Source organism: Pelophylax lessonae, assembly GCF_965119305.1.
Source record: "Pelophylax lessonae genome assembly, chromosome: 1".
Taxonomy (NCBI): Eukaryota; Metazoa; Chordata; class Amphibia; order Anura; family Ranidae; genus Pelophylax; species Pelophylax lessonae.
In genome coordinates this window covers 104,432,081-104,504,169 of record NC_138768.1, presented here as the reverse complement: position 1 = coordinate 104,504,169, position 72,089 = coordinate 104,432,081, and positions in this window count along the sequence as shown.

The following is a 72,089-nucleotide window of genomic DNA, read 5'->3' as shown; positions in this document are numbered from 1 at the left end:
GGGGCTCATCGGAATCTGGAAGCCCCCTTTAACAAGGGGGGGCCCCCCAGATCCCGAACCCCCTCCCTATGTGAATGGGTATGGGGTACATTGTACCCCATACCCATTCACCCCATAAAAGACAGTGTATGTAAATAATGACAGGAGACGTTTTGAAAAGTTTATTAAAAACCTTCATCCGGTCTTCTCCGCTCTGGTCTTCTCCTCTCCGCTCTTCTCCCCTCCGCTCTTCTCCCCTCCGCTCTTCTGCCCTCCGCTCTTCTGCCCTCCGCTCTTCTGCTATTTTTCTCTTCTGCTCTTTTGCCTCCTCTGGTCTTCTTCTTCCTCCGGTCCTCCTCCGACGCTGTCCCCGGTGATTATGCTGGTCTCCGGTCTCAGCTTATTATATAGCCATTAGGGGCGTGGCCTCCCTGTGACGCCCCATTATGTCGCCGACGTTTTTTCGTCGTCGGGCTACCCTCAAATTCCATACCAGACCCGAAGGGCCTGGTTTGGAACCTGGGAGGGAACCCCACGCCATTTTTTCCCCATTTTGGCGTGTTCTCCCTCAATATTCTCACAGCGCAAGTCGCACCGCAAGTCGGATCATCCTGATCCGACTTGCGGTGTGCCTTCCATTCAAATCAATAGGCTCCCATAGGGAACCATTGATTTTGAATGGAGGCAGAAAAACGCTGCTAAAAGCTACGTGGCTAAACGTGCAATAACGCAAACGGAAAAAGCTACTGAAAGCACGTTTTTACAGCTGCTTTTTCCTGGCGTTAGAAGTGGCTCTGCAGCTCGTTTTCTTCTGACGTCCAGTGTGCATGAGGGCTTAAACTGTTTGTTTACATTTGTTTATAAGAGTGTGTGTGTCATATATACATATATCTACACACACACAAATTAGTGTTTGAGCTTTGGAGTGCACACCCTAATGCAATAGACTGTGCACACCCAGGGCAACTGATAAAGCAGTACAACCAGTCCTGTTGTATTGTGCCACTGTAATGGATTTATACCCTAGAATCATATACACCTCATGGTCTCAATATAGATTGGGACATTAATTCCTTTATTAATGCTTCATAGACCTATATGTGGCTTAGCGGCTAATTTTGGGGGAATTGCCTACCTTTTCATTTGGTCTGTGTTTATCCATCCAACCACCCCATAATCCATCTAAGTTTTTTTGAGTACTTTTTTTGCTCCATTGATTTTATCTTTTTTATATTTAAATATGTATATTTTATAGGCACATTTAATTATTGCGGTCACATATTCCATCAATATTTGACCACCCATGATTATTATTTTTGTTTATATACATAATTTTTATGGTCATTATATTCACAATTCTGGTTACCACATTTAGATGTCAGTGGTTTTTGTAGTGTAGTTGTAGTGGCCAATATTTTTATTGACCCTCTCATAACATATTGACATCCATTAGAGGCGCCACTGAGCTTATTTCCTGTGGTTTTGTATTATTTCCTTGTGGGTTCAGCACACAATGATATATACTGGCATCGTGTGTGATGTTATATTTTATATCACATATTTATGCCACCTGGTAACAGACTATAGTTATGATCTATGTTGAGGCTTGGATATCGTATATTGGATATATTGAATAGGCCGTCCTTCTATTCTATTGACGGCTTTTTCCAGGCCCCTGTAGAGATGGTATTCGCAAAGAGGATTGGCCTTATTCGGATCGAGGCTTAAGCCGCGCGCACCACTCTCCCCATATCTATTCTAAGGATATCCACATCGAGGCTCGGTTTGTTTAAGATCAAGGTCTGAGCCGCACGCCAACACAATTTTGGATAACTATGGCGATGTGCAGCTCTATGAACATTTTGGACAGGTGTTACAGCCTAAGGTAATTTTATTAAGTATATATATCATTAGAGTGATCATGTCTGTTGGGAAAACCTTATGAATAAGTCATGTGTGATGAAACGCATCAGAGCCACTGTATTTGTCATTGGTAATCACTCCATTGTCTACATGCTGGTTACCTATGGATGTCTGTAAGTGTTTTTTGACCCTTTTTTAAAATAAACTTAATCTCAAGCAGTTTTACACTATGTGTTTGCCATTTGGTTTATTTCCACATATGGATGTACCACTTGGCGACTAAGCCACCCCAGTCCAGGAATACATTGATATCCTCAGATTTATCATCCCTTACAAGTGGACCTTCACATCCCATTAGGAATATCTGGCTTGGTTGACTCATATGCAGTACAGCACTTGGGTCCATACTTTCTGGTGAGCACATTTATTTTTTCCACGTTGGTGTTGGGTCTTTTTCTTACTGATCACTTTGGAAGATTGACATCACAGCTCCATTTTGGTTTCCAGGAGTTTTTGGGATTCACTATCATGTATAGACTTTCATCTTTCACATGCACTATCTTTTGATTGCATTTTTATATTTAAGCGCTGCACTTTTATGTTTTGTTTCTAATTGAATACATTAATCTTTTCTAGACCACACCCCTTCTCCTACTTGCTTACAGAGGATTCAATTATATTTCCCTGGGCCCCATCAGGACAACAGAGGGGCCCAGCAGGTGGGAGCAAAGAAGGGACTTTTTCAGTTTTGGTGTGTAGATGGATAAAGTCAGGGCGGCTGTTCCACTACCACGGTGGGGGGTGTAGGTGGGGTTTGGGGGCCCCATCAGGAAGGCTATATGGGGCCCCATGATTTCTGACAGTGGCCCTGTGCACACCTATGGCTATGGATCTAATGATTATTTTGCCATGTGGTTTTTACAGTAGGTGACCTCTATTTATGCACTTTTCTTCATATGCTTGGGTTAAATGGCTCAGGTTTATGATGGATTTACTTCAGTGCCTGAATTTATGGTGAGACAGAAAGAAAAGCATAGCTTTCACCCAGCTTGACATGGGCAGTCTCTTCCTGGCACACACCCATCTTCATACAGACAGTCACAAGGATTATCATGACCTGATCTTGTGATATATGCTCTTCTCTCAATAGATGCATTCTCATTGTCAACATTTATACACTGCTGGCTCCTATAGGTTACACATTAACCTTGCAATTGACTGTCAACATGTTTTAATTCCAACATAAAACCTATAAAGAAGGATTTAATTGCACGCAGGTGGCTATGCAGCAAATGCCCCAATGACTCCAGACAGTAATCTGAACTGTCAGCAACAGCCGTGGTGTTAATTATTGAAAAATTGCTGGGATATTCATTTTGTCCATTATGTTTTCCTGTTCTTCAGAACTGAGCCCTTAGGTAACCTTATTCCAAGCAGTCTTTTGATCATCATGTGAGTTAAATGTACCAGCCAGCCTCACCTCAAGAGAGACTCAAGTAGATGATGTTAAAGGAGAACACTAGCCAAATGAAGAAATCTCAAAAATTACATTACATTTATTTAAAAAAAGGGTTAAACAAATCCCAAATTAATTAAAGGAATACTATAACCAGAAAAAAAAATCACCAATAAAGTTATATATCAGGTTGGTCTTTCTTGCTCTGATTGCAAGCTCAGTGCCTGCTACATATCCCAGAAATCCTTTAACAGGAGATAACAATTATAGCTGGCTATACGCCAGTAGAATTTCGTTTTAATATTACTTTTCGGAATGTTCATTGACTTGTGCTTTAACTATGTAAGGCAAAGTTACAAGTTCACGTTAATACCCCCCCAGGGGCAGCACATAATCACCTTTCTTTTACCTCCTCACTGCTAGAGAAGAGTGGGAAGAAGGATGACCATGAGTAAGCTTTGAGTCACTGCAGACAGAGCTTACACACAGTTGAGGAGTGCTTCCTTGTAACCTACTCCTCCATACTTGGAAGACCTGGGTATTTCTTTGATCATGGGGGTTAAATTGATTGATTTTACGCTAAATAAGTGCAGCTGAGAAGGGAGAGAGAAATGGCATTTGGTCTACTTTAAGAAATGAAAGTGGACATTTACTTCTATAATACACTTTATCCTTGTGGAACCCCCCCCCCCATAAAATAGAGATTTATAAAATGTACCTTTTTATGCTCTGGCCCACCCCCCAAGCCCTTATGTCTTTTCCTTTGCTTGTGAAGCCTCCTGAGATATGCACGCCACATGTCCCAGAAGGCATTTGATTCAATAGAGCAGCTGGAGGCAGGCAGACCTACTGCTAATGAGGGACATTCCTGCAGCTGGAGGGGGTAGATTTGGAGGTGCTTCATCAAGGGGCCATCTGCCTGAACCAGGAAGAGATGACTCCCAATGACAGCAAAGAGGAAGATGGCTGCATGGGATCTGGCCTGCCCCTGCAGATTGGCAGGTCACAACTGGACAACAATAGATTTACTGGGTGGGTAAGTGAGGACAATACAACTTACAGCACAGGGGGAGTGACATTTTGTTTTTTTTTGTCACATTTTTTTCTCAGCTAAAGCTACACTCTACTCTATTAAGAAAAAGTTTCTCCACAAAACCAAGTTCATCATGCCCTCATTTTAGGTGTGATCAAAGCACACCCCAGAAATGACCACTATTCTCAGTCCTTGTAGTTAAAGATTAGCCAATCACTGGCAGGCTGATGATTGTTTGTTCTCAAAACAGGCTTATTTCATTTGACTGATGACCATCCATAACCCTCCTCTACATCCTGTAAACTACCAAAGTGATGGGAAAGCCATACCTGCAATTATTGTTTTTTATTTGATAATTGGGACACTCATTTCTGCAACCAAAATGTCCAAACAATCAGAACACTTTGCAAGACTGCAGTATTCACATCATGACCCTGTTGTTGAACGTTTTGTTAATAAGGAAAATCTCATGTTTTTCTCACTTTCTATTTTTTTCATTTTGTTGCAATTCTATTTTATATACTGTATGTATATATATATATATATATATATATATATGTATATATATATAAATTTTTAGCTACAGTAAGTGAGCGCATATTTGTACTCATTCTTTGCAGGGTATTCCATCATTCCTTGCACTAGATTGAGGACTGTCAAATAGGGATGATCGAACGGTTCGGGTCGACCATCGGTTCGGCCCGAACATTGGGTGTTCGAAGGTTCGGCTGAATTTAGAACTTTTTGCCCAAAAAGTTCGGAATTCGGCAACCAGAACCGACCAAAATGCAATGCTTCAGGAAATGGGCTTTAAAAGCCCGTGATTGGACCAGAACCATTAGCAAAAGCCAATTGAGGGGGCAGGAGAATGCTAGGAATGTGATTTGAGTGACTAGGGGGTCCCTAGACCAATCATTAGTGAATACGCCCCCCAGTATATAAGATCACCCCCGCCATATTCCTAGCATTGTTATACTGGACATGGAAGAGAGTGGAAGCAGTTCTGTTAATTTTACTTTAAAAGTGTCATTTAGCTATTTTTAGTGTGAGGAAAGGGATATCTAGTGTAGTTAGAGTGCTCCTTTACACCTAAGTTAGCTTCAAAAATTTAGTTTCTGTAGGGAAAGTATGAAGTGTCAGGGGACCGTAGTGTAGTGTGTAGGGTTAACTGACAGTGACTGCTATGGCAGGGTGACAAAACCCTTCCATAGCAGGGTGACCGCTATAGAGAAATGATCATTTCTCTGAATAGCTTCGGGACACCCTTATGGCTTCTCACCAGCCAAGCATTTTTTATGCTGCAGGGGCTGCCACTGTCAGTGCTTTTTTGAGGACATGTTTGATGTCAGACATGACATCTGAACATGTGTATAGGGGATATATATACACATAAGAACCCAAAAAAAAGCCAAAAAAATGCTAGCGTCAAAAAAAAAAAATGCCCAGGTGTGTTTTTGCTGGCATTTTTTGGGGGGTTTTGGAGGCAGGCAAAACATCTGAACTTGTGCACAGTACCACTATACACAAGTTCAGATGTTTTTCCTGACTGCAAAGAACCCAAAAAAATGCCAAAAAAAACGCTAGCGTCCAAAAAAAAATGCCCAGGTGTTTTTTTGCTGGCATTTTTTGGGGGGTTTTGGAGGCAGGCAAAACATCTGAACTTGTGCACAGTACCACTATACACAAGTTCAGATGTTTTTCCTGACTGCAAAGAACCCAAAAAAATGCCAAAAAAAACGCTAGCGTCCAAAAAAATTGCCCAGGTGTGTTTTTGCTGCCATTTTTTGGGGTTTTTTGGAGGCAGGCAAAACATCTGAACTCGTGCACAGTTCCACTATACACAAGTTCAGATGTTTTTCCTGATTGCAAAGAACCCCAAAAAATGCCTGCTATTAAACCGGGAGAGAAGCTAACTACCTGTCCTGAAAGAAAGTGTTCTAATACAAACGATCTTTTTTTCTGGTTCTGGACATGCTACAGAGCTGAAACTTCACAGGTACACCTTTTAGACCCCCCAGACACAAAATCACACAAAAAAAAGTTCTTAAAAATTGTCATTTTTGATAAAAAAGCCAATTATTGAAAAAAAAAAAAAAGGGATTTTTTGATTTTTACTTTGGATTTCGTATCTGGGGGGTCTAAAAGGTGTGCACGTGAAGTTTCAGCTCTGTAGCATGTCCAGAACCAGAAAAAAAAGATCATTTGTATTTGAACACTTTCTTTCAGGACAGGTAGTTAGCTTCTCTCCCGGTTTAATAGCAGGCATTTTTTGGGGTTCTTTGCAGTCAGGAAAAACATCTGAACTTGTGTATAGTGGTACTGTGCACAAGTTCTGATGTTTTGCCTGCCTCCAAAAACTCCCAAAAAATGCCAGCAAAAACACACCTGGGCTTTTTTTTTTTGACGCTAGCGTTTTTTTTGGCATTTTTTGGGGTTCTTTTGAGGCAGGCAAAACATCAGAACTTGTGTATAGTGGTGTATATACACACATACATATATTTATATACACCCCTAGACATATATAGGTGTGATAGTAGCAGAAATATATGCTTGCGCTAATTAAATCATTTTCACAGATATATTTCTGCTATATATGTCTAGGTGTGTATAAACATATAAGAACCCAAAAAAATGCCAAAAAAAACGCTAGCGTCCAAAAAAAAAATGCCCAGGTGTGTTTTTGCTGCCATTTTTTGGGGGTTTTTGGAGGCAGGCAAAACATCAGAACTTGTGCACAGTACCACTATACACAAGTTCAGATGTTTTTCCTGACTGCAAAGAACCCCAAAAAATGCCTGCTATTAAACCGGGAGAGAAGCTAACTACCTGTCCTGAAAGAAAGTGTTCTAATACAAACAATCTTTTTTTTCTGGTTCTGGACATGCTACAGAGCTGAAACTTCACATGCACACATTTTAGACCCCCCAGATACTAAATCCAAAGTCAAAATCAAAAAATCTCTTTTTTTTTTTTTAATTTTTTCAATAATTGGCTTTTTTTATCAAAAATGCCAATTTTTAAGAACTTTTTTTTTGTGTGATTAATAGTTAATGGGGCATGACCCAGAACCCTGGGCACTTTTTAGGGGCGTTTATTGGGTTTTAGGGCTTAAACATGGTGTTTTTTGATTACCGAAGTTCGGGTCCCATTGATTTTAATGGGGTTCTGAAATCCAGGCCGAACTTTCGGGAAGTTCGGATGTTCTGGCCGAACCAAACTTTTCAAAAGTTCGATCATCCTTACTGACAAATTGAAAAAGTGTGCTTTATGTTTCACTGCATGTATTGCTGCAATTGTATTCAATTTGCCTTATGTTAACTTTTTAACAATGCAGCAAAACAAGAGCTACATTACATTAAAATGTAGCAGTAAAATGTACATTAAAGGTGCTAAGCTACAGAAGTTTTACAGTGTAACAGTGTAATTTCAGAAGATTGCTGACATATTTTATTAGCTCAAAATGTCAACCAAGGTCACCATATTCATGGAAACAGAGTTAGAGAAAAAAAAATTTGACTCAGAAAAGTCAGTCTTACAAATCATAGTAGGGAGGCCATTGTGCAATGGGGACCCTAACTTAACCAAGGGTTGATTTATATAAATGTAAAATAGCCACTATAACTGTTTTTTTTTTTTTTTAGTCCCCCTGTAATGTAAAGAGAGAAGCCTGCATCTGTAGAGAGGCATCCTGTTAGCACATGCTCACTATGGTTCACTGGAGCTCAGGAAACCACTTAGTAGACTGTGTGGTGACCCTGATCTGGAATGGGTTCAAGGTCGTTCTAGCAGACATCAAGTATCTGATTACAATGTTATACATACTGCCTTGCTTCACAGGCACACCACCTCTTTTCAACCCAAATCTCCTATGCAGAATTTCCTATTCTCCCTCCCTGTTCTGTTATACAGATTTGTGCTGAACTGGCTTCTGGGAGTCTTTGTTCTGCCTCTCTGAATAATATCAAGCTTGTATTACGGTTAATGCTGATGGTTTTATTTAGTTCACATGTAGATAATCAGTTCCTGTAACCGATCTTTGTTTTTGAACTTCTACTAAATTGTGGCTCAGAAAACACTTCCTTCCGCACTTCATTTCTGCAACATTTCTCTGGTAATTCTGTGAATTTTTTTTTCAATTTTTGCATTTACTTGTTTTGCAATAAGGCCATGGTAGTCGGTTTTGCAATCTCAAAAGCCACAAAATGTAGCTCACCAAAAACGAATGTTCCAAAACATGCTGGTGAGTTTGGCGGCAAGATCACTGTTTCTGGGTTACACATCCACCCACCTACCATAAGGAGTCTCACATTTTTATTGACATTTTCTTCCATTTTTTGAGCAGAATGCCAGAGGATGAGAGAGGTCTTAGGGCTCATGTAATCACATTGTAAAGCGCTGCGCAAACTGTTGGCGCTATATAAATCCTGTATAATAATAATGTACACAGGGCGGTTGAAAACCTTTTGTGAAGGCTGGAAACTTGACAGCTGGAAATTGAATGTGAAAAACGTCCATTTTACAGTTTTCACATATCACATTTTTGGGAGTTTAGCAGCAGTTATGAGCACTTGAGGTTAGAAGCGGATTTTAAAGATATTCTCAGGAGACCCTCACAAATGCCCACAATGCATGAAAAACAAGTACCGTATTTTTCACCGTATAAGACGCACTTTTTCTTCCCCAAAACTTATACGGCAAATACACATTTTGCCTGCTGCCTGTGCTGAGTCCTGACGTCCAATGGGGGCAGTGCCGTTGCGTGCGTCAGTCACGCACCGTCACCGCACGATCTCCTTCCCGCCGGACCGAGAGAGCCGCCGTCAAAGAAGACAGAAGAGGACGCAGCGCCGGGGACGGTTCCCGGAATCCCGCCGCCGTCAGAGGAAGAGGATGAGAGGAGCAGCGCCGTGGACATCTCTCAGGCAGCCCAGGAGAGCAGGTAAGTGAGCCGACCTGTGCCATGCCTAAAGCACCACCTGTGCCATAATTAAAGCACCACCTGTGCCATGCCTAAAGCACCACCTGTGCCATGATTAAAGCACCACCTGTGCCATGCCTAAAGCACCACCTGTGCCATGCCTAAAGCACCACCTGTGCCATGCCTATACCCTCACCTGTGCCATGCCTGTACCCTCACCTGTGCCATGCCTGTACCCTCACCTGTGCCATGCCTATACCCTCACCTGTTGATATAAAATATTTTACTGCAGTATTTGGTTCAGAATCTTTTTTTTCTAGATTTTCCTCCTTTAAAATTGGGTGTGTCTTATATGCCGGTGCGTCTTATACGGCGAAAAATACGGTAGATTATTAACTATTTCAACCATTCTGTGGGAGAAGAGAGAGCAGCACTAGAGAGAGCAGTGTACTTGTAGATAGCGGTCTTATTGTTGTGTTTTCACTATAGATCTCATCATGAGCATATGTGAGGAAATCCTCCTGATGTTGCTGTTTGCTGAGGCTCCAGGAGATAGAAAATTGCGTGAGAGGACCAAAGTTAGTCGTTACTGGACTTGTCCATTAATGCAGGCAACAGCATGTGGTGAAATGTGTTTTTTTTTTCAAAATTTGTACAGTATACGTTAAAAAATTTTCTGAAACTTTTTCCTCTGATTAAACGCTTATAAACACAGATGCATATACAGGGCTCAAAATTTCAAGCCATGAGCTACTAGCCAGGCCTTAAGAGTTACTCGCCACTTGTTGCCCCACCCAAACCCCACCCTGCTCCGCCCCTAAACATGCCCTCTACATTGCAGAGTGCCCACAGCATGTCCCCTTAAATTGCAGAGCGCCCAAAGCATGTCCCCTTACATTGCAGAGCGCCCACAGCATGTCCCCTTACATTGAAGAGCGCCCACAGCATGTCCCCTTTCATTGCAGAGCGCCCACAGCATGTCCCCTTAAATTGCAGAGCGCCCACAGCATGTCCCCTTAAATTGCAGAGCGCTCACAGCATGTCCCCTTAAATTGCAGAGCGCCCACAGCATGTCCCCTTTCATTGCAGAGCACCCACAGCATGTCCCCTTTCATTGCACAGTGCACACAGCATGTCCCCTTTCATTGCACAGTGCCCACAGCATGTCCCCTTTCATTGCACAGTGCACACAGCATGTCCCCTTTCATTGCACAGTGCACACAGCATGTCCCCTTTCATTGCACAGTGCCCACAGCATGTCCCCCTAATTGCAGAGCGATCACACAGCATGTCCCCCTAATTGCAGAGCGATCACACAGCATGTCCCCTTAATTGCAGAGCGATCACACAGCATGTCCCCCTAATTGCAGAGCGATCACACAGCATGTCCCCCTAATTGCAGAGCGATCACACAGCATGTCCCCCTAATTGCAGAGCGATCACACAGCATGTCCCCCTAATTGCAGAGCGATCACACAGCATGTCCCCCTAATTGCAGAGCGATCACACAGCATGTCCCCCTAATTGCAGAGCGATCACACAGCATGTCCCCTTAATTGCAGAGCGATCACACAGCATGTCCCCTTAATTGCAGAGCGATCACACAGCATGTCCCCTTAATTGCAGAGCGATCACACAGCATGTCCCCCTAATTGCAGAGCGATCACACAGCATGTCCCCTTAATTGCAGAGCGATCACACAGCATGTCCCCTTAATTGCAGAGCGATCACACAGCATGTCCCCCTAATTGCAGAGCGATCACACAGCATGTCCCCTTAATTGCAGAGCGATCACACAGCATGTCCCCTTAATTGCAGAGCGATCACACAGCATGTCCCCTTAATTGCAGAGCGATCACACAGCATGTCCCCTTAATTGCAGAGCGATCACACAGCATGTCCCCTTAATTGCAGAGCGATCACACAGCATGTCCCCCTAATTGCAGAACGATCACACAGCATGTCCCCTTAATTGCAGAGCGATCACACAGCATGTCCCCTTAATTGCAGAGCGATCACACAGCATGTCCCCTTAATTGCAGAGCGATCACACAGCATGTCCCCTTAATTGCAGAGCGATCACACAGCATGTCCCCCTAATTGCAGAGCGATCACACAGCATGTCCCCCTAATTGCAGAGCGATCACACAGCATGTCCCCCTAATTGCAGAGCGATCACACAGCATGTCCCCCTAATTGCAGAGCGATCACACAGCGTGCACTTACCTGCAGCAGGCGGCTTCTCATCAATCCTGTGCGTCCTCCGTGTCCTCCGTGTCTCCCGAGTCCTCCTCCTCCTCCTCCTCGGCCAGTTACAATCGTTCGCCTTTTGGCCAATCAGGAAACACCTGCCTCCTGATTGGCCAGTAGGAGGATCAGGAGGAGGATCCCTGTGACAATAGCGAATACTCATTCGCTATTGTCACACAATGGGTGGGCTCAGGACGCAGTGCTCTGCTCCTAGAGCCCATCCTTTTCTAAAAAAGAAAAAGTGAAAGTAATCGCCGGCTGCTGTTAATGGCGGCAGCGGCGGCATGTGCAGCTCGCCATCCTCAAAATTCCACTCGCAAAATGCTAGTAGGCGAGTGGAATTTTTGAGGGCTGCATATAAACGTGGTTTACCGCAGTTACAAACATTTGGCGGTAAACTACAGTCCTGAACACAAGTTTTCTACTTTCAAAAAAATGCCTGTAACCTCAACTGCCTCCAAACTACTATAAAAGACTGTGTACGTGATGTACACATAAGATAACATAGAGGAGAGTTCGGGTGCTGCTGAAAAAAATGCCCAACTGCTCCTAAACTTCAGTTTAGAACCTGTAGTGTACACGAGGTCTTTATTATTTATTTAATTTATTTCAGGTACTTATATAGCGCTGTCAATTTACGCAGCGCTTTACATATACATTGTACATTCACATCAGTCCCTGCCCTCAAAGAGCTTACAATCTAAGGTCCCTAACTCACAAACATACACAGTAGGGCCAATTTTTTTTATACAGGATCCAATTAACCTACCAGCATGTCTTTGGAGTGTGGGAGGAAACCCACGCAGGCACAGGGAGAACATGCAAACTCCAGGCAGGTAGTGTCGTGGTTGGGATTCGAACCAGCAACCCTCTTTCTGCTAGGTGAAAGTGCTAACCACTACACCACTGTGCTGCCCACTACACCATTTTACAGTGGTTGGATGCAGAACCAGCCAAAACATCCACCTCGAAGTTCACACCACTAATGTTCATGAGAGTTATAGCAGCCTCTCTGTACCAGAAGAATAAAGTATGTCTAAACCCAGAACAAAAATTATTATATTGAAGCTTACGAGCTCTAGATGTGGTGGCTGCATGAATTTTCAGGCTTGGTTCACCTTGTTATCTTGCCAGTAACTTCCTGTTCTAGGGTGACAACACTAATTCCCAGGACTGTATCTATGGAGGAGTAGAGTTGTCACCCTAGAACAATAAATTTATAAGGACCATAGAACCAGGGCTGGCCCAAGACATTGTGCTGCCTGGGTCCGAGAATGAAATGCTGCCCCCCCCCAAAAAAAAATTCACGCCCTCCAAGAGGCCCCCACATTCTATAGGACTATGAAAGCAGTCAGAGGTGTGTGAGTGTGTACGGAGTGACAGCAGGAGCAGGACAGAGCAGTTGACACTAGGCAGATGAGCGCACCAGGCTTTCTACTGTCTATAATGCCCCAGTGCCCTGCAGGGCTGCGGGAATGGTACAGGACAATGCAGGGCCTAGGACATGGTACAGGAGAATGCGGGGCTGCGGGCATGGTACAGGAGAATGCGGGACTGCGGGCATGGTACAGGAGAATGCGGGGCTGCCGGCATGGTGCAGGAGAATGCGGGGCTGCGGGCATGGTACAAGAGAATGCAGGGCTGCGGGCATGGTGCAGGAGAATGCAGGGCTGCGGGCATGGTGCAGGAGAATGCAGGGCTGCGGGCATGGTACAGGAGAATGCGGGGCTGCGGGCATGGTACAGGAGAATGCGGGACTGCGGGCATGGTACAGGAGAATGCGGGACTGCGGGCATGGTACAGGAGAATGCGGGGCTGCGGGCATGGTGCAGGAGAATGCGGGGCTGCGGGCATGGTGCAGAAGAATGCGGGGCTGCGGGCATGGTGCAGGAGAATGCAGGGCTGCGGGCATGGTACAGGAGAATGCGGGGCTGCGGGCATGGTACAGGAGAATGCGGGACTGCGGGCATGGTACAGGAGAATGCGGGACTGCGGGCATGGTACAGGAGAATGCGGGGCTGCGGGCATGGTGCAGGAGAATGCGGGGCTGCGGGCATGGTGCAGAAGAATGCGGGGCTGCGGGCATGGTGCAGGAGAATGCGGGGTGCGGGCATGGTGCAGGAGAATGCGGGGCTGCGGGCATGGTGCAGGATAATGCAGGGTTCGGGCATGGTGCAGGAGAATGCGGGTCTGCGGGCATACTACAGGAGATGCAGTGCTGTGGGCATGTACCATGAACGCAGCACTGCATTTTCTGTAGCATGCATGCAGCCCCACATAATGGCAGGTAGTGTGGCTGTGTATGGAGCAGTCTCACGTACCTGTTCCTAAAGGGCGCCTTAGGATTTTAAAATTGGCTGGGGAGGCGGAGCTGGAGTTCAGAAGGCTGGAGGAAGCTGGAGGGGCGGAATCCATGTGTGCTAGGGAGGCGGAGCTGGAGTTCAGTAGGCTGGTGGAAGCTGAAGGGGCGGAATCAATGTGTGCTGGGGAGGCGGAGTTCTGATCAGAGCCGAGTGCCTGGGGAAACGAACGTCGGCACAAGGTCCGCGGCTGGCTTGACATGTACACTGCGCATGTGCCACCCGCCGCCGCTGCTCGGTAAAGTCCGTACATGTTCGGCTATTCCCGGAAATAGCCGAACTTTTATGGGCTTTTCCGAGCGGCGGCGGCCGGCGGCACATGCGCAGTGTGTATGTCAGGCCAGCCGCGGACCTTTTTTTTTTTTTTTAGCAATACAGTAGCCGAAGAGAAGAGGCGGCCGGGGCCGCCCCTCTCTAAGTGCCGCCTGGGTCCCATGGTCCCACCGGGACCCATGGTAGGGCCGGCCCTGCATAGAACACTGTAGACCACAGAACTGAACTGGGCAAAGATGATAAAATGGATTGGGATTTCAGTGCAGCACAGGGAATCAGAAAGTCATTGCATAACTAGCAAGATCAATAGGTAATTATTTATTTATTTTTGTTGCACTTATCAAACAGATACTGTATATCATAACACTTTAAATGACATACAGCATCTCACAAAGGAGTACACCCCTCACATTTTTGCAATTTTTTTTATTATACCTTTTTATTATACCTTTTCATGTGACAACACTGAAGAAATGATACTTTGCTACAATGTAAAGTAGTGAGTGTACAGCTTGTATAACAGTGTAAATTTGCTGTCTCCTCAAAATAACGCAACACACAGCCATTAATGTCTAAACCGCTGGCAACAAAAGTGAGTACACCCCTAAGTAAAATGTCCAATTAGACATTTTCCCTACCCAGTGAAATGTGACTCGCTAGTGTTACAAGGTCTCAGGTGTGAATGGGGAGCAGGTGTGTTAAATTTGGTGTTATCGCTCTCACTCTCTCATACTGGTCACTGGAAGTTCAACATGGCACCTCATGGCAAAGAACTCACTGAGGATCTTAAAAAAAAGAATTGTTGCTATACATAAAGATGGCCTAGGCTATAAGAAGTTTGCCAAGTCCCTGAAACTGAGCTGCAGCACGGTGGCCAAGACCAAAAGGACAGGTTTCACTCAGAACAGGCCTCGCCATGGACCAAAGAAGTTGAGTGCACGTGCTCAGCATCATATCCAGAGGTTGTCTTTGGGAAATAGATGTATGAGTGCTGCCAGCATTGCTGCAGAGGTTGAAGGGGTGGGGGGGGTCAGTCTGTCAGTGCTCAGACCATACGCCGCACAGTACATCAAATTGGTCTGCATGGCTGTCGTCTCAGAAGGAAGCCTCTTCCAAAGATGATGCACAAGAAAGCCCCCAGTTTGCTGAAGACAAGCAGACCAAGGACATGGATTACTGGAACCATGTCCTGTGGTCTGAAGAGACCAAGATCAACTTATTTGGTTCAGATGGTGTCAAGCCTGTGGCAACCAGGTGAGGAGTACAAAGACAAGTTTCTTGACTTCTGCCCACTTTCAATTTGTGCTACTATAAAAAGAGTGGTTAAACGTTACGTGGCCACCCCCCTGATGATGTCAGATATGACAAAACGCGTCGCAGGGAGCTTAGCCACGTGACACAGACACGCAACTGGAGGTCAGCCATGTTAGTGGTTGGAAGCTAGTCATAACTACTACTCTCGTGAGACCTTGCTTGTTGATGTGGAGATATTGTGAGCCTTGTGCATAGCATCTTTGTGATATTAATAAAATTGGTTTTAGCGATGCTTGCGCAATGATTGTTTTTATTTTTATATCTATACACTGTTGGAGTCTTTTCCCATGAATCCAAGAAATTTGGACTCATTGATCAGTTGATCATACAAGTGTGTTTGACTACTGCTAAACCCAGCAGTCACTTGAATCTGGTAAGAGACAGTGTGTTTCTTCTCCTTGGTGGTGGATCCATTTCCTCTTTCATCACGTGTTTGTCTCACTTCACTGGAGGACTTTGGACTATTATCTGAGTGCTGCTGTTGATTTGATTACAAAGACAAGTGTCTTGCCTACAGTCAAGTAGGCAGTGTCAAGTAGGGAGTGTCATGGTCTGGGGCTGCATGAGTGCTGCCGGCACTGGGGAGCTACAGTTCATTGAGGGAACCATGAATGCCAACATGTACTGTGACATACTGAAGCAGAGCATGATCCCCTCCCTTCAGAGACTGGGCCGCAGGGCAGTATTCCAACATGCTAACGACCCCAAACACACGAACACTGCCTTGCTAAAAAAGCTGAGGGTAAAGGTGATGGACTGGCCAAGCATGACTCCAGACCTAAACCCTATTGAGCATCTGTGGGGCATCCTCAAATGGAAGGTGGAGCAGCGCAGTCTCTAACATCCACCAGCTCTGTGATGTCGTCATGGAGGAGTGGAATCCAATGGCAACCTGTGAAGCTCTGGTTAACTCCATGCCCAAGAGGGTTAAGGCAGTGCTGGAAAATAATACTGGCCACACAAAATATTGACACTTTTGGCTGAATATGGACATTTTACGTAGGGGTGTACTCACTTTTGTTGGTAGCAGTTTAGGCATTAATGACTGTGTGTTGAAATGAATGAATGAACTAATGAATTAACTTGTGTGTTGAGTTATTTTGAGGGGACAGCAAATTTACACTGTTATACAAGCTGTACACTCACTACTTTACATTGTAGCAAAGTGTCATTTCTTCAGTGTTGTCTCCTGAAAAGATATAATAAAATATCTACAAACATGTGAGGGGTGTACTCACTTTTGTGAGATACTGTAGATAAGGATCCAGGAGGGAGCAAATAAGAGAAATCCATTGTTAGGATTTGCATACACAACAAGTTAATTGACATCTGAAGGAAATGTAGTCTTTAACCACTTAAGGACTGGAAGGTTTTACCCCCTAATGATACGGCACTGTGTGTGTTACTTACAACAAGTGCAATGTTGTACCCAAATAAAACTGATGTCCTTTTTTTCCCACAAATAGAGCTTTCTTTTGGTGGTTTTTGATCACCTCTGCAATTTTTATTTTTTGTGTTAAAAACAAAAAAAGAGCATCAATTCTGAAAAAAAAAAAAAACTTTTTTACTTTCTGCTATAAAACATTCCCAATAAAAAAAAAATAAAAAAATCAAATTTTTTCATAATTTTAGGCCAGCATGTATTCTGCTACATATTTTTGGTAAAAAAAAATCCCAATAAGTGTATATTGATTGGTTTGCGAAAAAGTTATCGCGTCCACAAACTAGGGGAAAGATTTATGTCATTTTTATTTATTTATTTATTTTACTAGTAATGGCGGCGATCAGCGATTTTTAGAGGGGCTGCGACATTGTGGCGGACAGATCGGACACCTAACTGACACTTCTGACACTTTTGGGGGACCAGTGACACTAATACAGTAATCAGTGCTTAAAATATGCACTGGTACTGTACTAATGGCACTGGCAGGGAAGGGGTTAACACCAGGGACAATCAAAGGGTTAAATGTGTGCCTGGGGGATGCTTTCTAACTGTCTGGGGGTTGAATTCAGTGGATGAACACAGAGACCTGTGTTCCTAAATAGGAAAAACAGGAACCCTTTGTTTGTCACTGACATAACAGCAGTCTGCCATGTTTACATCTGTAGACCGCCGTTCTGTCTCCATGGGGATCGTGGGTGCCCGGCGGACATCGTGTCCCTTGGATCCGCTGATTGGCTCCTCCTTTAGCCAATCACAACGTGCGTGCGCCCCCACTAACTGCTACACGAAACGACGTACATGTATGTCGTTTCGCGTAACAGAGCTGACCTGCCACCGTATAACTACGGCGGCTGCCCGGGAAGTAGTTCAATATGTACAGTGGTTTACGGAAAGTATTCAGACCCCCTTAAATTTTTCACTCTTTGTTATATTGCAGCCATTTGCTAAAATCATTTAGGTTCATTCTTCTTCCTCATGAATGTACACATAGCACCCCATACTGACAGAAAAACACAGAATTGTTGACATTGTTGCAGATTTATTAAAAAAGAAAAACTGAAATATCACATGGTCCTAAGTATTCAGACCCTTTGCTCGGTATTTAGTAGAAGCCCCCTTTTGATCTAATGCAGCCAGGAGTCTTTTTGGGAAAGATGCAACAAGTCTTTCACACCTGGATTTGGGGATCCTCTGCCATTCCTCCTTGCAGATCCTCTCCAGTTCTGTCAGGTTGGATGGTAAACGTTGGTGGACAGCCATTTTTAGGTCTCTCCAGAGATGCTCAATTGGGTTTAAGTCAGGGCTCTGGCTGGGCCATTCAAGAACAGTCACGGAGTTGTTGTGAAGCCACTCCTTCGTTATTTTAGCTGTGTGCTTAGGGTCATTGTCTTGTTGGAAGGTAAACCTTCGGCCCAGTCTGAGGTCCAGAGCACTCTGGAGAAGGTTTTTGTCCAGGATATCCCTGTACTTGGCCGCATTCATCTTTCCCTCGATTGCAACCAGTCGTCCTGTCCCTGCAGCTGAAAAACACCCCCACAGCATGATGCTGCCACCACCATGCTTCACTGTTGGGACTGTGTTGGGACAGGTGATGAGCAGTGCCTGGTTTTCTCCACACATACCGCTTAGAATTAAGGCCAAAAAGTCCTATTTTGGTCTCATCAGACCAGAGAATCTTATTTCTCACCATCTTGGAGTCCTTCAGGTGTTTTTTTAGCAAACTCCATGCGGGCTTTCATGTGTCTTACACTGAGGAGAGGCTTCCGTCGGGCCACTCTGCCATAAAGCCCCGACTGGTGGAGGGCTGCAGTGATGGTTGACTTTCTACAACTTTCTCCCATCTCCTGACTGCATCTCTGGAGCTCAGCCACAGTGATCTTTGGGTTCTTCTTTACCTCTCTCACCAAGGCTCTTCTCCCCCGATAGCTCAGTTTGGCCAGACGGCCAGCTCTAGGAAGGGTTCTGGTCGTCCCAAACGTCTTCCATTTGAGGATTATGGAGGCCACTGTGCTCTTAGGAACCTTAAGTGCAGCAGAAATCTTTTTGTAACCTTGGCCAGATCTGTGCCTTGCCACAATTCTGTCTCTGAGCTCTTCAGGCAGTTCCTTTGACCTCATGATTCCCATTTGCTCTGACATGCATTGTGATCTGGAAGGTCTTATATAGACAGGTGTGTGGCTTTCCTAATCAAGTCCAATCAGTATAATCAAACACAGCTGGACTCAAATGAAGGTGTAGAACCATCTCATGGATGATCAGAAGAAATGGAAAGCACCTGAGTTAAATATATGAGTGTCACAGCAAAGGGTCTGAATACTTAGGACCATGTGATATTTCAGTTTTTCTTTTTTAATAAATCTGCAACAATGTCAACAATTCTGTGTTTTTCTGTCAGTATGGGGTGCTATGTGTACATTCATGAGGAAGAAGAATGAACTTAAATGATTTTAGCAAATGGCTGCAATATAACAAAGAGTGAAAAATTTAAGAGGGTCTGAATACTTTCCGTACCCACTTGCATGAGTGTGGTATGCCCTACATAGAAACTGCTTCCCAAAAGGCTGTGTACCTCAAATCTAGGAAGTCTATCTATCTAATCTGTTGGAGAGAAAAAAACTAAAATCCAATGTTAAAGTGGAAGTAAACCCTCCTATCATTTTCAGCAAAGAAAGCTGCCATCTTGGCCTCTGTTTAATCTTTAACTGCCATGATGCTGCACATGGGATCAGTTATTACACCAGCCATTGGGTGGTTTGACAGTTTGGTTGAGAGCACATCCGATGTGACAGTAATATTCTTGGCATATGCTGGAAATATAATAGCTTTTTGAAACTGTTAAATCTATGGGTTTACTTACACTTTAAGCCTCCTACCATGTTGAAAATTTCCTAGCGCATAAACACAATTTCACATGCCAAACTAATGTCATTTATCAGTAGCACCCTCCACCCCACTCTCTTGACCAGGGGTGTCAAACTCAAATTCATCGGGGCCACATCAGCGGTATGGTTGCCCTCAAAGAGCCGGTTTTATCTGTAGGACTATGTTTCTACTCTTTATTATCATAAATAATATTCTCTGCATTTAATTCAGGAGTGCGCTACGTATAGAGTGCAGGGATCAGTAGTGTGCTACGTACAGAGTGCAGGGATCAGGAGTGCGCTACATACAGAGTGCAGGGATCAGGAGTGCGCTACATACAGAGTGCAGGGATCAGGAGTGCGCTACCTACAGAGTGAAGGGATCAGGAGTGCGCTATGTACAGAGTGTAGGGATCAGGAGTGCGCTACATACAGAGTGCAGGGATCAAAAGTGTGCTACATACAGGGTTCAGGAGTGCGCTACGTACAGAGTGCAGGGATCAGAAATGCGCTACGTACCGAACACAGGGATCAGGAGTGCTCTATGTACAGAGTGCGCTACGTACAGAGTGCAGGGATCAGGAGTGTGCTATGTACAGAGTGCAGGAATCAGGAATACTTTACGTACAGTTTGAAGAGTTCAGCAGCACATTACGTGCAGAGTTCAGGAGTGCGCTACATAGACAGTGCAGGTTTCAGGAGTGTGTTACATACACAGTGCATGGTTCAGGAGTGCGCTACGTACAGAGTGCAGAGATTAGGAATGCATTACATACACAGTGTAGGGTTCAGGACTGTGCTACGTACAGAGTGCAGGGATCAGGAGTTCGTTATTGACACAGTGCAGGGTTCAGGAGTGCGCTATGTATAAAGTGCAGGGTTCAGGAGTGCGTTACGTACAGAGTGCAGGGTTCAGGAGTGCATTACCTACAGAGTGCAGGGTTCAGGAGTGCGTTATGTACAGAGTCGCCTAGCTCTGGTACCTCCTCGTATAGGTGGCTCCCTCCCTGTGTATTGGGCTATAGTTAGTACCTCCCTATGTAGACGGATTTCTATGTTCAGCACCAGTACCGGTGTTCAGTTCTGCCCTATTTGTCCTTTTTCACCATCACTTCAAAATCATCAGCACAACACTGCCTCTCCATCGCCACTAAGGTATAAAGCAAGTCCTCAAAAAGCCTGTCCTGTGAATGCAGCCCGTTGGATGGAACAAAAAAAACATAGCCGCCAGAGCTGTTAGGAACTTCCGCCACTGAAAGCTATGCCGGGCTCAATGCACATGCGTTCAGCTCACAAATAGCAGGCGCTGCTAGATAGACTGAGGAGGAGAGAGAACGTGAGATGTTTGTTCTTGTTTCTTTGGAGACCAACTGGCCGCGCATGCGCTGACACAAACCCGGTGCCGCTTGTGGGACTGAGGGGGAGGATGTTTACTCTTATTGCCTGGGAGACCTGGCATTGAGAAAAACAAACAGTGGTGAGCAAAAGAGGTGGTGGTCGGAGGCCGCCGCAAGAGCCACATGACAAGACCTGGCGGGCCAGATTCGGCTTGTGGGCCTTGTATCTGCCACCTGTGCTCTAGACTTTGATTTTTGCTCCTTTGTAAAAAATTACACATACTTGATTCAATTCAGACATTCATCTCTAAGCAGCATTGAAAATGGTTGTAGCTATTTACTGAGTACAGCACTTACTACAGTCAGTGTATTTGGCAGCTTGACTTGTATAGTTCATAAGTCTTGGGCAGTTGCATTATTCAGTAAGCGTGAGCAAAAGGTCTAGATGGTCCCCCTATGCCAATTTAGAGTTAGAGAAAGCCTAGGAACATGTGAATGATGGCGCCCTTTTGTGTCATATGATTATTATAGTCGGAAACATTGCAATAATGGGCCTATTATACTGCATATAATATGGAATATGCAAAGCTACTGTTCTATGTTACAGACCACAGGATACAAACAGGGCCGGTGCTAGACTGTTTTACGCCCTAGGCAAGATCAGCTACTTGCGCCCCCCCCCCCCCCAAAAAAAAAGGGAAGGGGTTAAAAATTGTTCTATGTCATATCCAGTGACCCTGATCTGATGGTTCCTCCATGTAATGCTGTCATACCAAGTGATCCCAATGTTCCTCTGTCACATCAAGGGTCTCTGATGTTCCTCCATGTCATACCCAGAGGCCCTGATGTTTTTCCATGTCACACCTGGGGACCCTGATGTTCCTCCATGTCACACCTTGGGAACCTGATGTTCCTCCATGTCACACCTGGGGACCCTGATGTTCCTCCATGTCACACCTGGGGACCTCAATCCCCCATGGCTCACCCAGGGATCCCAATTCCTCATGGCATGACCTGGTGACCCCGAACCCCTGTTACACTTATGACCCCTCTCCCCCATGTCACACCTGGTGACTCCGATTCCCCATGGCATATCTGGTGACCGCAATTCTCTTTCACACCAGGGATACTCCATGTCACACCCAGGGACCCTGATTCCCTGTTCTGGGGACACTTACTGGGCCGTATGAAGAGAGTGGCCTGCACTCTGCCCTCCTTCACCATGATCCTGCTTATTCCTTCTCCCAGGACGATCCTCTCCTGGACCACAGTGTTCACCACAGCTCGAACCAGCTCCTGGTGGAGGGAGAAGCAGCAGTCAGAGAGCTCCACACCTCCTTCATCACCAACATCCTCAGACCATTCCGTTGCCTCATCGCTTCTGCTCCAGTAAAGTTGCCGCCCTCCAGTGCCCAGCTCAGGTTCAGCTCTCCTCCACTCCCTGCTTAATGCCGACCCAGGGAAATGAACGGCTGCCCACCAGCTCAGATTAGAGAGTCACTTCCCGCCCAGGGATTAGGCCACTCAGCTCCAGACGAAGAGGAACATTATGCAGGTAGCACTCCGGTGGGCTCCTTTACTGCCCCTTGGGGCTCCCCCAACAATGGTGAAAAGCCAGGGCCTTGTAGTTCTGCCACTGCCCCAGACACCTGGCATCTTCCTCTGTCCCTTCTTCCTCCCCCACTGCCGCCCCTCCCCTCAGCTCACAAGGATCATTCATAACGGAGAGTGAGTGCTGACTCGTAGCTGCGCCCCTAGGTGGCAATGCGCCCTAGGCGGCTGCCTAGTTTGCCTAGTGGAAGCACCGGCCCTGGCTACAAATAATAAAAAGCAGAATGATTTAATCCTCTTTACATCTCTATTCCCCTAAAATTCTTCTGCTGAACTGAGCTATAAATGTCTACAAGTATATTAGTAATTAATGTTTGAAATTAACTCTCCATCTTGTCTCTTTGTCTAGATAATAAGGCCAGGCTATTCTGCAGTATTCTAGCAGTGTATGGATCTAATGTTTTTTCCAAAATAATAGTAACAATTTAAGATATGTGTTTTTCTTAACCAGGAGTTTACAGTGTATAAACACATTCTTTTTACTGATCTTTAAGCTGATGTGATATATTTCTGTGTAATTGCATTCACGGACTTCTTTCTCTAAGGTTCATTCATGCAGGGTGCTTGACTGCATACCCTGTGCAGGTTCATGTTTTCCTGGCATCGGGATGCACAGATGTGTGGAGAGATTGTGGCTGCGCCTGTGCATGTGGGGTAACACCTCGCCCAAAGCCGTTCTCCTCAATGCCCAGGACCAGGCAGAGACTGCGGTCATGTGAAGAATAGAACATTAAAGCAGTCCCTCAACTCAGAGATGAGCCACTCCACCTCTGTTACCTTACTCCCAGTAAAAGAATGGAGTCCTGCCGAGCACATGGCATGCTCAATGTGTGCTCATTACCTCTTTTCTTCCTGTACCTAGTGATCGGTCTTATATCTAGGGATAATCGAATGGTTCGGGTCGACCATTAGTTCGACCCGAACATTGACTGTTCGAAATTCAAACGAATTCCAAACTTTTTGCTGAAAAAGTTCGGAATTCGGCAACCAGAACCGACCAAAATGCAATGGGACAGGAACTGGGCTTTAAAAGCCCGTGATTGGACCAGAACCATCAGTAAAAGCCAATTGAGGGGGCAGGAGGATGCTAGGAATGTGATTGGAGTGACTAGGGGGTCCAGAGGCCAATCAGTAGTGAATACGCCCCCCAGTATATAAGATAGCCCTGACAAATCGCTAGCACTGTAATACAGGGGCTGTGGAAGAGAGTGGAAGCAGTTCTGTTACTCCTGCTTCAAAAGTGTCATTTAGCAATTATTAGTGTGAGGAAAGGGATATCTAGTGTAGTTAGGGTACTATTTTCCACTATAGTTAGATTCAAAAATCTAGTTTCTGTATGGAAAGTGTTAAGTGTCAGGGTGACCGTAGTGTAGTGTAGGGTGAACTGACTCTGACTGCTATGGCAGGGTGACCAAACCCTTCCATGTCAGGGTGATGCCATAGAAAAAAGATTGTTTGTATTAGAATTGCAGTAGAGCAGGGTAGTGGCTCCGCTACTTTCACACCTGGACGTTTTTGTTGCAGCCGTTTATTGGGCTTTTTTGTGGACGTCTTTGGAGGCAGGCATGACATCTGAACTTCTGCGTAGGGGTATATATACACACACACACATATATGTATATATACACATACACATATATAGGTGTATAAGTAGCAGAACCCTATGCCTGCGCTAATGAAATTATTTACAGGCATAGGGCTCCGCTCCTATCACACCTATATGTGTGTATGTGAATATATACATATAAGTGTGTGTGTACATATACCCCTATACAGAAGTTCAGATGTTATGCCTGCCTCCAAAGATGCCCAAAAATGTCCAAAAAAATGCCTGCAACAACACACCTGGGCGTTTTTTGTTGCAGGCGTTTTTTTGGGCATTTTTTGGGCGTCTTTGGAGGCAGGCATAACATCTGAACTTCTGTATAGGGGTATATATACATACACATATATGTATATATACACATACACACATATAGGTGTGAAAGTAGCAGAACCCTATGCCTGCCCTAATGAAATTATTTGCAGGCATAGGGCTCCGCTCCTATCACACCTATATGTGTGTATGTGTATATATACATATAAGTGTGTGTGTGTGTATATATACCCCTATACAGAAGTTCAGATGTTATGCCTGCCTCCAAAGACGCCCAAAAAATGCCTGCAACAAAAAGGCCCAGGTGTGTTGTTGCAGGCGTTTTTTTGGGGCATTTTTTAGGTGTCTTTGGAGGCAGGCATAACATCTGAACTTCTGTATAGGGGTATATATACACACACACATATATGTATTTATACACATACACACATATAGGTGTGATAGGAGCGGAGCCCTATGCCTGCAAATAATTTCATTAGCGCAGGCATAGGGTTCCTCTACTTTCACACCTATATGTGTGTATGTGTATATATACATATATGTGTGTGTGTATATATACCCCTACACAGATGTTCAGATGTCATGCCTGCCTCCAAAGACGTCCACAAAAAAAGCCCAATAAACGCCTGCAACAAAAACGGCCAGGTGGGAAATTAGCAGAGCCCTATGCCTACTCTACTGCAATTCTAATACAAATGATCTTTTTTTTCTGGTTCTGGACATGCTACAGAGCTGAAACTTCACAGGTACACTTTTTAGACCCCCCAGACACTAAATCCAAAGAAATCTCATTTTTTTAGGGGCATTTATTGGGTTTTAGGGCTTCAAAATGGTGTTTTTTGATTACCGAAGTTCGGGTCGCATTGATTTCAATGGAGTTCTGGAATCCGTACCTGAACTTTCGGGAAGTTCGGGTGTTCTGGTCGAACCAAACTTTTCAAAAGTTCGATCATCCCTACTTATATCTCCGTAACACTAGTCTGCTTCCAGTGACCGGGAGAGATGGTCAGCTAGGGAGGAAGTCAGAGAACGCCCCCCTCTCTACTGGAGGACCTGTCACCCAACCAGGTACCAAACCAAACAATTGATTGCTGTAGCTGATCTTCCTTGCGGTTACCCATGGCAACTACCTTATCTTCCTTGCCTTGTGAATTAACCTTCTGCAGTGGTGTTACACATACCCCACAGTGAATAAAAGTAACAGTGCTAATAAAGTGCCTACAATTTATGTATATGCATAAATGCCAACGATATCAAATTAAAGTGGCATGTGCCAATAAAGTGGCGGTCATTAAACAACAATACCCGCAATAATAAATAAATATAGCAAAAATCAATATCAATCTAAAATTAATTTAATATAAACCACTCAGTGCAAGTGGATAGACATAACAAAAATAAAATCAATCACATAACGGAAAGTCCATTCATATATTCCAGTGTGCAAAATCTGCTATGTAAAAGTGCTTGTCAGCTGCTTCCACCTTCAGTGCTCAAGTGACCACCACCAACACTTATGGATAGCCTCTCACCTTACCACTGGTTCCTTAAGCCGTATGTAATCCACATGGTGATCCTCATAGGGATGTAAGTGATATACTCTTAATAATGGGACACCCGCATGTAGCCGCCGTATTTCCCAATACACATGTAAAGGAAGTGACAGGAGATCTAATGCTCTCTGTTTCAATAGCTTTTAATATATACGAATAAGACAATATACACTCACAGATATAGCACAATCCACAGCTTGTGCTGGTGGGACATGAACAATATGCCTCTGGAGGAGCCGTGCTGCCGTGTCGCCGCTCGAGGTCCCTGCCCCCTAAACACGTTGCGTCATGCTCTCCCGCATCATGACTTCCTCAGTAAGGCCCCCTTACTTTAATTTGATATTGTTGGCATTTATGCATATACATAAATTGTAGGCACTTTATTAGCACTGCACCTTTTATTAACTTAACCTTTTGGTGCACTTTTTCACTTTAGCGCTGTACCCTTATTGTTTGTTTTATTATCTATTTTTTAGTGAAAATTTTATGGTATAGCTGCTTTTAAATTTTCAATTGTCGTATGCGCTCATTTATTCACTTTACACCAAGACTCAACATGCATCTCTTTGAATAATGTCAGACCAGGCTTAATGCAGTGGAAACAACTTTACTGAAAGTTCAGTAAAACATGTATGACATGCAATGACATTCTCAGCCTAACTACACCTAACTGAGGCTGTAGCAGGTTATCTAAACAGGTAGAGTAATAATGGGACTAGCCCATTCTTGAAAAGGCTAGAATGAAGAAGTCCATGTCCTAGGAGTGTCCCGGTGAATCGGCATCCTATGCTGGACCACACGTCCGAGGAAGACCTTGAAAGTGTCTCGTCGTCTCGTCCTGAGCCACAGTGATCCAGGCCTCTTCCCTTTTATAACACACAGGAGGGAAGCTGGAGCTCAGGAAAACACACCCAGGGAAGGTGAAAAACGTAAATCATTTCCCTATACCTGTGTTGTGTGCATCCCCGTGCCAGCAGTCCATAGAAGTTGGGACACGCGTCCAGGAAAACATGGACCTGCATGGGCCTCAGAGTCAAGTGCACTGTGCAAATGGACCCTGAGAACAACAGGACTTTACAATTTCTACAACACATGTGACCAGAAGAGGGAAACTAAATAAAGAAAATGTATTTTACCATTATGGTAAATACAGTTATATGCACACCAACCACAAGCAGACTTTGTTTATATTCTTATAAACTTCTCAACACATCTTGAAATCTATGCACATTTCAGCACTGATCCAATGAACCATTAGATGCCTATTTCTCAGTCATATAGTTTCATTTATCATCTAGTATTGTTTTATAGCATTATGGAGATTGTGTTTTATTTATTGAAAGACAACACTTACAAACAGTGTTTTCTCAGTTGGATAAATGCACTATATTTGGATGTTGGAAGTGATGTTGTGGTCAGCTTTCCACTGAATCCACTGGAACACCTGTTCACCCACTCTCAGTTCATATGTACCCAAAGGTATGGTAGTCAAGCGTCTGATTTCTAGCTATGCCTGTGGCATCAATGCTTTCTACAGTGGATATCAATGGACTGCAGCATTAATACCAAGATTGCAGCTAATGCAAAGAGTTTGTATCTCATTTTCTGTTCTGGCTCTTTCTGGGTGAAAGATAAACCAACCCTACTTGTTTTTATTGTGCTTCCTTCTTCTGGATCTCGGTTTTAAAATACTAGATTAGACTTAACTTTATAGACCTGTAAACCTTACTTCCATGATAGTGTTTTGCTAAATGATTCTAGTTACTTCTACCTGAAATTTCACCAGAAATGCATGCCAGGGGCTCCTTGTTCTTTGTATTCTATGAAAATCAACAGAAAAGATCAGGAATACACAAATATATAAGACAAATCAATATATTTCTCTTTTGATAATGGCTGGCTATTACCAGCATTGCATCCATGGCATATTTGTGCTGGTAATAAATCCTGTGTATTGTGAATACCCTCCCTAGAATCTGGTACTATTCCAGTATGTGCACACATTCCATGACATTCCTAGCGTTTCCTTTTTTACTGTACTGCAGAGAATGGTAGGAGTAGTGAGTCTTATATTCAGAAGGGTGCTATTATTTTAACACCATGTGACAGCAAACATTTTTCAAATAAACTATCCCAGGTTATAAACGCCTGAAAGAACACAATGCTATAATCTCATATGTACATCGTATCTGTTCCAGGACAGTATCTCCATGTTCCAGCTGGGTAGTGGTTTGGCAAGAGATTTCAGTTGATAGATCACCACTTACCCTGCTTATTTAACATAAGTCAGAGTTACATATTTGTAAACGTTAAGGGTTGGTCTGCCCAAACTGATCATTTTTGACAAATGGGGATCCATTGTTTGAAGTTCAGGTAAGCAAAAATTTGGGTACTATTGATCACCAATGTCTCTGGTTTGATATCAGAACAAAGAAGTCACAATAAAAGTATTAGATAACAAAAAGACAAAGTTTGCTTAAACGGGTGAGATTCTAAAAAACTAATTAAATTAGAACTAAAAAATATTTAATGATATTTAACGCTCGAGGCGACCAAGTGCATGTAGCACTTGGTCCTGATCAAATCTGTCCCTTAGTTTCCAAGCAGTGTAGTCGAACATGTTTTTTCTCCCCTGTAGCCCTGTGTGATCCATTTGCTGGGTGGTGTTTGTGTAAAAGCAACCACTGATAGAAACACAGAGCCACAGTTTTGAGTGAACTGTCTTTGTTATAAATGAACAATCTGCTCTGCTTGTTAGTTCATAATAGTAAACAATCCCTCAGAGTTGCGGCTTTGGGTAATGTATCTGTGTCTGTATCTGTGCGCACACAGGGCATTGGCAGATACTTTACACTGAGCCAAATCTCTGATAGATCTTTTAATATTATGAATAAACGAGCAACACTCATTATTCATTCATATTAGTGGCTGGCCACTCAACTTACAGAGGGGGTTAGCTCTTTGCTGGCTATACCTCCCACACACAATAAATCGGATAAGGCCATCGGATCTAGTTTGATCCGAGAATAAGAGTCGGGGGCCATGGGTAACAATGCCATCAACCTAAAAATGAAGGACCTACCATAGCAAAATTAAGCATACCCAGCAATGATTGATGTTCCTTTGTGGTACAGGCTTGGGAGATCATAAACGCATGGATATGGTATCTAATTCTGGCTAATTTGTCGGCAGGCAGACTAGCCTGCATGGACTCTGACAGAGGGAAGACAATATGGTGAGAAGCTTGAAGGCATCAGAAATGTCAGCTTTAGACAGCCATGCATACTTACCCATAATGATAATGTACTGGATAGTCTGATCAACTAACGTATATTTGAGTGAAAATTCCTCAGATGGGATCAAGGAATTAAGACTAGGCACGTGAGAAGAATGAGGTGCTGACAAATCGTAAAATAAATGTAATTTATTGGAAAATTTACCTCTAACCAGACCAACCGGGTTAACTCTCCAGTTGTGGAATGGCGGTGTCATGAAAGGCCCTATGATAAAACCCTTCTTTAGTTCAGCTTGGAGTAAACAGTCCACTGCCTCCATATCTGTGGCTTTTAACAATAGATTTTTACACTCAATTGTGGTATTGAAATGAACCCCGTGTGGAACCCCTTTGTAAAACCATCTACCAAAAACTGACTTAAAGTGGGGGAAGGGTGAGTAGCCAAACAGGCCTGCAAGTATCTAATGTTGATACAGCTTAGTCATGTGGTCTTGGCTTATCTCAGTGAGCAGGCAGACTTAGGGTAAGCCCTATAACAAATAGCACATACATGCAGAAGGCGGCATTGACTATAATTGCACGTGGCTTGATTGAAATTGTTGCAAGTCTGTGCTTTACCTAAAAAAATGAATTGGGCACTGTGAAGGATGCCCTTATATGTCTGTCCGCATGCTTCCTCTCCCTGCTTAAAAGACTATATTGAGGATTCGTTTATATGTCTGTGACAAACTCCCCTCTTCTGAGTTGCCACGAGTACTTGGAGAGGACTACTTGTCAGCCTCTGTCCTTGGGAGATGAGTGTATCACTTCTCAATTGTCTCCAGGACAAAAGACTGTGTAAAACCGGTTTTGGGCAGACAAGCCATGTGTACAGCCAGGCCAAAGAGACTGGTACTAACTTTGGAACCACTGGTCCGATTCGTGCCATTTTTTAATAGGTTGTTCCCCTGAATGGATTGATTGTATATATGTATTTGTATAAAGATTGGATGTATAGTTTTAAAGTTACAGCATGTGGGTAAAACTGCATTTTTCCTGCCTGAAATAATTATGTTAACCATTGTTTACCATAATTACATCCCAGACAGAAGGGAGGATTTTATGTGGATTGTAACCTTTGTGTTATTGGTTAATGTGTATTTGTTGTGGGTGACTCCCTTGCATGGGGGCAGGGGATAAAAGAAATTGTAGTTTTAAAATGCCGGTGGTTGCTTCGAGTAAAGGCGTTCCAGCATTCAGCTTTGGCTCATGTGTGGAATTATTCAGCGATACCAGCGATTTCATATTTGGCGAATTGGGGATTCTTCAACTATTGGGGATTAAAGAATTACAAGGTGGTGAGATACAGTGATACCGTCACAGGCACCCTAGCTTATCTAGTTGTTCTGTATGAGCTGGGGCCAGGAGTAAACCTGTGGATGCTCTGGATGTGCCTGGTAGGATGGGGGGGGGGGGGTTCCGCATTGGGGCACAACTAGGTAGTATGTGTGGATGACTGTCAAATCTCACAAACTGGAGACCTAAGTCCAGCAAAATGCCGGCAAAATAACTCCTAGTCTACGTTGCTCCATTCTGTAATGACCCGGTGCTCGGCCAGAATAGCAGGGAAGCCTTGGCGGAAAAGGAGCGATGGTAGTCATAAAAGGCCAACCTGTCGTATTTCTAACCCAACTCCACTGTCCCGTAAAGGTAGAGGTCAAGCTCCTCCCTCCTATGTTGGTTTACGGAGCAGATTACGTCCCTGAAAACACTAAATACAAAGAAAAAGTCTGGGATGGAGAGCTTACGGTTTAGCCTGTGGTCCCTGGACTTAACCACCATGGAGACATCACCGCAAGCGTATTACTTATTGTTGGCTATATCACAGGAAGCTATTAAAATGGAGGCCAAATTGACATCTTTACCGTCTAGAATATACTTCTTTATATTTACTGGTATGAAATGAGTTGGGGTGACCCTTACCCGAGGCTAATGGCATGGGGGCTGAGACAGTGGGTGTCTTGGGAACTGCTGGTGTCCCGGAAATGAAGGGTGCCTCTGGGGTTAGGGTTGGGCGGCTTTCTAATGCATCTACCCTGGCTCGAAACACAAGCAAGGAGGTCGCCAAAAGGTAGTGTGAATTTGTGAGAGGGATGTGGCAACCGTACGTAAGGTAACTTGCTCAGCGTTGGTGTCTGGTGTATTGGGGAATAATAATCTGAAAAGTTCAGCTTCACGAGCCGAAGCTGGGTACCATATACCTCTGCTCTGCAGCTCGGTCAAGAGCTTAGGGATGGTCCAGGATCTCAGAAAGGGCGTGCTACTATGTTCTGATGCCCTGGCAGGAGATGGTGGGATGGAGGCAGATTCTTCGATGTCTGAAGCCTGTGACATGACCTATGCAACTAAGAACCAATCTATTGTAAATTTACATATATATATTTATTGTAGTGGTGTAACACCATAAGCGACAGGATAAATGATGTATATACAACAAAATTGACGTGTATGTGATAAGAAGCAAAAGTTTTGAATACATTATAATGTGTGACTATAAGGGTTGAGGAAATACCCACCTGTATTGACTGCACTGAAACTCGGACTTGTAAGTCCTGTGGTTATGTAGAAACAAGAACTATGGGAAATAAAAAACAAAAGAAAACCCCCGCCCGGTCAATATGTTACCTGGGCCCTTGGTTAAGTAACAAGATCTACCTACAGTGCAAGTGTCTAATTAACCAGACAATATATGTGAAGTATGACCAATATACAGTTTAAGCAAGAGTATTGTAACTTCCGTTGGATATTTTACAAACAGTACCTTAAATATGTTACAACATGACACTGGTCACAAGGTGTAAATCGTATGTACTGAGGAACATATCATAATGGGACCGATAGCGCAGCAGCTACGAATTTAACCAAAGTAAGAGATAAGTGAAATGCAGATGCGTAAATATGATGCATGAATATCATAAGTAACGAAAAATTAATTGTATGAAAATATTGACGTATTCGTAATTTGATAAACATTTAGTAAAGAGTTCAGGGAGGTTTAAACTAGAAGGTAAAGGAAGTAACGGTGATTGTGTTATGCTAGCATGTACTGTGTTGAACAAATCAAATCGAATGAATGGGTAGCATGAAAAGGCAGATGAGAAGAAATCCTTTTGCAAAAAGCACAATATTTTCGTAACATATCAATGCTGAAATGAAACCAGTGAAAGCAAGTGTACCAGGAATAAAGCAACCTGATAGTAGTAACCTGCGCAAAAAATGGTTTTAAAAACAGTGCCCAATTCAGGGAAAATTCAAATTTTACATAGAAGAGCCATGCAGACTACCGCAGTGTAGGAAACCTCGTGGCAGTGTCGGCTTTTGGAACCCGGAAGTGGAACCAGTAACGTGAAAGGTAACCTCGACGAGATGAGAGAGTTGAGTGCAGGTATTTATGGAGCGATACTCCTCCTACAAATTCAGGGTGACCTGCGGTCAGCCTTCCTATTTGTAGCAAGTTTGCATTGCAAGTCAATAGCAAGAGCAAAGTTGCAGTGGTGAATCTACAGCAAGAACTCTGCAAGACTACAGCATGAAAATTCAGCCACAGTTACCCCTGTGATGGAATGACTATTGCATAACATAACTGAGCCAGAACTTGCAGCAGACTTGCAAAATGCTTGCAAAGAAAGTTGATCTTGAGTCATGCAATGTGGACTTGCTGCAATTGTGCAACACATTTGTGAAGCCTGGCAAGTCTAGCAATAGCTTAGCAAGTAATTTTAAAACTTGCAGCACAATTGCTTGCTATCTGGGAATTAACAGGTGTGTTCAGTAGACACTTGGGCCACCAGTCATGAGGACATGACTTCAAACCAGCAGGGGGAAAGTTCAAAACGAACCTTAGAGAGCATTATATTACCAAAAGAGTAAGTAATATTTGAAACAGATTTACAGCTGAGCTAATGAGTCAGTCAAAAGTAAGTGAGCTTTAACATGTTTGGGACAAATTTAGATCTATACTCCGACAAAAGGTTACAAAAACAAAAAATCAGAAAACTCAATGGACCACTTGGTATTTTTCTGCCAGCTCCCGAGGTTACAAGCCTAAGCAAATAAGCTTACAAAGCATTACAGCATTTCAACTCTAGAGGCAACAAAACTGACCAGGTAGGCCAGTATATAAAGTATTCTCTAGTTTCATCTCGAAAAGCAACAAATCTGAGCAGGAGAAATAATACAAAACGTTATGGAATTCCAGCTCTAGAGGGCACAACTAGAACAGCGACTGCCTATACAATGCATCATGGACCTGCAACTCTAGGGAGCACAAACCTTATAAGAGAAGCTTGATTCCCAAAATGTCTGCTTTGTTTGATACAGCAATAGTTGTGAGTTGTGACCCATAATAACTAACTATGTCCACATGATACATGTTCTTCACTACAGGTATCACATGCCACACAATGGAGTCCTCTGAAACATTGCACTATATCCTCTGTGATGTGATCATTCTTCAATAAAGATTTCCGACACTATTCGATGATTGGGTGTGCTGGCGAATATGTGCATTTGATCTGTGATGTCTCCAGCTCCAGCTGGTTGTTGCTGCAGCACCCACTACTCCTAAAGCCTCATGTGCGATGGGAATATTGACATTACTTCACTACAGGTAAGACACGGATACCAGTGCTGCTGTAGGACATGGCCACTTACTTTGTGACTGCATGATACGTCAGATAAAGAAAAAAGTAGCTGGAAAAGGTTTCTGTTAATTTTATGACTTGCAGCACAATCTGACACTGTTTTTTTATGGGCAGTGCAATAAACCTTCTTTTAGACAGTTGTAGACACATTTAGAAATGGGTTTAGTTATGGCAGCAGTCCTGTGGGTTTAATTCATGAGAGTGAAGCCAAATGACAGAAAACTTGCGCCACAGGGAATTTTGTGTCTTAGCAAGGTGTACAGCTATTTAACTGGAAAAATTTGGTTTAGCCAAAAAAAAATTAACTAACTTCAGGTGATCCATCCACTTGCATTAAATAGATTTGCCAATCTCTTGCTGGACTTACTAGACCCCTTTTGTGCTCACTTGTGCACTCTTTGTGTAAGCTTTGTGTTCTTCAGCGAATAAGCACAGTTGCAAGGCAACTTGAAGAAGACAGAGATCCTATTCTTGCACTCGTGGCTTTTCTTCCTCTTTTCACCAAGACACAATTTACCCGATCTGCAACCTAGGGTCAAGCTGTGTAAAACAAGAAGGAGGCACAAGACTCTTTGTTTACTTCCACCAAACTGACAAAGTGGCTGAGATTTATCTGCCGCTGAGATGGATGTCTTAAGCATGTCATCAAAAGAGAGGCATAAATAGAATGTTCTGATGTAAACATGGCTCCTTTAATAACCAACACAATAATTCAGGGGAAAGTACAGGAAAAGCTTTGGTATAAAAGTAAGTTCCATGTAGCTGCATATGGATAATTGGGCATACAGGGTGCCATCATAAGGCATTAATCTACCTGTGGATTCCAGATCTATGAAAATTCTAAAGATGTTTTTAGCACATAAAGAGCATTTAGGTTAAAGCAGATCTTCGCTGCATCTTAGAACCACAACCAAAAACACTACTTAATTTATTTTTAAAATCCAAGCAAAACTCACGTCATGTCTCCATGCTTTATTTTGTTGAAAATAACACTTTGAAAAACAACCCCCTAGCATTTCTGGCTGAGGACATCTTGAGTAAGAGCTGATGATTCAAGTAGCATTTACTTCCTGGAATTTATCTGCCCTTAGCTCACGAATGCATGCAGAAGAGTGTGCTTAGCTGAGAAACCCCCCCCCCCCCCCTTACTCTCCTCTCCTCCCCTCCTGAAGACTACTGGGAAGTATGACATCATTTGACTGGGCAAGAAACCAGGAAGTAACTGAAGAAATGTAAAAAAAAAAAAAGTTTAAATCAAGTAAATACAATATACTTTCATATTATTTACTAATGCTAGCAGCATGAGGTTTAAAAATAATCAATGTTGATTGGGAGAGTGAAGTTCCACTTTAATAAAGTAAAATCAGTCAGTCTAAAATCTCCTAACACTCTAATCGGAAACTTTGTGACTGTCTCAAAGTGTATGAAAACTTTAAACTTCTCTTATTTTCTCCCTTTTGGTTTGTTAAATATCTCATTAAAAAAAAAAATTGTTATATCTGTTTTAAAAGTTCAAAAAAACTTTCAATCTTCTAGGAAATTCAGAACTATTGTGTATTGTATGTCCTGTGCTTCCTGTGTTATCTGAAATATTCTATCAAACCCTCCCAATTCTTAAAGTGGTATTAAACCCAAAACCCAAAATTTAATACATTGCAGCTTACCAAAACATTTGATTTATTGGCTGCATAGGTTTCCTCTTCAGTTAAAAACCCTTGCGAGCAACCTAGAGCTACTAAATGATCTATAGTCTAATATTGTTAGCAGCAGGCACTTCTCACATTCCCATACTATGTGCAAAACTATTACAATGCAATTAATGTGCTGCCCTTCTAATATATTCTAAATCAACCCTAAAAAGCTCATTCTAAACAAATTATAACAAGTAATAAACCATGAAAGCAACTTCTAAACAGAAATATATCTACCACTGTTCTTATAATAAATCACAACATATATACCCTGGAGTGCTCATGCAATATTGTGAACAGTGAACATGTATAACATTGTGTAGTCCTTGGTAGATGGTGAACCATCAAATAAAAAAGAAGCAAAAGAAAAACAAAAATTGAAAGTCCAAATTAATTGTTGTGCAAGTGATCACCACTCCTCCTGTGCATTCCATTAAGGTGCTCAATTTGCTAGAGCAGGTGATAACTACCCAGTCGTGCTCCCCTTCTGGTTATGCTCTCACCTCTATGTCAGTGACCTCACGTTTAAAGCGTTTGTAACCATAAACAAAAAAATGTGATCCTGCTACTTTAAAGCATGTTATGCAGCAAAGTGTTTGTGCTGTGTCATTTGGCCGTCTGTATCACCTGAAATACCTGGCTGATCCTGCCCGGTGCTTCCCTCCCCCCTGTAAACTGACCATGGTTTATCATGGCTGCTGAGCCCTGGCACCATGGTCAATTTACATGCTTCTGTCATCGGCAGCTCTCCTCTGTCTCCTCTCCTCCCCCTCCTCTCCTCCCCCTCCTCTCCTCCCCCTCCTCCCTCCCCGTCAGCTAGTGACAGTGCCCGCCGCTCCCCTCCTGCTGCTAAATGACTGTGTAAATTACATGCAATCCCCTCTGTAAAAAGTGTCTGTGCTTTGTAAAAAATATGCCCATCTCTACCTTATTTCATAGCACCGATTGGCGCTCACGTGACTCCTCGCTGCTCTCCTTCTCCCCAACTGACATCTCGGTTCTTTCCTCCTCTTCTCCCCTCCTCCCTGGCTGACATCTCAGCTCTCTCCTCCTCTTCTCCCCTCCTAAGGACTGACATCCGCAGGTGAATCTCGGCCCCCTCCCACTGTAGCTGTCAGATCTGTAGAGGGAGCAGCAAGGAGTAATGTGAGCACCAAGTGTCACTGTGAAATAAGGTAGAAAGGGGCATATTTTTTACGAAGCACAGACACTGGAGCATAGGCCCTGTTCTAACAGAGTGAAATTTACTAAGTGGCTTAACAACCACAGCGGTGTCTCTCACCATGGAATCCATTTATGCAAGAAAAAAATGATCTCCAATAGTGCTTATACCAGTGCAGTCTCCGCTCTAATTCATCCCAAAGGTGTTCTATCGGGTTGTGGTCAGGACTCTGTGCAGGCCAGTCAAGTTCCTCCACCCCAAACTCACTCACCCATATCTTTATGGACCTTGTTTTGTGCACTAGTCCAACTCAGGTGGTGGAGGGGGAATTGTGGTGCGGGGTTGTTTTTCAGGTGTTGGGCTTGGCCCCTTAGTTCCAGTGAAGGGAAGTCTTAAGGCGTCAGCATACCAAGACATTTTGGACAATTTCCTGCTCCCAACTTTGTGGGAACAGTTTGGGGATGGCCCCTTCCTGTTCTAACACCAATGCACAAAGCAAGGTCCATAAAGACATGGATGAACGAGTTTGGGGTGGAAGAACTTGACTGTCCTGACCTCAACCCGATAGAACACCCTTGGGATGAATTACAGCGGAGACTGCGAGCCAGGCCTTCTCGTCCAACATTAGTGCCTGATCTCACAAAGGCACTTCTGGAAGAATGGTCAAACATTCCTAAACCTTGTGGACAGCCTTCCCAGAAGAGTTGAAGCTGTTAAAGCTGCAAGGGGTGGGCCAATTCAATATTGAACCCTACGGGCTAAGACTGAGATGTCATTAAAGTTCATGTGCGTATAATGGCAGGTGTCCCAATACCAATACTTTTGACATAATAGTATATATATATATACAGGGCTTTTTTCAGCGGGAACACGGGGGAACGCAGTTCCATCACCTCCAGCAGTGAATATATGTAATGGCAAGGGGTCCTGGAGGGTCTGTTAATGCTGGCTGCTGGGGGGCTCTGATGTTCCAGGAGGGGGATCTATTTTTGCATGATGGAGGTCATTGTTGCTGCTGGGGGGGGGGGGCTTATGTTACTGGTGGGGTTTAGTTGTTGCTGGAAGGGATCTACTGTTGAGAGAGGGGTCTGTTTTGCTGGCTGTTGGGGGATCTATTGTTGCTGGAGAGCATCTATTTTTGTGGCACTCTATTATTGTTGGTGGGGGAACTATTGTTGAGGAAGTGGTCTATTGTTGCTGGCTGCTGGAGAGTCTATTGATGCTGGGAAATCTGTTGTTGCTGCCAAGTCTATTGTTGTTGGGATCCATTTTAGCTGGAGAAAAAAATTTATTTTCGTTGGAAAGGATCTATTGCTGCTGCCTGCAGGGGGATCTACTTTACTACGTTTCTTGTTGTTAACAAATTCCATACAAATTACTTATCACCATAAAATGTTACTTGGTTCTATATTCTCTAAAAAGGATCGGTACTTGGAGGTGGATAGGGGGCAGAACCAAGGGATGTTGCCCAGAGGTGGGTATGGGAGTGGAGATAAGAAGCTTTAAAAGGGGGAGTTCCTGCACCTTTTCTCTGAGAAAAAAAGCTCTGTATATATATATATATATATATATATATATATATATATATATATATACAGTAAAACCTTGGATTGCGAGCATAATTCGTTTCGGAAACATGCTTGTAATCCAAAGCACTCTTATATCAAAGCGAATTTCCCCATAAGAAATAATGGAAACTCAGATGATTCGTTCCACAACCCTTTATTCATAAGTCCTTCAGTTTATAGTCCATATAAAAAGAATATAGCATTGCAATAGGTTGTGTAACCATAAAATGTCCATCCACAAATAGCCGCTTCCATAAGAGGATTAGAAGCAAAATCCAGCAGGAGCTACAGAGTATCAAAGAGAAGAGAGGCGCCTCTAAGTGTAGCAATATGGTTAAAATTGAATGAAGGTACAACATTTAGCAACTCACATGGTTGATGAATAAAACAGGCACATCTAAGTATGCAGGCATCCGGGGTAAAGCTGTCCACATAGACTATCTTCTGCACCGTCGGCTGCCAGCCTGTAATCCTGACCGGAAGACCACCCTGCAGTAAAGCGATCTGAAAGCGAGGGGCAGCATGGAAGGGATGACATAGATGTCGGTGCGGAGGATGGTCTATGTGGACAGCTTTACCCCGGATGCCTGCATACTTAGATGTGCCTGTTCCAATCATCAACCATGTGAGTTACTAAATGTTGTACCTTCATTAAATGTAACCATATTGCTACACTTCGAGGCGCCTCTCTTCTCTTTTATACTTAGCTGTAACTTGAGACTACTTGTATATCAAGACATCGCTTGTATATCAAGTCAAAATTTATTTGAAAATTTTGCTTGTCTTGCAAAGCGCTCTTAAACCAAGTTACTCTCAAACCAAGGTTTTACTGTATATATATAATTATATGTGTATATAGATAGATATATATTTGAAAGGAATTGAATGCCACATTTTCCATCCTGACTGGATTGCCACTTTAATTTAATGCCAGAGAACAATATAACACGTTCAGTGGCTGGAAGTATTTTCGTATCTAATAGCAAACTTGGCAAGCTATCTAGACATAACCTGCCAAACCTGTATGGCTTCCAGGCTCTGGAAAATTATGTTTATCAAGCTCCTTCCCAACTCATTAACTGTATTAACATTTCTGCTAACACATGCATTACTTTTACTATACCTAGTAAACAAGTCAGCTATGGGAAAATGTACTATGTTAAAGAATGAACTTCAGAAACACTTTTCAATGGGTATTATCACAGTGTGACATACAAATTCCAGCTCTAACACCAGGCTGTCTGTGAAAAGCTCAGCGTGGTTAATAAAACAATATTACATTTATAATAAAGGACTGGGTGGAAGAACAGGTTCAGATTCGGTTGAGATTAGGGTTGTCAATACAGTTGTGGAACATTCTCATGAAGTAAATAAAAGTGGAGTATTCTGGTGGTGGCATTGGGTTATGCATACAATTTTCATCAGTATGTTATTGCTAAGGATAGAAGTTAAAGCTTCACTCCATCTTTAGTTTTAGATTGAAAGGGGAGAGTTCACATTTTGTCTGGTTTTAACTTCTGTCTGTAATCTCATCGGGAAGATCCTTCTTTCATTTCCTGTCCATCTGACACCAGGACAAGAAGGAGAGGTTAGATGTTCTAACCCTTGTCACTCAACAATATGTTTATGTATTTGTTTGTGCTTCCATTGGGGAGATTTCCCATCACTTCCTGTAACCATGAAGGGCTTGTGTTACATGAAATGTTTGTGAGTGAAACCTTTTTCATTATTTATTGGTTATCTAGCTTAATACACTAGGCGTATATACAGTAAACCCCCCTCCATTGCGGGGGTTACGTTCCGGACCCAGCCTCGAAAAGTGAAATTCCGCGAAATAGAAAAACACTATTAAAATGCATTGTAGGCATGATTTTTTTTACTGTCACTGTACGTGTAAAAGCATTTTAAGGTCTTTAAACACGCTTTTAAAACAGTAGAAACTCATTTAAACACATAAAAGATACTGAGAGACATAGCAAGAGCTATGAAAAACACAAAAATATTTCATTTTTAATGATTTATATAGTAAAATAACATTACAAAAAAAAAACGCGAATTACCGGGACCGCAAAAACTGAACCGCGATGGAGCGGGGGATTACTGTACAGCGGGTAAAATAAGTATTAAACATGTCACAATTTTTCTAGGTAAATTCTAAAGGTGCTATTGACATGAAATTTTCACCACATGTCGGTAACAACCCATGCAATCCATAAATACAAAAAAATAAAGCAAATACAGCTGCAAGAAAAAGTATGTGAACCCTTTGGAATATGGATTTTTGCACAAATTGGTCATAAAATGTGATCTGATCATCATCTAGATCACAACAATAGACAATCACAGTCTGCTTAAACTAATAACCCACAAAGAATGAAATGTTGCCATGTTTTTATTGAACACACCATGTAAACATTCACAGTGCAGGTGGAAAAAGTATGTGAACCCTTGGATTTAATAACTGGTTGAACCTCCTTTGGCAGCAATAACTTCAACCAAACGTTTCCTGTAGTTGCAGATCAGACGTGCACAAAGGTCAGGAGTAATTCTTGACCATACCTCTTTACAGAACTGTTTCAGTTCAGCAATATTCTTGGGATGTCTGGTGTGAATCGCTTTCTTGAGGTCATGCCACAGCATCTCAATCGTGTTGAGGTCAGGACTCTGACTGGGTCACTTCAGAAGACGTATTTTCTTCTGTTTAAGCCATTCTGTTGTTGATTTACTTCTATGATTTGGGTCATTGTCCTGTTGCAACACCCATCTTCTGTTGAGCTTCATCAGGTAGACAGATGGCCTTAAGTTCTCCTGCAAAATGTCTTGATAAATTTGGGAATTCATTTTTCCCTCGATGATAGCAATCCATCCAGGCCTTAACGCAGCAAAGCAGCCCCAAACCATGATGCCCCCACCACCATACTTCACAGTTGGGATGAGATTTTGATGTTGGTGTGCTGTGCCTCTTTTTCGCCACACATAGTGTTGTGTGTTTCTTCCAAACAACTCAACTTTGGTATCATCTGTCCACATAATATTTTTCTGTGGAACATCCAGGTGCTCTTGTGCAAACTGTAAACGTGCAGCAATGTTTTGTTTGGACAGCAGTGGCTTCCTCTGTGGTATCCTCCCATGAAATCCATTCTTGTTTAGTGTTTTAAGTATTGTAGATTCGCTAACAGGGATGTTAGCATTTGCCAGTGACTTTTGTAAGTCTTTAACCACTTTACCACCGGAGGATTTTGCTGTCTTCCGTCCAGGCCACTTTTTGCGATTCGGCGCTGTGCGACTTCAACTGACAATTGCGCGGTCGTGCGACGCCGTACCCAAACGAAATTTACGTCCTTTTTTTCCCACAAACAGAGCTTTCTTTTGGTGGTATTTGATCACCTGTGCGATTTTTACTTTTTGCGCTATAAACAAAAAAAGAGCGTTTATTTTGAAAAAATAACAATATTTTTAACATTTTTTTATATGAAATTCCCCCCAAAAAAGATGTAAAAACCAATTTTTAAAAAAAATTTTGGCCAATTTGTTTTCTGCTACCTATGTTTGGTAAAAAAAATCGCAATAAGCGTATTTTGATTGGTTTGCGCAGAAGTTATTGCGTTTACTAACAAAGGGAAAGATTTCTGTAATTTTTGGTGTTTTTTTTTTAACGCGTAATAGCGGCGATCTTCGATTTTTTTTGTGGGACTGCGACATTGCGGCGGACAGATCGGACCCTTGACTGACATTTTTGACACTTTTGGGGGTACCAGTGACATTACTGCAGTAATCAGTGCTATATATATGCACTGTTACTGTAAAAATGACACTGGCAGGGAAGGGGTTAATTTTATTGGAGAGGGAGGGGTTAATGTATGCCTGGTGCTTACTGACGTGTAGGGGGGGAGGTGACTGAGTGAGTCATGGACAGATCGGATGTCCAGCTATGCTGAACAGTCCGATCTGTCACTCCCTGTCACTATGGAGATCCGCCCGCTTGTGTTTACACAGGCGGGCGGATCTCCACACTAGATCCCCGGCGATCGGGGCAGAGCAGCGGCAATCGCCGCTGCTCCTCCCCTGGCCCGACTCCCGCTGTGAATGAAAACAGTGGGAGCGAGCCTCCGGCGGCGCGCAAGCGCCGCCCAGAAGGGGGAGTGTCTGACGGCGTTAATACTACGTCGTCAGACGATAACGAACCACTTTGCCGCAGTAGTACTACCGTACTCAGACGGCAAGTGGTTAACTGATACTCTAGGATTCTTCTTCACCTCATTGAGCAGTCTGCGCTGTGCTCTGGCAGTCATCTTTACAGGACGGCTGTAGGGAGAGTAGCAGCAGTGCTGAACTTTCTCCATTTATAGACAATTTGTCTTACCGTGGACTGATGAACAGCAAGGCTTTTGGGGATACTTTTATAACCCTTTCCAACTTTATGCAAGTCAACAATTCTTAATGGTAGGTCTTCTGAGAGCTCTTTTGTGCGAGGCATCATTCACATCAGGCAATGCTTCTTGGGAAAAGTAAACCCAGAACTGGTGTGTGTTTTTTATAGGGCAGGGCAGCTGTAACCAACACCTCCAATCTCATCTCATTGATTGGACTCCAGTTGGCTGACATCTCACTCCAATTAGTTCTTGGAGATGTCATTAGTCTAGGGGTTCACATACTTTTTCCACCTGCACTGTGAATGTTTACATGGTGTGTTCAATAAAAACATGGCAACATTTCATTCTTTGTGTGTTAGGGCTCTTTCACACGGGCGTTCCTTTTTTTTTGCCCGATCAGGTCCTTTTTTTTTTTTTGTAACGGACACGGATGACACTTGTGTCATCCGGTCCGTATGTCCGTTTTTCATCCCATCCGTTTGCGGATGAAAAACTGACATAATGCATGTCTATGTAAATACGGATGTCTGCGGATGACACCACTGACATCCGTTTTTGCTTCAGTTCCGTTTTTTGAAAGGAAGAAAGAATAGGGTTCTCCTCCGTTCAAAAAAACTGAACTGAACTGAACTGACAAAAAACGGATGTCAGAGGATGATCATCCGATGACATCCGTATTTACATAGAGATACATTATGTCCGTTTTTCATCCGCAAACGGATGGGATGAAAAACGGACATACGGAACGCCCGTGTGAAAGAGCCCTTATTAGTTTAAGCAGACTGTGATTGTCTATTGTTGTGACTTAGATGATGATCAGATCACATGTTATGACCAATTTGTGCAGAAATCCATATCATTCCAAAGGGTTCACTTACTTTTTCTTGCAGCTGTAAGTTCAGAAATTAAGTTATGTGTAATAAAATGGAATGACACAAGGAAAAAGTATTGATCATGCTAACTGAAATTTTCCTAATACTTCAAGATGTCTCCTGTATAGAGAAACCAGTCACATGCATTGCCCAGGTGTGATTTTGGCCCATCCTTCCACACAGTCTTCAAATCTTGAAGGTTCCCTGGGCCTCTTCTATGAACTCTGATCTTTATTTCTTTCCATAGATTTTGTATTGGATCTGAGCCAGGTGATTGGCTGGGCCATTCTAGCAGATTTATTTTTTTCTTTGGAACCAATTGAGAGTTTCCTTGGCTTTTTGTTTGGGATCATTGTCTTGCTGAAATGTCCACCCTTGTTTCATCTTCATCATCCTGGTAGATGGCAGCAGATGTTTATCAAGAATGTCTTTGTACATTTTTCCATTCATCCTTCCTTTAATGACATGAAGTTTGCCAGTACTGTATGCTGAAAAACAGCCCTACACCATGATGTTCCCACCTCCAAACTTCACTGTTGGTATGGTGTTTTTGGGGTGATGCGCAGTGCCATTTCACCTTCAAACATGGTGTATATTATGGTATCCAAGGGGTTCAATTTTGGTCCCATATGACCAGACTATATTCTCCCAGTATTTCACAGGCTTGTCTAAATGTTGTGCAGCAAACTTTAAACAAGCTTCAACATGCTTTTTTCTTCAGCAATGGAGTCTTGCCTGGGTAATGTGCATACAGGCCATGGCGGTTTCTTATTGTTTTCTTTGAAACAATTGTACCTGCTAATTCCAGGTCTGAAGCGCTCCACAAGTAGTTCTTGGCTCTTGGACAACTCTTCTGATAATTCTTTTCACTCTCTCAGAAATCTTGTGAGGAGCACATAATCATGGCTAGTTTATGGTGAAATGATGTTCTTTCCACTTCCGGATTATAGCCCCAACAGTGCTCACTGAAACATTCAGAAGTTTACAAATCCTTCTGTAACTAATACCATCAGCATGTATTGCAACAATATGGTTGCAAAAGTCTTGAGAGAACTCTTTGCTTTTACCCATAATGAGATGTTTCTTGTGTGACACCTTGGTAATGAGACACCTTTTTATAGGCCATCGAAGACTAAACCAGCTGATATAAATTTGCACTGCTTTCTAATTACTGAAAGATTTCAGCTAGTGTCTTGGCTTTCCATACCTTTTTGTACCTCCAGTTTTTCATATGTTCAATACTTTTTCCCTGTGTAATTCCATTTTTTTACACATAAGTTAATTTCTGAATTGAATTGTTTTGGTTTCTTTGTATGTATGGATTACATGGGTGGCTACCGACATGTGGTGAAAATGTCATGTCAATGGCACCTTTAGAGATATATTTACCTAGAAAAATGGTGATGTGTTCATAACTTATTTTACCCGCTGTATATGCAGTGCTACCCCCAGATGACACCTGAAGATGACACACTGCACTCACCCAGCACTTACAGACACACCTTGAGGTAGTTCAAAGAATTTATTAGGACAAGAATAGCCTAAAAAAGAAAGGATTAGCAAGTGTACTTATACAAACAATAAGACAACCTTACTCTGAGAGATATGGTTAAACACCTGCAGAATTCTGACTATCGCTAATTAACAGAACTGAATTGCTTTTACCTAGCAACAGTATATAAAGGCAGTCCTAACTTGCTATAACAGTCTCCACTTTATTCCACTGGCCAGTGAATGATGAAAAAGCAAAAAAAATAAATAAAAAATCTTGGCCATCAAAGTTGGAGCCCTTGAACAAAAGACAACACTTCCCAGCAGACAACAAATTAACATGTGCAATTTTAGTTTCTTAACAAACCCAGGGTGCCCTATTTTGGGTCTCTGGACATGTGCTCTGATTTGGTTCAAGTCCTCAGAAAGGGATAGGAGTTGCTGTGATGTCTCTTTTTCAATCCTGTTTTTAATCCCTCCTTTCATTCCTTACAAGCAGTGGGGTGCTCTGTAGTACAGTATGATCTCACCAGGCACCCAAATCACACCTCACATCCTCCAGGGAGAAGGTTCTTAGTCTTTTTTCTTCTCTCTCCTGATTGTGGTCAGCTATGGCTGGGCTCAGTGCAGCCAGCAGCAGCAGCTCACTCTTTTCCCCGCATACAGTACCTCTCCAGCTTCAGGACTGTCCTCTCTCTTCCTCTCAAAAACCTCCAGACCCTCCTCTCCGTTGTTGTAGAAGTCAAACACTGTCCTTTCAGGATCTACCTAAGACCCAGCCAAGGTGGCTGCCTGCTGGACTGGAGACAAACCATAGATGAGCATTGCAAAGTGATATCCCTAAAAAATGCCTACTGCACTTCTGCATTAATGCGTTTAACACTATCCACACTGCAGAAGTATAATAGAGCAGCAACAAAAGAAGATATTCTGTAGCAGCTATCAGCTACAGTCTAGCTTACATATAGATTGGTTTTCCCCAACTTTATGTGACATTGGTAATGCTTCACTGTGATTTTGAACCCATCTATTCAGCAAAGATTACTGGCTTTATGTATTAACTGCACAAGTGGAACCCATTAAGATATCCCCAGTGGTGGGATCACAGTTAGACATTTTTTTGTTTCTGATGAAAAGGAGGTGCAGGATAAACCCATAATTATTTCATACTGTAAATCTACTTAATCAAGATCATATATTTATACAAAAGTTTCCCAAAAAGCTGACAAAGAGTAACAGACACCTCAGGCACTGCGTGAATGCAATGAGCCATGTTTTATATCCAGCGTTGGCTGACATCAGGGATGTCCTGCCATATATCTGCCAGCAAATGATGCGGACATGCCCCTAAGCACAACACATCCTCCTTGACCAGAAGGAGAGAGTGACATGGAGAGGGAATGGAGTCAGTCGCCAGGGGTTTATTAGTTATTTAATCATTTCCTTCTGCTCGTACCAATTACATATTGCCATATTTAGTCTCAGTTCCTTAATGATATTTTTAGGAAAATACATTATAATTAAGTATATCCCAAAATAGAAAACAATATGGTATTTTAGCATTTCAATCTCTGAATCAAATCAACTTTTATTCAACATATGCTATAGATTTCCTGCTAATCCAAATGGAAAAACAACTTGGCAAGCTGTACAAACATGTATATAAGCACAAATATATAAGCGCTGTACAGACCCAGCTGGATTGCTTTGACTGAGGTTTCCAGTGTAGCAGAGTGACTACATGTCCTTCTATGGAAGAATACAGTAAGGATGAGGATTTTCCACTGATCTCCGTCAGGATAGCAAGTTCGGCCGGTGCAGTTCTAAAGCACTCAATGCATTGGTTGTACAGAAAACATTTCCATTGTTTTGTCTCCTTTTTCTTTTTTTTCATTGAAGCTTAGTGTTGTTACTTGACTTGGAAAAGATACAAGTCTAAAAATATTGCATGTTATATTTGTTTTGTTATTTTTGTAATAAATATTTAATAATTGAAACAATGTCCAAAAGAAAGAAAATAAAATATGTTGCAGCATTCAGTGCCTTGAATCTTTACTACATGCAAGCTCTGGTGGCAAGCCACATCCAGTTTTCATGTTTAAATGCCCAATTTTAGCCTGGAGTGTGCTACTTTCCCAGCAAGGATGGGGGGGGGGGGCTTTTTTAGATGAACAAAGGGATGTAGATCAACTAAGCAGACCACTTTTATGCTCAATTAATAGAATGTCAAAAAAATACTTTGGTGAGCACTCATGTACTGTATGTTGAGCCCCACGGCTCAAATTCACCTTTTGACCAAAAATACTCCTTTTGATCAAAAATAATGAATGCACATTTGTGTAGCAGGCGAAAAAATGTGCATTTATTATTTTTTTGTTTCTGGTGCCTGCAAAGCATTGCACCAGAGATCAGCAGATCGCTAGTGGCATTAAGGTCTCCTGTAGATCTGTCAGTGTATTAGCTCCCTTGTACCTCATATGAGCAAGAGCTCACAGCGCCATGGTAATTCATTGAAAACTACAAGCTGCCACCTGCAAAGGCTGCCAGACCTTGTAGCTTTGCATTCACAGAGCGCTGTGAATGAGTGACGCGGCTGGGCGGGCAGAGAAGATCCTCCGCTAATTGTCACAGCAGGGGATCGTGATGCATTCAGAACAAGTTACAACCCGAATGTGGGTGTAACATGTACCATGTTATGAAGGGTGAACTTATCCTTTAAGGCCTGGTTCACACTTATGCAGGTTGCAGTTTGCAGATTCCTTGTGCATTTTGCGTTTTTCAATACACATTTTTGATTCATTAAAGTTTATGGAACCATAAACCAGAAAAAAATCCCTGGCCCTTTCCATAAAATGCACAGATGTAAACGTGACCCATATGAAACCTTGTTAAATGGACTGTAGTGTGTTTCTGAAAAACTGGAAATGCACTAAAAAAATGCATAGGTGTGAACCAGGCCTTAAAGGGTTTGTAACCCTAAATTATGCTTTGCTGCCAGACCCTCTCTTTCAAGCTCCTATCCTGCCCTATTTAAGAAATGAAGCCTGTAAATACCTTTTTGTGAAGTATCTTCAGACTGGTCATGTGACTCCTGGCCGCTCTGCTACTACAATCCAGGGCTAAAGCAGGAAGAGCCGAGTCACTTGACCGCTGAGCTGGACGCTCAGACCCTACCGGTGTAGCCCTGGATTGGAGTATCAGAGCAGATGGGAGCCACATGACCAACCTGAAGATACAGCACAAAAAGGTATTAAGAGGCTTAATTTCTAACAAACACTTACACAGTGTGGGATGGGAGCCTAAAAAAGAGGGGCTGGTAGTGACATTTTAGTTTTTTATTAAAAGCAGCAGGGGGGGGGCAGAGACACAGACTCCCGAGCTGACAGACAGGGAGGGGAGGGGGTAGAGGATGAGGAGAGCAGAGAGGAGAGTTTCGGATGACGGAGGCACGCAGGCAGACCATGGTGATCAGGGCTCATTAGCCATGATTATTGTGGTCAGCATACAGAGGGGGACACAGGAAGTGGCAGGATCAGCCAGGTTTTTTACAGTTTCCAGAGGGGCAGGTTAGACAGCACAAGCACTGTGCTTTTTAACCTGCTATATGGAAACAGGATCTCTATTTTTATATATATATATAAAGTATGGATGGAGGCACAGACCTACCATTATGGGGCTGTAATCAATGAATTAGAAGTAGTGATGTCATCGCAAGTGTGCTCTGTTGTGATCTTCAATTTGCTCTGCCGTGGTAGTTTATAGGATTCTCATATCTCTGTGAATAGATGATGCAGATGGAGCCACACCAAATTCAAAAGAATCCACAATACTGTGAGGAGAATTGCTTTGTGATTCAGGTAAGAGGGTATGGCAGTTTAAGGGGGGGGGGGGGGGCTAGGAATGTAACCATGTTTAAAGAGGATTTCCAGGTACCTGTCAAAAAAATAGTCAGCAGCTACAAAAAGTGTGTCCCATGGTCTAGCGGTGAGCTACCCCCAGCCGTCCTTATCCTCTGTCCTCCCTCGGCGGCACCGGCATCTTCACTATGGAGACCCGGCTGTGACAGCTTGGAGCTTCACAGCCAGGTGCTCACTGCACATGTGCAAGCCCCGCTGCGCATCCTGACTAGTGGAAGCAGTCTTCTGGAACCTGTCAGTGCCAAAGGAGCTGGGGACGAGTCCTTAAAGTGGAACTTCCCCTTTTGGGTGGAGTTCCACTTTCATTAACAGTCTAAATATGGGTTTGACATGAAACTTGGTCGCATAATCGGGCCCTTCTTTGTAAGCCAGATGCCAAAGAGTGCTAGGTACATGGCGCACATGTGCTAAAAATGGCACGTACGGCTTCTACAAAATCCTGCTGGATGGGGGACATAAAAAATAACCAAACCACCCCGACTGGTATGTCTAAAGTTTGGCTCTCTTCCAGACTCTCTATTAATGTTATAGCAGTACTAACAGTGCTAAATAATTTACAATTATAAACAAAAGGCTGTATCAAAGTAGATCATACACAAGGCAGCCTAGACCCAGGATGCCCAGCTACAACCTTCATGCTCCTGCAGAAAACTGGGAGCATAGCACAACTGGTCAACGTCATGTACCTGTCTGTCCCTTCAAAAAGGAGAATGAAAATACCAAAATAAACTTACAAAGCCACAGATAAAATATGAGACTTCAAAAAACCATTAAAAATAATAATGAATGGGCCGCTGCTGCTCTGGTTTTGAATCAAACACCAAAATAACTATTAAAAAAAGACATATGCAGCACTGGCTTGTACTAATCTCTGTGCTCACTACTAAATACAACTAGTGATGGTATAATGATTAGCATTCATATACCATAAGTGCTAAAACATACAGTATCTCACAAAAGTTAGTACACCCCTCACATTTTTGTAAATATTTTATTATAACTTTTCATGTGACAACACTGAAGAAATGACACTTTGCTACAATGTAAAGTAATGAGTGTACAGCTTGTATAACAGTGTACATTTGCTGTCCCCTCAAAATAACTCAACACACACCCATTAACCACTTAAGCCCCGGAAGATTTTACCCCCATTCCGACCAGGGGGTATTTTGCGATTCGGCACTGCGTGACTTTAACGGACAATTGCGCGGTCGTGCGATGCTGTACCTAAATGAATTTGACGTCCTTTTTTTCCCACAAACAGAGCTTTCTTTTGGTGGTATTTGATCACCTGTGCGATTTTTTGATCACGCGCTATAAACAAAAAAAGAGCGTCAATTTTGCAAAAATAGCAATATTTTTCACATTTTTGTATATGAAATTCCCCCCCAAAAAAATGTAAAAATCAAAATTTTTTAACATTTTCGGCCAATTTGTTTTATGCTATCTATGTTTGGTAAAAAAATCGCAAAAAGCGTATTTTGATTGGTTTGCGCAAAAGTTATCGCGTTTACTAACAAAGGGAAAGATTTTTGTCATTTTTGTTGTTTTTTTTTTAACGCGTAATGGCGGCGATCTGCGATTTTTTTTGCGGTACTGCGACATTGGGGCAGACAGATCGGACCCTTGACTGACATTTTTGACACTTTTGGGGTTACCAGTGACATTTCTACAGTAATCAGTGCTATACATATGCACTGTTACTGTAAAAATACACTGGTAGTGAAGGGGTTAACTTTATTTGGGAGGGAGGAGCTGTGTGTGTCCCTAGGGGCGTGCTTTCTACTGTGATTGGCTGTGGCTTGAGCTGTAAGGACACTGATCAACGGATCTACATAGTAGATCCGTGTGATCAGTGTTTTTACACCGAGGAGAATGACAGGTGGCTTGTTTACACAAGCCGCCTGACTTTCTCCCTCTCCCCTGCCGATCGCCGTGTGACCGGCGGACATCGGGTCCGCCAGTCACACGCGCGGGGGGGTCCGTGACAACGCGGGAGCGCGCCTCCGGGGGCGCGCGCTCGCTCCCTAGACCCTCACAAGCTAGTGACGTAGCCCTACGTCACTTTGCCTGTGAGGGGCTGACTGCCGACGTAGATCGGCGTTAGGCAGTTGGCAAGTGGTTAATGTTTAAACCGCTGGCAACAAAAGTGAATACACCCCTAAGTTCAAATGTCCAAATTAGGCCGTTATTTTGATTTCATAAATCCTATGGGTCTCCTTTTTAGACACTTCTTTCGATTTATTCGTCCCGCCGCAGTGTCCCTCAATCCTATCTATCCCAAAAAGTTAACAAACTGGGATCCTTATTATATTTTAGCTGAAAATGTCTGGAGACATTGTATTGGTCAAAACACTTTTTTATATTAGTAATATGTTCACCTATTCTCTTTTGTAACTTCCTTGTGGTCCTTACATACGTACTGCATCCGACACAGACACTCCAACACGTTTACTATATGAGTAGAGTCACAAGTAATCAAGGATTATTTATTATGGGATTTCTTTCTTGTCACAGAAGTGATTTTTTCACTATTTTCACTTTATCAGCACTTAATTTATCTACTGAACTTTAATAGTATGCTACTTTTGCACATTATTGTATTATACTATTGGTACATTTGTTCATATTACTTACATTTATAGGAAGTATTGTTGTTTTCGCACTTGTGGTATATGAATGCTAATCATTATATCATCACTAGTTGTATTTAGTGATACTAAACTTAGACACTTAAGGGGAAATGTACTAAAACTGGCACACACAGAATCTGGTGCAGCTGTGCCTAGTAACCAATCAGCTTCTTACTTTAGCTTGCTCAGTTAGGCTTTGACAATAAAACCTGGAACCTGGTTGGTTACTATGAAAAGTTGCACCAGATTGTGTGTGCACCAGTTTTAGTAAATTTCCCCTTTTGTATGCTGGCCAACTAAAAAAGACTAGCAGCATCAGCAAAGATCCAACTCACCCAGGGTATAGTGTGCTTATTCCACTTCCATCAAGAAAAAGATCCAGTGAAATCAAGACTTATACAAACTGATTGAAGTACAGATTCTTTCCTAGAGCTGTACTATCCATTATGCCATACAAATTCAAACTCCCAAGAATATTAATTCACCTTGGTATTTTATCTTTTAAATGCAAATATTGTATTCGTATATTTATTCTTACTAATATAATATTTGCATTACTTTGAATAAATTTGTATTATTTGCAAGGGCTATTGTTTACATTTATTGGAATGTAATGTATGCATGCATGTATATTAGTGCATATCCTGTACAGTACTGTATGTATGTCTGGATAAGTATGTATTTATTGCTATTGTCAGAGAAACTATCATGTAAAATGTTGTTCTATTCAATACAACGATAATAAGAATCCAATTTAATGTTACATCTCTGAACATAAAATATTTTAAATTTTTTAGCATGGAAAAATAAAATAGTTAGGGCAAATAACCATTTGTGATTTACAGTCCCTTTGAGGAAAAATCTAGGCCAGACAAGCAGAAAACTGAAATTAGGACTTAGGCATAAGACTGTCATTTAATGTGCTAATAAAATGTGATTTATTCAGGTCAAAACATTTCTTGACTCCAGTATGAAACTGGTGATGGGAAGAGGTTGCCGCTTCTCTTCAGGGACGGTAAAAGTAGATTGACAGGCATTTTACTGCTGCCCACTGGGTCATTTATATTTTATTGCTTTGTTGTTATCTTCATGAAATAATAATAGCAATTTGGAAAACTGATTTAAATAGCCTGAATCCTCCAAGGCTTTTGGTTTCTATGCGAACATTACATTGCAAAGTAATTGATATATTGGGAGGCATTTACTAAAACTGGTGCACACGGTATCCATCACATACTTAACCACTATGGATAAAGGGACACTGTGTAAAGAATATGTTTTGAAATTATATTGTATTTTCTTATTTTCCCATATCCATGTTCAAGGATAACAAATGTTTAGGTGACTATGAACTATTGTATATTAATATTTCATGTTTATCTATTTCCAGCTAGTAGGTGCATTGCATATGTACTACATTGAGATTTTTGGTTAGATTTGCATTGAGTTTCATCAAGCCGCCTATATGTCTACATAGTGTACTTATTTACACCTGTAATTAATTAATTAATTTTTTTTTTTTTGCAAAAGTTCAAACTATAGAAACATTGACCTCTTAACTACCATGCTGATGTCTGCCCTTTTCTTTCATAATTTAAACAACTCATGTCTTCGTCAGTGCTTTCGGCAAGTGTTCATAATGTGAAATCAGAAGAACAAAGGCTGTCTTTGTTGGTGGTTTCAGCACACCTGTTGAAAAAGAAACAGCATGGTTTGATTGGTTATAAACAAAACTGTAAATCATTCAATCTCACAATTAAATTTGTTGAAAGTTATAAACTGTTAATTACAGTCATCTATGACCTAGAACGACACTAAGGCACTGAGTTGTTTTTAATTATCTTCTACAGCTACTTTGAAAATGAGAATAACCTATTAGCGTGGGAAGTGCATTGGGCCAATGAGCTTTTGTTATTCTTTTTACTTTTGTCAGGCTTCTCCAGGGAAAGGCTGGGCATATACTGACAATTTTTGTTTGTGCAATTGTGCTACTAAAATGACCTGCAATTGACCGTGATTAATCGATAGCGATCACTACTCATGCAATTAGATGTAGTAACAATCAGCACAAAACTGAGGAACTGGACTACCATTAGCAAAAAATCGCTACTGCATGTTGCACCCCATTGCTCCCAAAGTGCAGCAATCACTAGCCATAAAATGCAGGGCAATCAAAGGCAAAGAGCACCTCCAGCTGAATGTTTCTAGTGGATCATGTGAATCAGATGTAAGGGATGTCCTCATTACCCTGCTAGTGGCAACTAGGGATGAATGGAGTGAACTTACCTCAAAGATATCGATCTTACTATTGGTGAAATTTTGCATGTGTAAAACGCTGAACAATGAGGCTTATGATTTGACACAAAGTCTGGTCCAGGATAGTTGAAATGAGCTTCCATAACTCTCAAGAGCCATTTAAAGCTCATTGCATCAACTTTAATTTGGCCTTTCCCTTTGTCTTTACGAAAATCTCTTAATTTTTATCAAGGAAAATAAAAAGTTTTACCCATCCCTAGTGGAGCTATGTGTTGTGATCATTATTATTAGACCCCTATGAGGTAAATGGTGTAAGCCTGCCACTGTCTGTACTGTCTTTTTAGTCTTCACTCCATATCTTGAGCTCCAAGCTGTGTGAGATATCTACATAGACCTCAAAGAAATGATACCACATAATTCTGGACATCTCAAACTTAAAGAGGTTGACCAGGCCAAACATGATGCCGTTAAAGTGTGCCTATAGCCAAAACTTTTTTTTGTTCGCATACAGTAGGGAAGGGTTGATTTGTTTTTTTTTTTTTTGTTTTTTTATTCTGTGGTTCAATGGAGATTTATTACTTCACTCTCTGTACTAGAGATCCAAAAGTAAGTGAGTGAAAAATTCTTCAAAGTGAGGGGGAATCCCAGGAACAGATGTCCTGTCCTTATTAGAAGATTTTCCTTCACCTTCTGTTCTGGTGACAACTGAAAAATGTGGGATTTCCCATCAGCAAGAGTAGATACCAGGCCAAATTCAGAGGGTATATCTCTCTAGTGGGGGACACACAGGACGATAAACTGCTAATAGAGATTCTAACCTTTCCACATTCTCTCCAAAACTAAAAAGAAAAGGTTTGGGCTTTAGACACACTTTTATGACTGGTAAGAATTACCATTGCAAGCAAAGATGTGCACTCAGTGACTTCTTTGATTTACAGGCAACTCTTCACACTTTTAAAACTGCACTTCAGGCAGATATAAAAAAAATACAGCTTGATGTTTGATTAGCAATACTTATAGAAAATCCAGAACATTTATCTATGAATTTTAGCCCCACGCTAAGAGGAGCACTTTATACCTAGATATACCAAGTATTGGTAATCAATTTTCCATTTATTTCTGACACCAGACATGGGAAAAAACTACCAATAACATACAAAGCCATTCACAACTCTGCCCCGAGCTACATCACCAATCTTGTCTCCAAATATCACCCAAACCGTCCTCTCCACTCCTCTCAAGACCTCCTACTCTCAAGCTCCCTTGTCTCCCATGCTCATCTCCAGGATTTCTCCAGGGCCTCTCCCATCCTCTGGAATGCTCTACCTCAACCTGTACAGATATCTCCTACTCTAGCTGCTTTCGGGGAATCCCTGAAAACTCATCTCTTCAGGGAAGCCTATCACACCGCCAACTAATCTTCCATCAGCTCATTCCCTACTGTTACAACCTCTTTTACCACCTGCCCCACCCCATTAGATTGTAAGCTCTTCTGAGCAGGGCCCTCTTAATCCTCTTGTATTTTATTGTATTGTAACTGTATTGTCTCCCTCTAACATTGTAAAGCGCTGCGTAAACTGCTGGCGCTATAGAAATTCTGAATAATAATAATAATAATAATACCAATAGATTTTGACTTTTTCCTTTTAGCAGCAGACAACACGTTTTTATCAACATTCAACTATAGTCAGTGCAATCAAGACAGGAACATGTTTGGTAATGACACAGGAACAATTTCTCCATCTGCAAGAAGGTTGTGGATGCACTGAAACAATATGTTTCTCTTGACCTGTTATGCTATTTGTGCAAATAAAGGACTTTATGGGGGTTTGCCAGAAAGACCATCTGTGGCCTTGGCTTCTAACTTCAGCTTGGTCAATTAAACTTAGACAATAAAACCTGAAAGCTGATTGGTTACTCTGCACAGCTTCACCAGATTCTGGGCGCACCGGTTTTAGTAAATCTCCTTCACTGTCTGCTTGAGCCACCGATCTGTAAAGTTTTTTGCCCAGACATGGTAAAATCATAACAGCTGAGCTCCCACTGTATGGGGCAGGACAGAAGCACCCTCAAAAGGACTTCCCTTTACCCTGCAATGAAGTCACCTTAGCTCTCTAGGAGAAGAACAATTAAGATCCATGCCAAGTTTTTCTGCGTCCCGTAATTCTGATTCTGTATACTTTTGCTTTTCTTAAAGAATATGTTAACCCAACATTTCATATTCCTGATATGTGCCTGTTGTACTGTGTACTTGTATACAAAAATATTGTGTTCTGTTTGTATTGCTTCCTCTATGTGAAATACCAGGTGTTCCTGCTAGTTACTCGGCTTTCCTATTAAAAACTGACCGCACTAGGCAAGAGAGCTCAGCATGGTCAGTTTTCTAGTTGTGCTGGAAACTGTCTCCCACAGCTCTCTGCACTCCTTATGCAGTTGTCACATACCTGATCCGAAGCAGGAGTGTAGAGAGTGCTCCCACTTGCGGCTAGGTGCCATTACGCACTTGCGTATGCACGTGCGCATTGGCGCACGCACATTCCGGACTGCGTTCGCCAGTGATTGGGTGCGCATGCATATTCGCACCAATGCGCGACTTCGCTGATTGGCCAAGATGTTGGCAGTACCCTGACAGTGCCCCCCCCCCCCCGAGGGGCAGCCTCCGGATGCCCAAGTAAGATCGTTTTTCAGGGAATCTTTTGAAGAATTCTCGCTGGAGTCTGGGAGCGTGTATGTTCTCTGCCGGTTCCCACGAACTCTCCTCAGGTGCATAGCCTTTCCATTTTATTAGGTACTGGACCCGCCTTCCTCTTTTTCGGCAATCCATGAGGGATTCGACTTCGTACTCAGTTTCTCCATCTACCATAACAGGAGGTGGAGGCAAGTCTTCTCTTCCAGAAAAGGGACCAGGAATTGCAGGCTTCAGCAGAGAAACGTGGAAGACTGGGTGAATCCTGTATGTGATCGGAAGACAAAGTTCAAAGGCCACGGGATTGATCATCTTCTTGATCGGAAAGGGGCCAATGAACTTCGGACCCAGCTTTTTGGATGGGCAGGACAACTTAAGGTTAACTATGGAGAGCCACACCTTGTCTCCTACCTTCAGAGCTGGACTGTCCTTCTTCCTTTTGTCATTGAAATTCTTTGTAATCTATTTGTGCTTTTTGCAAAGTTTTCTGTAAGAGTAGGAAGTTCTCTTGTATAAAGGCTACCCTGTCTTGGACGGCAGGTACAGTAGCTTCGGGCATAGGTGTAGGCAAAGAAGATGGGTGGAATCCGTAGTTCGCCCAGAATGGAGACTGATGAGTGGAGGCATGGATGGAGTTATTATATGAAAATTTTGCATACGGAAGTAAGACTACCCAGTTGTCCTGGGAAAAGGTGGAAAAGCAGCGGAGGTATTGCTCCAAGGTCTGGTTAGTCCTTTCAGTTTGGCCATTAGTTTGAGGATGGTAAGCTGAAGACAAGCAGACTTGGATGTTTAAGACCTTACAGAGAGCCCTCCAGAATCTGGAGGTAAATTGTACCCCACGATCGGACACAATGCTGCCGGGTAGACCATGTAGCCTTAAGATTTCCTTCACAAAAGTGTGTGCCGTTTCCATGGCCGAAGGAGTACCTATCATGGGCAAAAAGTGGGCCATTTTCGATAGGCGATCCACCACTACCATGATTGTGGAGAATCCGTCTGAAGAGGGTAGATCTACTATGAAGTCCATAGACAACATTTCCCATGGCCGACTTGGGACAGGAAGTGGTCTTAGTAGACCCCGGGCTTGGACGTGACTGCCTTTGTTTCGAAGGCAGGTTGTACAGGAGCTCACATAAGTCTTGCCTTAAGTTTGGCCACCAATAGGCTCGTTGGATTAGTTCCAGAGTTTTGCGGATCCCGAAGTGGCCAGCTAGTTGATGATCATGGCATGTTTTAAAGACTGCGAGTCTGGTTTCCTGAGTCACAAAGATCTTGTCCTTGTGCCAAAAAAGTTTTCCTCGTTTCTCGAGTGAGGGAATCTCAGGAACAAAACATTGGGCAGAGGCTGATTCCAGGGTGGACCTAAGATCTGGTTGCATTAGGAGAAAATTTTGGGAGGACAGGATAGTGCTGGGAGTGGCATCCACAGGGGTTTCAGGGAACATCCGTGAGAGAGCATCCGCCTTCCCGTTCTTGGAGCCCGGACGGTACGTGAGATGAAAATTGAACCTTGAGAAAAATAATGCCCATCTGGCTTGTCGAGGTCTCAAACATTTGGCCGATCTAAGATATTCAAGATTTTTGTGGTCCGTGAATATCATTATTAGATGGGCTGCACCTTCTAACAGATATCGCCATTCTTCGAAAGCAGCCTTAATGGCCAGCAGTTCCCGATCACCCACATCGTAATTCCTTTCAGGTTGGCTGAGCTTCAGGGAAAAAAAAGCAACTGGGTGAAGCATCGCCTTGGGTCCTTGGCGTTGGGAGAGAACTGCTCCTGTGGCCACTTCCGAAGCATCGACCTGTAGGACGTAAGGCAAGGCTGGGTCTGGATGTTGTAACACAGGGGCACAGGTAAACAGGGCTTTGAGCTCGTCAAATGCCATCTGAGCTGCTGAGGACCATTGAAAACGAGTGTGTTGCCGGGTCATTTGGGTAATGGGGGCAATGATACGAGAAAAGTCTTTGATGAACCTCCGGTAGAAGTTTGCGAAAACCCACAAACCTTTGGATGCCGTTCTTGTCTGTGGGGGCAGGCCACTCCAGAATGACAGATACTTTTTGAGGATCCATTGCCACTCCGTCTGTCGAGATGATCAAGCCCAGGAATTGTATAGAAGATTTTTCAAATTCGCACTTTTCTGATTTTGCATAAAGTCCGTAGCCAGTACCTTACGTGCATTCTGTGCAGCTCCAGGGTGGAAGAAAAGATAAGGATATCATCTAAGTAAACGATGAGGAAATTGTCCAAAAATTCTCTGAAGATATTGTTCACTAGGTGCTGAAAAATGGCTGGGGCGTTGCACAGCCCGAAGGGCATGACCAGGTATTCGAAGTGCCCGAAGTGGGTTCGAAAGGCAATTTTCCACTCGTCACCCTCGCGGATCCGTACCAGGTTGTAGGCCCCTCGCAAGTCTAGTTTAGTGAAAACTCGGGCGGTACGGAACCTTTGAAAGAGTTTGGGAACGAGGGGAAGAGGGTACCGATTTTTAATGGTAATTTTATTTAGGTCCCTGTAATCCACACATGGCTTGAGGGTGTGATCCTTCTTCTCCACGAAGAAGATCCCAGCTCCTGCCGGGGAAGAAGAAGGACGAATAAACCCCTTCTTGAGGTTTTCGTCAATATACTGACGTAGGGCTTCAAATTCTGTTTCAGAAAGTGTGAAGATACGCCCAAAGGGAATTTCTGCACCGGGCAACAGGTCAATTGGACAATCATAGGGACAGTGAGGTGGTAGTGAGTCCGCTTTTTTCTTGTCGAAGACATCCAGAAAGTCGTGATAAACAGAAGGGACCTCTTGGCTGGCATTAGAGATAGGCTGAATGGAGAGACAGCTTGTAGACTGCGGGGTTCCAGGTAGCATACTGTGTTGGAGACAGTATGTTGATTTAAAGAAAACCTCCCCCTTGAGCCAGTCTATCTGTGGGTTATGTGCCCGTAACCAAGGAATTCCCAAAATTACGGGAAACATGGGTGAAGGAAGAACATCGAAGTGAAGAAATTCCTGATGGCCTGGGCCGGTTGTGGTAAGGATGGGTAGGGTTTCCTGAGTAATGGGCCCTGATCTGGGCGTGGTGCCATCTGCGAGGTGGATCTCTAGTTTATGGCCTTTAGTCTGAAGCGGGATATGAACGGCCTTTGCTAGAGAGATATCCAGGAAGCAGCTGCAGGCTCCGGAATCAATGATGGCTGGCAGCTTGACTTCCCCTTCCGAAACCTGCAAAGACACAGAGAGGGCTAGGTGAGTTGGGGAAGGTCCCGGAATCTGCAGATGCATGCGGCTGGGAGAAGGAGCCTTACTTGGTCTCAACCGGGCAGTTGCAAAGGAAGTGTCCATCTCCCCCACAGTAAAGGCACAAGTTTGCTTGCCGGCGACGAAGTCGTTCAGCAGGAGTTAAAGCTGTGCGGACCACCCTGATCTGCATCGGTTCGTCAGGGGGAATCGGACTGGCTGCAGTGGGCAGCGGTGCAGGAGTTGGTGGAACTTTGGGTAACATTAAGGACGGCTGAAAGGATGGTGCACGTTCCGACCGACGCTCCCGTAAACGTCTGTCCAGCTGAATAGCAAGCTGAATGAGACCTTCCAATGTGGTGGGGGTCTCTATTCTTGCTAGCTCATCCTTAAGGCTTTCGGACAGGCCTAGCCGATACTGATATTTGAGGGCAGCCTCATTCCAATCCGTGTCTGCAGCCCACCTACGAAAGTCCACGGTATAGTCCTCCACAGGACGTCGGCCTTGCTGTAACTTGTGGAGGTTTGCCTCGGCAGTGGCCGTGGGTTGTGGGTCATCATACAACTGTCCCATAGCTTCAAAGAAAACGTCCATAGAGTTCAAGGCAGGGTCTTTCTGTTCCAGCAGATGGTGGGCCCAGGATTGGGGTTCATCAGATAATAAGGAAATAACAAACCCCACCTTAACTGTTTCTGAGGCAAAAGTTCTAGGTTGTAGAGCCAGGTATAGCAGGCAAGCGTTTTTAAACAACTTGAATTTCTTGCGGTCACCAGAGAAACGTTCCGGAGTGGGTACTCTCGGTTCAGGGGGAGGAGCCATCATAGCAGGTGGTGAGTATCCTGAAGCTGAAGAAGCGGAGCCGGAGACTGCATCGGATGGACCGGGGGTTGCCGGCAAAGATGGTGCTGACAGGTTCTGTAGGCAACCTTCTATCTGGAAGTAACCATCTTGGAGGTTCTTAACAGTATTGGAGAAGACAACAGGAATCCAAGAGTAAGCCAAGGGGTCAGGAGCCAGGAGAAACAACGTCAAACAGTCCGGGTCGGCAACAGGAAATCAAGATCAGCAGGTTTACAAGGCACAGGGAACATGGGAGGCTGTTGATCATCCAGCAACTAGTTGTTGTGATTGCTGGCTTTAAATAGGCCGTTTGGTGCCAAGCACATTCCAGACTGCGTTTGCCCATGATTGGGCGCGCATGCGTATTCGCGCCAATGCGCAACTTCGCTGATTGGCCAAGATGTTGGCAGTACCCTGACAGCAGCTAAGAACAGAGGGTTTGTAATCACTTATAAAAAAAGGGGACAAAATGTGTTTATAATGTTTTTATATGTATACACAAATGTTTTGCCTTTCATTTCTATGTTAAACTGAATGGGTTGTTTTACAAGGTGGGGGTTCAAATATACTTTAAGCTTTCTGAAATTGTCCAGCCTGATTGGAACCTTGTCTGTTTAAAAAGTTACTGATCCTGGGGTATGTGATCTGACGTCCCACCAGTCGCCTTGGAAATAAATACTAGGTGGTATCAAAATGTTTTGAAACTAGTTTTGTAACACCCCAACAAATGGCAGCACAAGGCTACACGCACAGTCACAGGGAGCACAGACCTTCATAAGTATGCCAAAAACCATCAATCTGTGTACAAAACCTTGAAAAAGTTATCACACCCCTTGAAATTTTCCACATTTTGTCATGTTACAACCAAAAATATAAATGTATTAAGTGGAATTTTATGTGATAGACCAACACAAAGTGGCACATAATTGTGAAGTAATGGGAAACAGATAAAGGTTTTTTTTATTTTTTTACAAATAAATATGTGAAAAGTGTGGCGTGCATTTGTATTCAACCCCCCTGAGTCAATACTTTGTAGAACCACCTTTCGCTGCAATTACTGCAAGTCTTTTTGGGTATGTCTCCACCAGTTTTGCACATCTAGAGAGTCAAATTTTTGCCCATTCTTCTTTGCAAAATAGCTCAAGCTCTGTCAGATTGGATGGAGAGCGTCTGTGAACAGCTATTTTCAATTCCTGCCCCAGATTCTCAGTTGGATTTAGGTCTGGAATTTGACTGGGCTATTCTAACACATGAATATGCTTTGATCTAAACCATTCCATTGTTGCTCTGGCTGTATGTTTAGGGTCATTGTCCTGCTGGAAGGTGAACCTCCACCCCAGTCTCAAGTCTTTTGCAGAAAAGCATGGTGTATTTGGGGTGATGTGCAGTGTTAGTTTTCTGCCACACATAGCATTTTGCTTTTAGGCCAAAAAGGTAAATTTTTGTCTCATCTGACCAGAGCACCTTCTTCCACATTTGCTGTGTCCCCCACATGGCTTCCCGCAAACTGCAAACGAGACTTCTTATGGCTTTCTTTCAACAATGGCTTTTTTCTTGCCACTCTTCCATAAAGGCCAGATTTGTGGAGTGCATGACTAATATTTGTCCTGTGGACAGATTCTCTCACCTGAGCTGTGGATCTGGGCAGCTCCTCCAGAGTTACCATGGGCCTCTTGGCTGCTTCATCTGATTAATCCTCTCTTTGCCCGGCCTGTCAATTTAGGTGGACGCCCATGTCTTGGTAGGTTTATAGTTGTGCCATACTCTTTCCAATTTTGGATGATGACTTGAACAGTGCTCTGTGAGATGTTTGAAGCTTGGGATTTTTTTTATAATCCAACCCTGCTTTAAACTTTTCCCCAAGTTTATCCCTGACCTTTCTGGTGTCTTCCTTGGCCTTCATGATGCTGTTTGTTCACTAAGGTTCTCTAACAAACCTCTGAGGGCTTCACAGAACTGCTGTATTTATACTGAGAATAAATTACACACAGGTGGACTCTATTTACTAATTAGGTGACTTCTGAAGGCAATTGGTTGCACTTGATTTTAGTTAGGGGTATCAGAGTTGAACACAAATGCACGCCACACTTTTCAGATATTTATTTGTAAACATTTTTGAAAACCATTTATTATTTTCCTTCCATTTCACAATTATGTGCCACTTTGTGTAGGTCTATCACATAAAATCCCAATAAAATACAGGTACGTTTTTGGTTGTAACATAAATGTGGACAATTTCAAGGGGTATGAATACTTTTTCAAGGTACTGTAAATCAAGAGCTGTGCAACTGGTGCTATTCTGACCACATGTGTTACCATGTCTGCTATTTCATCATGGACAGCAAGTTAGAACAAACGTGAGTTTCTTGCCAGAAACAACATGATCTCGCTTCCGCATCCACCCTGCTAGATTTGACTCCTGCAAACTTCGTCCTCTTCTCCAAGATAAAGATCCAGCTCAAAGGTTGCCATTTCGACACCATTGCAGCGATCAAGCAGGAATCGCAGAAGGTGCTTGACACACTTTGAAAATAAATCTTCCAGGACACATTCCAGAAGTGGCAGGAACACCAGGATCACTGTATTTCTGTGCAAGGGGACTACTTTGGAGGCGATAGTGTGTAAACATAAAGTAAAGTATTTTCTTTTAAACAGACCTAGTTTTGAAACTTTTTGATACCACCTCATATGTCTAATTTGTCTCCCAACAATGACTGGCCTACATATAGTATTCTGCACTATTCTGCACTATCCCTTTCTGAATGATGGGTCAGCCACCCATGGACAGAACCACAGATTCCCCTGCATACCAACAATTGGTGTTCACCAATTGTAATCAGAGGAGAGCTTAAATTCCCCAGTGCTGATATTTTGCGCTCCTTGTCTAATATGATATGTTGAGGGCCTTCACCACCACTGTCAGGGCTATTGCTGGGTAGCAGGCTCCACCTGAATTTAGGTAGATTTTCTTTAAAACCATGTTGATGTTTCTGTGTAGCTCTAGCACATGTCTGAACAACACTGCATCATCTAGTGGACTGTCAGGTGACTGACATGATCGAGGTATCAGTTAGTGAAGCAGTATCAAGGTGTTTCATCTTTCATATTCTCCTTCTTGGGGGCTTGTAAAACCGTATTTGGATGGAACTCAAACTGATCCCTCCCACTGAAGGGCCTGTCTTACAGTCTTGATATTAGGAATCGACTGATTATCGGCAAGGCCAATATATCGAGGGCCAATATGCACTTTTCCCACGATATATCGAAATCGGCCCCTGAGGTTACCGATATTGCCGATATTTCGGAAAGTGCTGTACCGGAGTGATGCCTGCAGCTAGAGGCATCTCCCAGGTACCGGCGTCCATAACCGACGGTCGGCTGTCTTGTAATGACAACCGATGCAGCTGAGAAGCCACTCGGCTGTCATTACAAGGAGCAGGAAGGGACGCCCCCCCCCCTTCTGCCGCCTTCCGCCGGGATTTATCAGACCCCAGCAAATTCCTAAGAAGGAGGTTGATGGAGGTGATAAATGTTTGGTGAGGCTGAGCACCGGGAGACCCAGTCAACCAGCCTGCACGGCTGCCGAAGACCCAATCAAAGCCGCATTTGGCTCTGATCGGGTCTCCATGCAAAAACTCAGGAAGTGATGTTATGACATTACTTCCGGGTACTCGGCACCAGATTTTAAAAAATGACAGCATTCAAAACAGCCAAACTTGGCATTTGAATGCTTTTAAGAGGAGGGGTTTGGGGTCTTTAAGACCCCCAGATCCCTCCACAAGAGTACATGTCAAGTTAAAAAAATAAAAAAATATTTTTTTTTTAAATGTACGAGAATATCGGCCCATATCGGCCGATACCGATATGCGATGACCAAAATATCGGTTTTGGCAATGAAAAACAATATCGGTCGATCACTACTTGATATATGTTTGCATGCAGCTGAAATTAAAGTCTCTAACTGCCCCTTCGTCAGAGTGCTCTCTGCATGAAGTGCCTGATGAAGCTCCTTTTTCTCTCAGTAATTGAGCTGGAGGAATGGTCACCGTCTGGCATCTGGGCAGAGAGTGGGACCTTCTGCAATGATGCTGATGATACTCTCTAAAGTGATAAGGAGAGCTATGGCTACACTGAGAAGTGTTGTTAGAAAAATAAATAAATTGAGATTAACCAGTTTGAATTACCTTATATGTGACCAGTCTTGCATTCACTGCTACCTACCTTCTCTGGTTGGAGCAGACCCAGACCATACAGCAAAACCCTAGCACTTACTTCCCTCTAGCAGAAGGCACACCTGAGAGTCCCAAAACCAGGTCTTACTCACAATGTCCTAGGAGCTGTGTACCACACAGTTTCCACACGACACTCTTCAATAAGGAAGACAAAGATATTTCTCCAGACCAGGACTCCTGAACAATGTCCTCCAGCAAAAATCCTTTTGCAGCCTTCTCCAGGCTTAAGCACCTTCTGAGGCGCAGGCTACAACTCTGTCCCACACCAGCTGTCTCCCAGGGGCAGCAGCCCCAGGAGCAGAGGAACCGTCCTAGCAGAGGAAGAACACTTTGCTCAGCCTCACCAAACATTTATCACCTCCACCAACCACCTTCTTAGGGATTTGCTGGGGTCTGATAAATATTAATGTTAGGGAACAAGCCAGAGGTTAATCCCAAAATTACCATTCCCAATATGGCTGCACATGCACAAATACGCACATACATATTGCGAACACACGGTCGCCATGGTGAACATTTTACAGATGTGTGAATGGACCCTATACGTATTAGACAATGTGTTTACCGGCTGCTGTCAGTTCTGGCTGATTTATGAAAAAAAATATATATATTTTTTGCTGTAAAAAAAAACATTTAGGGCAACTTTTTCAATTGAAATACTTCTGTTATGACATTGTCCATGTGCTGGGACTATTTGTGCACAGCTAGTACGTCTTTTGTGGCTGAAAATATGACCTAAAGGTTTTTAAAGTTCGCCACCCATTAAAGTCAATGGGGCCAGCCGCGAACTCGAGAGAAAACTTGAGAAAATTTGCGGCTGGCGTTCACGAACCGCCCCGGCCGATATTCGTCCATCACTAGTGTTCACATCATTGTCTACCTAATGTGCACACCTCCTTTTGGTGGAGGCAACACTTCATAGCCAGAAGAACTCACTGGGGCAGTGAGGGGGGTGTCTATGAAAAAAATAAGCAGGGCAAAATCCCCAGTCCCTGGGGCTGGACATTCGCTTTGCTCATAGAGGAAATTGTGACTTTAATCCATTACAATGCAGAATGACCTAGAAAGAGGTATTTGCAATCAAGACGGAGAATTGAGCTAGCTGAGGCACAAAGCACTATTTAATTTTTTTTTTTTCTTTCCAGGAGTTGGGGTTTAAAGTGCAGAGGTGCAGCAGCAGCCCAGCACAGCTCAGCTAGATACGTCCAGTGTATGTGAGAACAAAATCCAACAAGCAAAACAAGTGGCAACCACTCCAATCAATTTATAATTAACTTTTTACAGTTGGTGCTCATGGAATGAGCGTTTTACAGAACAATACAGTACAAACATTTCCCAGTACTCATACCAGCTAGACAGCAATTTTACAGTGTTTCAACAATTTGCATTAAAACCAGAGGTTTTTGTCATTGCAGAAGCAAGTATAGTGCCTAACCAGCAGTTTCATTTGTGGTTAAGCTATGTTTGCAATTTTGGCAAAAATGTTAATAATGCAGAGTATTAAATTGTTAAAGAAAGTTTCCAATGCAATCAGTGACCTACTAATGTTATACACACTGTGATGGGAGTCACTTTGGGATGGGGGCTTGTGGAACCCAGATTACATTAGAGAGGTCGGGAAACTCCTTGTCCAGCTCCCCTGGCCCCTCTTATGTTTAAGTCACCCTGTGTCTTTTACACAGGGTGACGAGAACACCAGTTGGGTCAGCACTAAGCAGACTCACTGTACAACCACACCAGACTCAGCATTTTGTGTTACCCCGGTTATCCTGGGTTCTATATGTGTGATTTGTGTTGAAAGAATGAATGGGCTCTTTCACTTAGGATAGTATTATTTATAAACAATATTCGTCAAGAAATATATGAAGTTTGTCTCATAGACCATTGCTAGATAGTTTGAGGTGGGGTGGGGTGGGGTTTGTTATTGTTAAGATTTTAGTTAGGGGTATCAGAGTAAAGGGGGTTAAATACACCACACTTTTCAAATAAACGTTTATCATTTTCCTTCCACTTCACAATTATATGCCACTTTGTGTTGGTCTATCACATAAAATCCCAATAAAATAGATTTACGTTTTGTTGTAACATGACAAAATGTGGAAAACTTCAAGGGGTATGAATATTTTTTTAATGCACTTGGCATTCTGTGAACCTGCAAATATTGCAGCTTTCTGTATATTTTTTTTCAATGTTTATTGGAAATTTTCAATACGAAGATTAAGGCTATAATTAACACCATAACTGATAGTTGTGGATCAGTGTGGTTTGCGATTTAGTGCATGATAGGGCTCCCTTTTTGTTGTTGTCTTGTACAAACTTTATTTGGATTGTAAAAAACGTATACTTCATTCATGGCACATGGTCATATACATGACTGTACAACATTGCAATGCGATATGCTGACGTACAGTGCCATGCGATTCTGTAGGGTGCGCTAAGATAAAATGCAGCATGTCTACATTTTATCGCAGCACGATGCAGCACAGCCCTAGGCTGCATTGCAGTGTGAATGGGACACACAGGAAACAATTTCCTTGACAGACGTTTTACAATGCAGTAAAATGTCTGTCACCGCACACTGTCTGAATTCAGCCCGTACGTAAAAAAAATGAGATTGCGATGAGGAATAGATATCTAATATATCAAAAGCCTTTAAAATTGTTAGTGCCTGTGAAACAGTGACATATTTTTGTGCCAAAAAATTGTTTGGATGCTTACAGGTTATTGGTTTAGAGTTCACTATAAATGGTGGCCCGAGAATTATTGTTCTCACTTTAACGTTTTTGGCAATATGTAACATCGGTTGCCCAATCATTTTTTTCATATGTAGGTGTACCCTCCTCGTATGTCTATGTTCTTATGTTGTACATAGAGGTGGGGGACTTTAATAATTATTTTTTATTTAGTGTAAAATAGTTTGTTGAGGTGAGGCATTGAGATATATATAAAAAAAATGGAGCTGCCAACTATGGAAAAAGCCAAGATCTGTCCTGTCCATTGAAAATGAGGGATTCAATTGCAGACAGGCGCAGAACAACTGCACTGGTACTCCTCATGGACTTTAGGAGACGGACCAGAATAGTCAATATAAAAAACATTTTATTAATTGAACAAGATAAAAATATCAACTGAATAACAAAATTACAGATACAATCACAAACGTCCAATACGGGACTATGTTAAAATCCGAAGAGTACCCATTGGATATCATACAACATTATTCCAACTGTACCGCCACCTGGTGAGCTGCATAGGCGGACTGAAGTGGGTGGATATCCTATTTATGCTAGGATGAATCGGATATCCACCCTCTTCAGTCTGCCTATGCAACTTACCAGGCGGCGGTACAATTGGGATAATTTTGTTATTCAGTTGATATTTTTATCATGTTGAATTAATAAAATGTTTTTTATATTGATTATTCTGGTCCATCTCCTATAGTCCTATAGTGAGGGGTACCAGTGCAGTTGTTCTGCCCCTATCTGCAATTTCATTTTTATTTAATATATCTTCCTTTTTTTTTTAACTTTTTTTATATTTAACTTTACATCAATCACATAGGGGGGCACTGAAGTTAAAATATAACTAAAAGCAAAACTTTTTAACATTTTGGATAGAGGGGGGTGGATTAGAACACCTGTCAGTTTATATTGCTGTCTGTGCCCCCGTTACGGAAATCCCCCCTCTCTATTTGTCCTGTTTACCGTTAGCATTGAAAGTGAAAGTAAAGGAAAATCCCAAATTTTGGGTTGTCCCCAGAAAAGTAATAGAGGGGAAGTATTTCAAAGGGGACACTAGTTCTGGTGACCTGGGGTCCCCAAGAGATTACCTTAATTTGCATGGATTTCCTCTCATTTCCTGTTTGGCTATGTGACAGGAAGTGAAGGTAAATCTCCCATCGGGACAAAGATGGCAATAATAAACCTTACAGGGGTTCTAGTCCTCCCTTGCTCTATCTAAAATGAAAGAAAAACTTTTGCCTATATTTCTACTTTAAATTTTTAGATTTTTAGATTTAAATTAATGACCGCCCGCCGCCGATTTACTGCGGCAGGCAGCCCCTCCTGCGCGAACCGACGTAGCTCTACGTCTGTCGTGCGCCTGCAGCTCGGGGGCAGTGGGGACTCCGATGCACGGGGCTCCTATTGCCCCCGGACACCCGCGATCGCTTCCTGCTGAGAGAGAAGAACGGTCAGCTGTTGTAAACACACCTAACCGTTCGTCTCTCTGGAATTATCATAGAGCCCATGTGACCTTCTATATAGGATCACAGGTCTCTATGATCATTTCAAAAGCCCAACCCCCATACAGTTAGAAACACTCCCCTAGGCTTACATTTACCCCTTGATCACCCACTGCGTTAACCCCTTCCCTGCCAATGTCATTATTACAGTTACATATTTTTAGCAGTGATTACTGTAGTAATGTCACTGGTCCCCCCAAAAGTGTCAAAAATGTCAGTCAGGGGTCCGAACGTCGCAGTCCTGCTAAAAATCGCAGATCGCCGCCTTTACTAGTAAAAAAAAAACAATAAAAATGACATAAATCTTTCCCGTAGTTAGTAGACTCGATAACTTTTGCGCAAACCAATCAAAATACGCTTATTGCAATTTTTTTTACCCAAAATATGTAGCAGAAAACAAATTGGCCTAAAATGTAAAAACAATTTGATTTTTCAATTTTTTTTGGGGGGGGGGGGGGAATGTTTTATAGCAGAATGTGAAAAATAAACATTTTTTTTTTTTTCAGAATTGTCGCTCTTTTTTTGTTTATAGCGCAAAAAATAAAAGTTGCAGAGGTGATCAAATACCACCAAAAAAGGTGGTTTGTGGGGAAAAAAGGACATAAATTTTATTTAGGTACAGCGTCGTACGACTGTGCAATTGTCCGTTAAAGTAACACAGTGCCGAATCGCAAAAAATGGCCTGGTCATTAAGGGGGCAAATCCTTCCAGTCCAGAAGTGGTTAATAGAAAGAATAATATTAAATAAATACTAAGCAGTTGTCTGGAGTATGGTTTGTCTATAGGAATGCATTGGATTTTTTGGGAGGAAGGTCTATACAGTAAAGCTGGATCAGGGCTGTGGGTAAGTATTTGACCCAGCGGGGGGCATTCCAGGGGTGGGAGAACTTATTAAAGGAAAATGGACAAAGTTAAAGTACAGTTGTAGTCTAAAGTGGATTGTAATGTGTGTTGCCAGTTGAAGGCACACTGAGAGGGCCTAACATAATTGCTTCAGTTACTTTACACAGCAAATCACCAATAGTCAAGTTTTGCAGTTGTAAAACAACACCTGGTGAAAAGTTAGTGAAACCCTGCCATCTGTACAGAAGAAAAAACCCTAGCGGGTTTTGTCCAGCGTTACTGTATTTCCTCAGTGACACACTGGCTATGGGCCCGCTATCTCGCTGTGTGCCTTTTGTCATGCTATGACTTTGTGTGCTTCTGTGCTCAATGCCAGTTATTGTCCTGTTGCATGAATTTGAATATATTACAGAGTCAGAAATACTTCATAATAGAGAGCTAATGTGACATTTGTTTCAGTATCGCAGCAGAATAATTTTATTCAGAAATATTATTCCTGACATTTTGCTTTGGGTTGTTTTCACATGCTTAGATATTCTATGAAAGGGAAGTTAAAGTTCAGGAACATGTGCAGATTAGCTTATTAATTCATTAATATTCAATGTGATTGCAGCTCTGTGTTATACCCCTGTTTATATTCTTCCCTCAGGATTTTCTGCTCACAATATATTATAGAAACACTGCAAAGCAAAGGGATCAGACACAACCTCTTTCACTAGTTTTAATTTTGAATAACTTATTTAGCAATAATAACCTAGGGAGAGAACATTTGATCTCCCAAAAGCCTAGCTGCAAGTGCACTAACTTACTGTTGCCCCAAAGCATTCCCTAACCCATCAGTGGCAATTAGTGTTGAGCGAACACGGACTGTATTATTCGTGTTCGTACCGAATAATTGGATTTTTTTTACCCGAACACGGACACGGACACTTTACTGTATGTTCGGGTAAAAATCCGTGTTCGGTCGTTTTATTTCCGGGTTTTGCATGCTTTGGCGCTCTTTTCATGGCGGGCTTTCAACAGCCAATCAACAATCGTTTAACTGGTGTGCCTTAAGCCATCCCAGCCATGCCTGCAAATGTCTTAGTAGCTGTGATTGGCCGTCTGAAGCATGTGACCAAGTCTTTATAAGTTCGAGGCAGCCGCCGCAGCAGCGTCATTCTGCTGCTTAGCTAAGGGACAGAGCACACATCAATGTGCTGGCTGCTGATTAGGGAAAGATAGGCAGGAAAAAACCATTTGTGTCCGGATAGAATTGAGGGACAGGTCGGAGTGTTTAGGCAGGGCGAGTTGTAGGCATTTTAGGGATAGAGTCTGCTGAATTATAGGGTCAGTGTCTTCTACAAACTACAATCGATATTGCTGTGTGGGGGGTGGGGTGAATCTGCACTCAATCCTGATCTACGATCTCTTCTCAATCCTGTTAGGGACAGAGTCTGCTGAATTTTAGGGAAACTGTGTTCTACAAACTACAATCGATATTGCTGTGTGGTGTGGGATTGGAGATAGGCAGGTGTCAGTGATCCACATCCATTTTTCTGTGTGTGAGCTGCAGTGAACACAATCTTTTTGGGCTGCAGTGAACACAATCTTTTTGGGCTGCAGTGAACACAATCTTTTTGGGCTGCAGTGAACACAATCTTTTTGGGCTGCAGTGAACACAATCTTTTTGGGGTGCAGTGAACAAAATCTTTTTGGGGTGCAGTGAACACAATCCTTTTTGGTGTGCAGTGAACACAATCTTTGTGGGGTGCAGTGAACAAAATCCTTTGTGGGGTGCAGTGAACACAATCTTTTTGGGGTGCAGTGAACAAAATCCTTTTTGGGGTGCAGTGAACAACATCCTTTTTGGGGTGCAGTGAACACAATCTTTTTGGGGTGCAGTGAACAAAATCCTTTGTGGGGTGCAGTGAACACAATCTTTTTGGGGTGCAGTGAACACAATCTTTTTGGGGTGGAGTGAACAACATCCTTTTTGGGGTGCAGTGAACAAAATCC